The 62,502-nt window shown below is 40.2% G+C and overlaps 3 protein-coding genes and 1 long non-coding RNA gene across 6 annotated transcripts; 3 read left to right on the forward strand and 1 right to left on the reverse strand.

Moving 5' to 3' along the window:
* Nucleotides 1–1,185: 1,185 nt before the first annotated feature.
* Nucleotides 1,186–21,420, forward strand: LOC109628640 (protocadherin alpha-C2-like). Of its 2 annotated transcripts, none has more exons than XM_020085852.2 (4): nucleotides 1,186–3,952; nucleotides 6,161–6,219; nucleotides 10,636–10,721; nucleotides 17,519–21,420. In XM_020085852.2, the coding sequence occupies exons 1-4, from the start codon at nucleotides 1,412–1,414 to the stop codon at nucleotides 17,824–17,826; spliced, it is 2,994 nt and encodes a 997-aa protein (XP_019941411.1). In that variant the 5' UTR covers nucleotides 1,186–1,411; the 3' UTR covers nucleotides 17,827–21,420. The 2 variants fall into 2 exon arrangements, with proteins under 2 accessions (XP_019941411.1, XP_019941412.1); XM_020085853.2 differs by lacking the exon at nucleotides 17,519–21,420 and adding an exon at nucleotides 10,991–11,143.
* A 4,765-nt stretch (nucleotides 21,421–26,185) lies between these two features.
* LOC109628642 (uncharacterized) lies at nucleotides 26,186–48,467 on the reverse strand. Its single transcript, XR_011238624.1, has 3 exons — nucleotides 48,061–48,467; nucleotides 47,825–47,930; nucleotides 26,186–26,813 (listed from the first exon to the last, which is right to left on the reverse strand). It is a non-coding gene; the product is annotated as an uncharacterized lncRNA (long non-coding RNA).
* On the forward strand, nucleotides 26,836–35,923 carry LOC109645104 (uncharacterized). Its single transcript, XM_069510183.1, has 4 exons — nucleotides 26,836–27,297; nucleotides 28,472–31,729; nucleotides 32,710–32,784; nucleotides 35,126–35,923. The coding sequence occupies exons 2-4, from the start codon at nucleotides 28,542–28,544 to the stop codon at nucleotides 35,343–35,345; spliced, it is 3,483 nt and encodes a 1,160-aa protein (XP_069366284.1). The 5' UTR covers nucleotides 26,836–27,297; nucleotides 28,472–28,541; the 3' UTR covers nucleotides 35,346–35,923.
* Nucleotides 48,468–48,813: 346 nt separating the features above from the next.
* On the forward strand, nucleotides 48,814–55,396 carry hrh2b (histamine receptor H2b). Of its 2 annotated transcripts, none has more exons than XM_020085615.2 (3): nucleotides 48,814–48,958; nucleotides 53,761–54,565; nucleotides 54,742–55,396. In XM_020085615.2, the coding sequence occupies exons 2-3, from the start codon at nucleotides 53,945–53,947 to the stop codon at nucleotides 55,219–55,221; spliced, it is 1,101 nt and encodes a 366-aa protein (XP_019941174.2). In that variant the 5' UTR covers nucleotides 48,814–48,958; nucleotides 53,761–53,944; the 3' UTR covers nucleotides 55,222–55,396. The 2 variants fall into 2 exon arrangements, with proteins under 2 accessions (XP_019941174.2, XP_069366335.1); XM_069510234.1 differs by lacking the exon at nucleotides 48,814–48,958 and adding an exon at nucleotides 50,696–50,845.
* Nucleotides 55,397–62,502: the final 7,106 nt, after the last annotated feature.

Consider the following 62,502-nt stretch of genomic DNA (forward strand, 5'->3'; position numbering starts at 1 on the left):
TATAGGGTCCACCACAGGCATCTTAAATACGATTATGTGACCTGACAGTCTGAGGTCTATCACTGACAGTGATCCATGTGGAGGGAAGGTTGTGATTGTCAGTGCGAGGCTTTCTCTCCGCTGCGCCTGAGCCAAGCGCTCAACATGCGGTGCGGGGCTGCGCCGCAGAATCGCTACCGGCAAATTAAGCCTCCTTACGACTCCAGCGTCCAGGCCTGTACAGACAAAGGAAGACACACATATGCGAGCCACAGAACATGTGTCCATGTTTGCGACCACGTTTTTTCCCGTATGTTTTTTTTTTTTTCATTTTGTTGGAGGTAATGCTGACTATTCTGCACAATATAGCCCTGACCTCGCCTTTATGCGCAACAGTAAGAATTACGCACGATGAGCCAAATCCATTTCAACAAGTCCACAATGAATGTTCCAGCCATGTGCTGCACAGCAGTAGTGATTTTTTACAAACTCAATGACTGGTGTTGCTGGATGCATTAAATATTGATGCAGCCGTTCTGTGTGGTCGCCTCTCCTTTATTCTGGGGGTGCATTTAATGTGTAGGTTGCTCATTATCTCCCAGACCATACACCGACGTCGCAATGGAGGGATAAGAGGAGGAGAAAGATGGGTGGGGAGGGAGGAGGGCAGCTGCGCCACGGCGGAGAGGAGAGAGCTAAAGTCTGGGTGCGCGCTAGGGTGGGATACTGTCCCTCCAAGGTCAAGTCAGCTACATTGAATTTTGATGATTCCGGTTAGTCTTCTTCAAAATAAATCCCGGATAAATATTCACGCTTTTAATACTTAAATAGACAGTCTGTACGCAGAGCTGCTATGTTACATACAGTATGGTGACTTAAATACAATAAAATATAACATTTATACAGCCAAAGTAATTGTTTATTTAATTCAAATACACTAACACACTTGGAGAACCCCTATGAGTTTAGAATCAACTAACCCAAACAAACAAATATCAACCAATTACGCACGGCTCTTTAAGTACATTTAACAGAAGGAGCTCTAAAGTGTGAGCTCTCTAAACGTGTACTACTGCTCTGTGAAGGAGACAAATGACACTTCCATCGCTTTATTTTGAAAGGTATGCCTCTCTTTTCCGGTTTAAAGGGGCACCATTTGTCAGTCTTGACGGATTTCACAGCTCCAGCGGCAGGGAAACACACCCGTCAGCAGCGCGCACTGGAGACAAAAAAAGCGCATCGCGGACAAAGGAAATATGGGTGCGCTGGAGAGGATTCACCTCAGCCCGGTACCACGATGGATGAGCCGCTTCTGTTTCATTTACCGGGAGACCAATTAGCCCACCTTAATGAGGTGCTGGGATGCGAGGTACTGCAAGCTAAAAAGGCGGAAGGCTGCGTTTAATCCGTCTGCGGATCCTATGAGCTTGCAATGGCTGTGGCGGGGATATGCAACCGGATAGGGAATAATGTGCCTTTTTATTTTGTGATATTTTCCTTATTTTGTGGCCTTTCGTGCGGACAATTGCGTTATTCTATTACGGAAGAACTGGAAAATGGGGCACTGGTCGGTGATCTGGCGCATGACTTGGGGCTGGATATTCGAAAGCTCGCCACCCGAAAAATTAAGGTAACCTCTAACAGCGGCAAACGCTATGTGATTGTCAACTCCAAAAATGGGAAATTGCTCGTCAATGAGAGGATCGACAGGGAGGCACTGTGTGATCTGTCCAGCACCTGCCTGATTAATCTGGAGGTGCTGGTCGAGAACCCCACCGAGGTGCACCATGTCGAGGTGGAGATTGTGGACGCCAATGATAACGCGCCGCAGTTCCCCAGAGACGAGTACCAACTGGAGATCACAGAATCTGCTTTACCGGGGTCTAGGTACCCAATTGAAAACGCTCAGGATCCAGACATTGGATCCAATTCAGTTCGTATGTATCAGCTCAGCACAAATGACCATTTCGCGCTGGTATCCAACAAACCCTCCCTAAATACTAAGCACATCGAGCTTGTGCTCAAAAAGCCCCTTGATCGTGAACAGACGCCTTACCACCAACTCATTCTAAGTGCTGTGGATGGTGGGACCCCAGAGAAAACAGGCACTGCTAAAATCAATGTCCGGGTCCTCGACTCAAATGACAATGTCCCCCTCTTTGACAGCTCGGTGTACAAGGTGAAGCTGTTGGAAAATTCACCCAAAAACACCTTGGTAATTAAACTGAATGCAACGGATCTGGATGAGGGCACAAATGGAGAGGTGTATTACTCCTTCAGCAGCTACACTCCAGAGAGAGTGAGGCAGATGTTCAGCATGGACACTAATACTGGAGAAATAAGGGTGAGGAGCAATGTTGACTATGAAGAGACCAACTCCTATGAGATGTACATCCAGGCGATGGACAAGGGACCTGGGGCAGTGGCAGCACACTGTAAGGTCGTGGTTGAAGTGGTGGATGTGAATGACAATGTCCCTCAGATAGTGCTGTCATCCCTGTCCAGCCCTGTGAGAGAAGACGCCCGTGCAGACACAGTCGTGGCCCTCATTAGCGTTACCGATCGGGACTCTGGCGCGAACAAGCAGGTGAGCCTAGAGATCCCAGCAGGCCTTCCTTTCAAGATCAAGTCATTCAGAAATTACTACACTCTGGTTACCTCAGCCTTCCTGGACCGTGAGACCACCGATGCCTACAATGTCACTCTGAGTGCCACAGATGGAGGAAACCCTCCCCTCTCCTCCCAGAAGACCATACAGGTGGATGTGGCAGATGTTAATGACAATCCACCTCGATTTGAGCAGACTTCATACACAGTCTATGTGGCTGAGAACAATGGCCCCGGGGCCTCTTTGTGCACTGTGAAAGCTCAAGATGCAGACATCAAGGAGAACGCACGCATCACCTACACAGTGCTCAATGACAACAACCATGGCATCCCTGTCACCTCGTATGTGTCTGTGAAGGCCGATACAGGGGAGGCTTATGCCCTGCGAGCCTTCGATTATGAGTCACTGAGAGAGTTTCACTTCCAGGTCAAAGCCCAAGATGGGGGCATTCCTCCGCTCAGCCGTGTCGCCACTGTCTACATCTACATAATGGATCAGAATGACCATGCACCACTGATAGTCAACCCTCCTGGCAATGGCACGCGCTCCTTGGAGACCGTGCAAAAGAACGCAGAGCCCGGTGCCTTGGTGACCAAAGTGGTAGCATATGATGCAGACGCTGGTCCAAATGCCTGGTTGGTGTATGTGCTGGAGACAGCCACGGACCTGGACTTGTTCAAGGTCCATGAACACACCGGTGAGATCAGAACCACTCGGAGGATCCTGGAGGACAACTCCACCTCCTTTGCTCTGACTGTCTTAGTGAAGGACCATGGGCAGCCTGCTCTCTCCTCCACAGCCACCATCAACGTGGCTGTCATGGAGGTGCCACCCAAAGTGGTTCCTGACCCTAAGAGGATCATCCGACCTCACAGCACCCTTCTCTTCTCCAACGTGACCCTCTACTTGATTGTGGCTTTGAGCGCCACCACTTTTGTGTTCCTGGTCACCGTGGTGGTGCTGGCCATTGTCCGCTGTCATGCCTACTGCACCCAGCCTGGGTCCTGCTCCCCTTGCTGCGTGTCACAGAAGCCCCCTCCAGACGGTGGGAGCAGCAGCGTAAGTGCTGGAGCGGTAGGCGGCGCTGGACCCGGGGCACAGCCCAATAACAATGTAATGCTTCGCAGAGACCTTAAAGTGGAGCCTCACTACATCGAAGTGCGGGGGAATGGCTCCCTGACAAAGACTTACTGCTACAAGACCTGCCTGACAGCCACCTCTGGCAGTGACACTTTCATGTTCTACAACACAGGACGTCCCATCAGTGGCACCTGGGGCAGCGGTGCCGACCGTTTCTTCACCAGCGGAAGTGGATTTGTACGCAGACTGAGTATGCCTGATGCCTCACTGCAACTCTGCCCAGAGGTGCGTCATTAATTCTTTATGTTTATCGTTGTCTGCATACCTTTTTATTAAATGTTATTTAGTTGCAAACAACTATTTGAAGCAGATAGTAAAGCACCAATGTTTCTGCTTGTCAGATTTTTTAGTCAGATTCTTTGTTGCTGCAGGATGATGATATTCCTGCACGTCCCCATTCTCTTTGTGCAGCTCCCACTTGTACTGTGCAGTCACTCAGCCCAGTTGAGCTCAGCACTCACACTGCATCAGTGTCAGCCCTGATGCTTTTCAAGGCTCCTGTGTTATTTCTGATGATTCAGAGATTCGAGTTTCAGTTTGAGGTTGTCATCACATCAACACGAGAACAGGTCACGCCCTCTTCACTACTCGCTCGTTCCCTGTGCATGTGGGCTTGACTTCTGTGCGTGGGTGTGAGAGAGCAAGTGAGTGAGTTAAACTGAACAGTTAGAATGAAGCAGTCGGGGGTTAAATGACTCAAAACCAAGGCAAGACTCGTTGACTAGTTGTTGTGTAGAAGTTTGTCTAAATGTTGTCTTCTCCTGCTCTGAAAGGTTGTGTGACACTTTAGTGACAAAAAAGAATTAATATTGAGGCAACAATGAAAAAAATACTGCTGTTAGGTGTTGAGTTGGCATGAACTCAGCCCAAATAAGTCTGGCACCTGCCAAAAATGATCCAAATTTGCAGTTCCTAAATACTGAAATCTTGTTGTCTGTTAATCTTGCATTCAAGCACTCTGTCTTTGACTCTAACTTATATTTTGTGAAAGATGAATTCGGATTTTGTGCATTAACATTATTTATGTGCTATGTCGTTGAAGCGAAGGCTCCTGAAGTTAGTTGTTTACCTCTGAATGCATCATCTTAATCATGATGTACCAGTCTTTGGTACATTAGTACCACACTGAGAAAATCTCTCACAGAGACAAGTGTAGCAGTGTAAATGGAATTAACCTCCAGCCTGTGTTCCTTAGCCCCGCAAATTAGATTTACACACAGAGGCTGGGGCGGCCAGCTGAAAACACTCCCCTCTGAACTGAGCTGAGGAACAACATGTGCCATCTTTATCTGGGACAGTTGCTCGAGCAGGTTTTGTGTCTGAGACCCCGTGGGTTTCCTTTTCAGTGTCCTTGAGATCTGAGGCTGCGACCCACATGGTGCTGACAGATTCTTGCGTTAGCTGCAATACCAATGTTCACAGTCAGTTCACACAGTGCATATGCACGGTGCCAGCTCATGAGGAAAATCATTATGAAAGGGTCAGGCACAATTAATGCTAATGAAAGATTAGCTCATTAAAAATAGGACTTTTCCCCCCTTGAGGTTTCTATGGGTCTTTGAACTTAAAGGCATTATTCTGAGGCTAGCATGATAACACATAGGGCAGTCTGATAGGGCAGTCCCAAAAATGTCAATCAACACTATCTAAATAAATATAGTGTTGTTTAGAATGCTCTTCAATAATTGCCCCCAACTAATCTCTGTCATATTGTGAAAAATATCTATATTACCTGCAGGCATATTCCTCCACAAAGAAAATTAATTTATTAATAGCAAATTTTTTGGAGAGACAGTAAACAGAATCTGTACAAAGTAGAAAGAAGATAGAAAAATATTATTATATTGAATTATTTCAAATATATTTGTGAGTGATTGATCTTCCCACTGATCTAAGATAAACCACAGGATGTGGTTGCCCTAGCAACGATGGCTCATCCTTATTTTCAGGGGCAATAATTTACCAGAGGGCTGATCAGAGTTTCAAACACCTCAGCGTGGGTTCATCAGGAGCAAATAGATTTACTCCAGGAGTTGTACACAAACACACACACAGACGTCTGTACAAACATGTCTGCGCTCAGGGAAAGGGCATGAATCTCCCAGTGCTCACATTTACAGAGCCACAGATTGAGAGTCTGTCCAAAAACTCATCAATATGGCTTTCACTCACTGCCCTTTCAAAGTCCTCAGTGTGGACGTCAACATGTACGCATGCGTGGGGATTCTGTGCTTGGAACAGGGGGGAGACACGACTGCAGTGCTCCCATCACGTACAGAGCTGGGATATGCATGATGATTAATTGATGAGACCATGGCCCAGCCTGGCTCTGCACTGTAAGAGAGCAAACTAAACTCACACTCTTCCCTCTCTCTTTCTGTCTTTCCATCCCCCCACCCTCTCTCTCTCTCTGTCTCTCTCTTGCTCGCTCAGCCGAAAGCCCCGAATGCTGACTGGCGATATTCTGCATCTTTGAGGGCAGGGATGCAGAGGTAAGCACTTTCCATCTTTAACTCTTTTGCAACTTGTGATCATCATGAAATAAGTTATTAATTCCTGTACTGTCTACGCCCAGTCTGTACCACCACCACAGTGACCCTGTATGTTGCTCTTCACCACAGATGATGCATTAGTCTTCATGCAAATAGCGATTCCTAAAAATTCAGAATGGCTATTAAAACCAAAAAAGGCATCTATCATCACCAGTAATGACTGCTAGTGACCCCTCAGCATCTGTTTTAACCTCCTCAGTGGAAGCACTGCATTCTGCCTCTGCAGTGAAACACTATATAGGCCATCTACATTCTGAACGCCGCTTCCCCCGGTTACAGTCTTTAAGCAGGAAGCATGAAGGACAAATGAGCCGACTATGACCTTTCTCAGATTATCAGATGCACACACGCTTCAGAGTCTGCATGTACAAGCGCCCTGTGTGCACGCACACAACACATGTTAGTGCAGGTTTCTGCAGCACGTATTAGTACATGTCTGTCTGGAGATGAGGGGAAAAGTCGTGAAATTGGACAGCAGAGGACATTTTAGACACCACACTCATACTTGTTAATTCACTGGGCATATTTGCAGGCACACTCTTTCATCTATAACTCCATAGAGCCCCATCACTTGACTCAATAATACAAATAGCAACTATAGATAGGTCTGAAAACAGACAGATGCACTCTATGTTCCAAATATTACACTGGAGTAGGGCTAAATAAAGCTTTTAGAACCACAGTAGATTGTACTTTCCCAACAATAATAAGTCTGGTTCTTAAGTTAAGGTTACAAACTTATATTGTGTCTTTTCAAATTGTGTGTTGTCATTGTGCTCGATCTTAAAAGAATATAACAAATATGAAGAGTTAATTAATTCTGAATAAGTAAAGCGCCACACAGCTTTCTCGTTAATTACCTTTTCACAAATCATGGAACACATAAATGAAAAAGATGCAACAATTTGAATAAAGTCTGTAATGAAGTGTTTTGCTAATTTGCAACGAAGACAGCTGGAACGTCAGGGCCTAATGACTTTTCCCTCCACATGTCTATCGCTTGTACCGAATTTTCATAATTTCATGCTAACAATGCTCACCGCTCACATGTGCAGTCTTCTGGTCCGTCTAAGTTTGATTTAATTGGATATTAGTGTTAATTTCTATGGTGCTCAGGGTATCATAATGTGCATCGTGTCATCAAGTCACTGTAACACGACATGGTTTAACATAAATCATCACCGCAATTTGCCGCTGTCATCTCGAAAACGGCAGTGCCTGTAACGCACGCAGACAGAGAGACGGCTCACATTAACACTTAACCCTAACGTGTGCGCGCGTCTGTGCTGTAATCTCTCACACTACACTGCAGCTTGTAGCATCAACAGTACTGACCCACATTCCTGGTGTAGTCGGTTACTGTAGGAAACACCAGTCCTCTCTCTCTGTGTCATATTCCCGCACATTAAAACTGGCCCTGTGCTTGTGTAAATGCTCGAAACTCACACTGCTCAGGACATAGCCATTTTATATTCAAGGAAAATCCCCAATTATCATAGCCAGTGTGCTGCAGTTTGAGACAGATTCTGGATGTGCTGCATTGAGAGGCCCAGGGGGATCGCAGCCTTGGTTTGAAATGTGTTCACTTGTGTAGCACCTAAATAAACCCACAACATTTAATAATTGCATATTTTTTAAAGACACAATCATACAGGGAGAGCTTTAGAAGTGCTGGAAGGTAGATTTTCTTGTTATTATTTGGAAGGAACCAGACTTATCCAGCATAAAAGCTAAGCTTAGCTAATCAGCTGTGGCTGTAGCTTCACATCTCATCTATCTCTTAAAAGTGAATACAAATATTTTCTAAAATCTAAAATTACAAATGATTCCCCCTTTTCAACACAGAAAATATCTACATGCAAACCTTGACACCTTTTTGTACAACCACACAAAAAAGTGTGCAAGTTGTGGTTTTGAGTGGAGGTCATGTTGCTCGGCAGCATCACGGGATGATAGGCAGCAGAAAGTTTCAACAGCCGTTTCTCCTATTTTAAGTCTTAATCCTAAAATACTCCCATCTACCCATACTACCATCTGCTCACTGTGGATTTTATTTAACAGAAACAGACAGACTACAAATAATAAAATTGTGTGTTAACATTCAAATATTGAACGAAATCACATTATTAAAACAATTATTTAGATACTATCAAGTACATTGTGGCAGAGACATAAATGAACATAATTTTTTATGGTTGGTTTAAAGTGAAAATAAAGGTCAACAAGCGTCCAACATCAGATCTTGTAATGGTTTTCTAATTGATTTTCATGAGTCATCACATAGTGAAAGTGAATCTCGTCAGTGAAAAGAACAGGAAGATGAACTGTGTCTGTTTTCACTTTGCCATCTCTCTGAGTGCTGTCTGCCTACCAGCTATGTTGAATGAAAAAGTAGACCTTCTGTGTTTCCACATTACCAGAACAAAAAAATAACTGAAACTAAAAGATTTGTGTTGAGATTGCAGGGTGGATTTTTGTGTCCTGCTTTTTATACAAATAAAAACAAGGCAATTAAATAAAAATGGCAGGCGGTTAATGAAATCAATCATGTTATGGATTCCAATTTGTAAGTCTTATGTATGTTGAGAGAAAAACAAAAAGAAAAACAGTAACACATACACATTTTATATACAGTATGTTGCTTGCCAGATGCTTGTTAGATTAATCAAAAACCTGAAGGATCATAAGAGGTGCAGCGGTTTATAGTCTTCATAAAAACAGCCCAGGGTTTTGTGTAGCACTAATGTGGATTTCCATTGGGAAGGAAATGTGTTCTGCACCATGCTGTGAGAAACCACAATCAATTCCATATCCCTTAGCTGCATTTTCTATTTCCCTCTCTTCACATCTACTTTAAACCAGGCCAGCTACAAAAGACAAATGTCTAAATGTAGATATTAGCACAGTTCAAGAGGGTTTGCACATAGAAAGCTTTCACTGCTGAAAAGGCAAGAGTGTAACACACAGGGGTTTATATAATAATAGAAACAAAACTAATAATAGAAATAATATCTTTATTTATATTATCTATATTTATATAGCACTTTTAAAACATAGCTAAGTAAAGGCAAGTTTAGAGATCATGTATTCTTTATTTAAAAAGGGAAAATGTGTATCGTGTTTAGTCTCAAAATTCAAAAAAGCTCAAAGTCACCACTCCCCATATAGTTGCAACTGCTCAACACTGCCCATCTCCTCTAGTCAAGTGAAAGTTTTATTTTCGTATTGTTAAATTGTATTGTTGAGTAAACTACTCTAGGCGAGAATGCCTATCTGCTGATACTATTCTTTGAGCTGGTAGAGTAGAAACGCTCCCTTACCAATATAGTTTGGTCTTGCGACAGTGACTTTTGAAACGTGATAAATGTACATTTATTTACATTCATGCAAATGTTAATGCACCCAGGTTAGCTAAAAGGCTAATTTTCATTAGAGGCCCTTTCAATAGTTAAAAAGCATACACCAGTATGAGTAGACAATGTTGATAAAGGTACATTTGAGCATTTTTGAATGCTACCCTTCAAAGATAGAATATGATAAGGACTCTCTAATAAACTGTGCTGCTGAATTCCATCAGTGCGATGCCTTAAAGGGAAAACGTCCTGGCTGAATTTAGTTTTCCTCAGTGGGATTGTGCAGGGCCCCCCGGCTGCACCTCCAGTTGTTCTATTTGAGGAACATCTGCTTTTATTACTCACATGTACTGGTTTGGTGTTTACGGCATCAGCTATGTAATTCATTAGATGACTGAAATCAACTACATCAGGTTTCAAGAAGCAAAATCTGAGAGCTGCGTGACCCTGAGTCTTACATGCATATTTTCTGTTTGTTGACCCATCAGTGACTCTATCATTGTCGCTAGATTGTACGTTTGTCGTTATTTCACAAACAGGGCTTGACAGATACAGTAGGTGTTAGAAATAGCTGCCAGGAAACCAGACGCAGCTTTCCACTTCCAGAGTACAAAATACTTTCTACCGATTATTCTTCCACAGGGATAGGCACATTTTCAACATTTGTACGTTAGACATTTTGACAAGTGACAGCAGGGAGGTGGTGTAAATAAAATCAATGATGGAAAAAGTTTATTTAGCTGCTGGTCGGCCATGGCTACTGGGCTGTCGAGGCCTGAAACTGTGACTAATGCTGCTTGAAATCTTGGACCTGTAAGCAAGTTTTGTTATGCTAGATTACCATGTCAGTAGAGGTATTGAAAATATTGTGGCTATGAAGGAAAGCAACATTTCTGTCTTTTTCTTTCATAAGAAAAAAAAAAATTATCTACAGGTCAGGTCTGTGAATAATTCGTTTTGCATGGATGTGTCGCCTGACTTCTGAATGTGTCCTGCGTTTCAGCTCGGTCCACATGGAGGAGTCCTCTGTGATGCAGGGAGCCCAGGGGATGCTCGTCCAGAACTGGCCCACTGTCTCCAGCGCTGCAGGTGAGTGGTTGTTTACCAGTCAGGATGTGTTAGTTTCACGGTTGGTGACAAAAAATATGCAAGTAATATTTTGCCTGTTTTATCTGCAAATATAATACGTAAAAAATGTAAAAAAGATGTTTACTGTAAGTCAGATGGACTGACATTTCTTTCTGTAATATACAAGCTATTAGTTGAAACAGATTCAGGGAAAAGATTTTGGGGACAGGAGCCTTCTGGTGTCCACTTCTAGTTTGACCAATCATGTTTGACTAGGCTGTAATCCGCAGGTAAACAGTCCGTGTGAAGAGCAAAAGAGGTGGAACGCGCAGACAGAAATTCATCGGCTATCAGCCTTTTAAATTGCAGAAAGTTGTAAATATAGATAAGCACAAATGTCGTCTGGACCTGCAACACCTACAAAAAGTTTCACTCTTTGTGTTTTGTGTGAGGAAACGTTTCGACTCACTAACCAGAAGGTCAGTGGGTTGATTTCCGGCTCCTTCAGTCTGCATTCCGAAGGATCCTTGACTCTGAAAGCTGTGCTGACAGTATTTGAATAATATGACAGAAAAACTGCTGTGTATTTAAGTGTTGTATGAACCCCTGTGTAAATGTAATAATGTGACTTGTCCTGTAAAGTGCTGCGAGTGGTCGATAGGACTGATAAAGTGCTGTATAAATACAGTCCAATGCTGTACATTCTTGTGTATGATGCATTTCAGAAATGACAAAAAAAGAAAACAAGATTAAATACATTACGAGACAATCAGTGTAAATGCAGTGATTTGCAGTAGAATGTATTCATTCAACTACAGTACTGAATAATGTCCTAAGTACTAAATGGTTAGTAAACTGAACTTGGCTTGGCTTTGTCCAAAAATAAAAGAAAGACAGCCTATTAACAGCTTTTTATCTTTGCTTTGGTGCATCACATTAGATTCCATTTAACAAACTGAATCCAGATAATGGTTCAGATAATAGTGTAAAACTGGGGATTTGACAGAAATGGACATCAACACTGTTTTGATTAATAGTGTGATGCTCACAGAGCTTAGCAGAGCTTGAAGTCGTCTTGCAGAGTCACAGACAAACAACTGTAACGTCCAATAAAAGCAGCTCGCAGCATGGAGAGACGTGGACAAACGCAACTGGTTTAATTAATGAGAGGCGAGTTGTCCAGAGTAGGTAACAGTGAGAATGTGCAGTGGCAAAATGGCTCGAGTATCATCATTCACAGAAACACTGGCACAAAGCTAATGACTATGAAATATCTGTTGCTCTACTGTAGGAGACGCTGAGTGGATCTTTTGCGTTGGTTGACTGGAAGACTTTGTTACTAGGGAACATTGTGTTTCCCCCCCTTCTTTGGCCCGGCATTGATTTCCTGTCCAGCTGCAGGAATTAGAACATAGGTACAGACTTGAGGGTGAAGTTTAACATCACAGTCAATCACTCAGTGAGTCAGTGACAGACCGTATCACTGTCTTCAGCAAACACACTGAAGCATGTGAAGGCTTTTCTCGAAATTATTCGAAATACATTCTGCTGCACCAGTTTCCTGTTTCTGTGCCAGTTTGCTGCAGAGAAATGTGAGAAACCTGCGTGTCTGGTTACGTAAAAGCTCAAATATTGTCTTAAAGAAGAAAATCACACTGCAGCTCGAGCAGCGGCACATTGTTGCATCAGGAATTAATTTCTCAGGAGTGGCTCAGCGCTAATGTATAGAAATCTACCGGATTGCAGGTTGATCCTCTTGCAGGTTGTCACCATAATGATGCGATCTAATGTGCTGTGATGCATCCAAATGCAGCACCCTCAAAACTGTGTTTATGTAAGTGACCTGTGGTGCAGATGAGACGTTTGTCTGATGCCGGAGGGGGAGAGAAGCTATTATCAGTCATGAGAGAAAGTCATGTGGAGAAAAAAAAAGGAGAGATCCGGTCAAATTAAAAGCAATTTTGGAGAGAGGGATCAGAGGAGATGTACGGGGGGGGTGGAGGAAAAAAAAAAAAAGAAAGGTGTGGGGGGATGGAGGAAGAAAGGTTAAGAGGATTGGCAGGTTCCTGCAGTAGTGTTGTTGCTAGGGAACGCCATGTGACCTGTTGCCTGGCAACACTGTCTAACGGAGAGATTGCTGCAGCAGCCGCACCCTCCATCAGCAGGGAGTGGGCGAAGGCAGTTTCCAAGGCAACCGGTCATATCTCTGAATGGGAGATTTAGAGACGGGGGTGGGGGGGGGGTGAAGGAGCGTGGAGCAGAGCAAGGGACGGGGACTCTGCAAGGGCAGGTATTAAGAAGAAAAAGAGGGCACGCTGTAATTTAGAGGAAACACTGGTTTGGGTCGATGTGTCTCATGCAGAATAGATGTGATGTGCCGCATATATTTACACGAGCACCACTGTCAGATTTGTGCGAGTGCTACAAACCACCAGAGGGACTGTTTTAGATGGGAGCGTATCTCGTAACTAGACAGGAAATAACACAGCCTATTTTAAATGTAGGACACCAGGTTACACGGAATGAGGCCTCAAACACCCACATATCTACACCAGGTGTCATGGCAACCTCCTTCCAAGGAGTTTTACTGTCCTGCTTACCAGCAGTTACACCATAATCCATTTCAGACACGCATCCGCTGTGAAATGTTGGCTAATGTGAAGCAACCGCAGAGTTACAAATAATCCTCCAGGTCAGAGAAACTGTAGCACAGAGGAGGCTGAGCTCCTCATGAATGTGTCAACTCTTGACATGAACCGCTCCTTATGAATGAATTTGTCTCGTGCACACACACATACACAGGCCTCAAATTAATACATGGACCAGGTTTCTAATTAACAACATCAGGGTTTTGAATTTGTCACAGACAGAAAAACCCTCGGGTGTCCCAAGACGAGGAGACAATATTCACTCATTAAACGCTACACAGCCACACAACATTTTAGCTCAGATGGTCATGCATAGGCATGTGAACTGCTGCAGCCACATCAGGTGCGCATTAGCCAAAAAGATGTACTGCCGTGATAGAGGATGGTTTTCTTCACAGCACTAACACTGTGCAGTCTGCAGCATAACTGCCTCTCCAGTAATCATTCACACATTGCTCTCTGAAGCTGTTATTAGACATGAACTCTAGGTCAGGACATTTTCATTCTGAGTTTGCCTTTCACATATAAAGAATTCATGCTCACAACAAGATGAACACTTCCAGAATATTCAGGCGAGGGGAATAGACCATGCAGGGTACAGGACATGATGTATAAATTCTGCTGCATTTTTGTTTTTCACAACTCATTGGCACCTTTGTTGGCACCAAAAGCTCTTGAATCTCGTTGTCTTTCCAAGTTGACATCTTTGTCTGCTTATTCTCTGTGTACGACACATCTTCTTCACCCTGATATATTTGCATTCATCCAGTTTTTAATCTGTGGCATGTTAGCAATGTCATGAACATGCCCACTTGCTCGCTGTGAGTGTTACTGCTCTATTCTCACACAGGCTCGTTCGGCTATTTTTCAGACGTTTAACTGGGGGATGACAGGAAAGGTTCCGTAAAATGTGACTCAGACTATTTGCCTTCTGACATGCAGGAAAATTCCTGAAAAATGTTTGGACTTTAGTGCATGTCTGAAAGCAGCGTTAGAAAGCTGTGGACGAAGAACTTACTGTCCCTTAACGAAAAATTTAAAAGAGAAAAGTTGCAGTATATCTTATCGCAGACTTGACTTGTTGTAGAGATCCATATTGTTCTATGAATCTTTCCCTCTGGCGCAGTTTCGAAATCGTGCCCTCGTTGACCTTTCATAGCTGACACTGCACGGCCGATATCATAATCTATAATCTAACAGGCAGAGTGACGGAGCATCAAATCGCCATTAAACAGCAGCATCAGGTCACAGGAAATGATATGAGAGTTATATAAAATGGATGTGGATTCTTGACAGCACTGCATCACCGGCTCAATAAGCTCATCCGCAGTCTGCCTCAAACATCTCTTTTAAACTCACCGACTCTCTGTTCAGTTTATTTCAAGCAATCTTCCTCGACCCACTATTAATAGCGATTGACTGGGACTCATGTCAAACACTGGAACCTCTCTCTGGGATTTAATACCCAGATTAAATACAGACAGACCATACCATCAAATGTCATAATCCTCAGAAACAGACGAGTATTAGAGTATTAGAGTATTAGAGCACTGACTTGACTAATGGTATCATGGTAATCATGGTAACATCTGACACGGACTAATCATTAAACAAGCTAAATTACGCAAGTCAATTATCTGCATCTTTTTTTTTTTTTTTTTTTACAGACTGAACAAGCTGTACATTTAGTGAAAATACATAAAAACTAGAAATAAGATGTATCTCATTATACATTTAACAAACAGTTATACTCTAGTAAGACATAACAAGTCGTACTTTATATCAAATTACACAAAATAAGGAATAAAACACTTAAATTCTGCTCTCTTTAGAAATCACATTACCTAAGATATAATATTCTTTGACACTATTATACCAAATTATACTCTAATTGGAAACCTCATAGGAGATCAAAATACACTTTTAGACACCAATGACCAACTAATGCGATAATTACTCATATTTATAACAGTTAGACAAATCACTGAGAACAGAGACAATACATGTTTTGGTTTAAAAACTTTCCTACAGGGTTTTTTTTTTGCTCATGAGAAGTCATTGGTCCACATTTGGCTGCTTCTTCACATGTCCCCTCGTAGCCTAGATGTTCTCCAGAGAACCACTGAGTTAGTGGTACAGCTTCTACATGGCTTTATAGTACATGCGTCCTCAAAGCTCCACTCCTGCACCAGTTGGGACTGTTATCAGACCAAGTCCCTCTCCAACTCCAGCAGAGCGTATTTCTAGTTTTGTGTTATTTCTTAAAAAGTGCAGCTTGTTAAATCTCATTTGGGTAAAACTCTGTTTAAAGAAGATATTTTTTCTAGTAATATCTAATTTGATAGGAAGTTGTTATGTCTTCAGAACATACTAAAATAATTATTATTTAAAAAAAACTATAAAATGCAAGGCCATGTATATCTTGATTTTCATTAAGACAACTGGGATTAAATATTTTATTTTATTTTAATGTAGGTTAACATCAGTCCTTATGGCACCATATCTGCCCGAGTTAATACAGCGCACAATCAATTTGCCGTGAGTCATGGCTCAATAATAAAACAACAGCAACCTATTAAATGTGTCCAGTCAATACACTGTAGAGCTGCAGTCCTGCAGAGCCACTGTATCTGTTGACAAGAGCAGCGGTGTCCATTGCAGCAACTCTTCTTAGAAATCATCCTCAAACATAATGAGACTCATTCTCAGACGGTCAGTGTGCATATGGAGACTGTGCATTTGCAGAATACTGTATACTTCCCTATGGGACAGTGGTTGAAACCATTTCAACACTCCCGCAATGTCATAAATAGCCGATAATGGAAAAAAAAAAAATCAAACAGAATCTTTTTGCATGGTTCTGTGTTTGATCTAAATAAAATCCAGACGGAAAGTAGGTCAGCGCAGCGGGAACTGGTGTGGGCCTGAGAGCACCATGTCTTCAAAACCCACCCACCCCCATCTTTCTTAGTATCTCTCACCCCGTCAGTCTCTCTCTTCCTCCCTCCCTTTCTATTCTTCTCTCTTCATCTCATGAAAAATCCTCTTTTAACATTTTCACCTTAATAGCCGTCTTACTTCCACTTTACATAATCATTTTTCTATATATAGATCTTATCCTGTGATGATATTTTTTTATATTTCAGATTATTTTTGTTCGACACAATTGCATTGTGGGTTCCTTTCTCAGTCACATTCGTACTTGAACACTATTGAATCCCATTCTCTGGCCTCAGATGAGGTTGTAGGATTATGTTGTAACCAAACATCCAAAGATACAAATATGAGTTTAGCATTCCTGTGTTTGTAAAGGTTAGTACCCTCCAGTGTTCCCTCCTGTGGTCTTGGCTGAACTGAAAATATCTGCTCCCTGTGGCTATCGCTCCACTGTCAGGCTATCTCTCTGCTGGCTGTTGCTTGAGTTTGATCATTCTTCACATGCATGTGTCAGATTCAGGAACATCTCAAGTAAGAAACAATGCATGACAAGTAGAGCAGTTATTGTAACATAGATCACAGTGCCGAAGCTGCTAAGAGGATGGGGTTGGAGGGGGAAAAAAAGTTTTTCCAGTTAACCGTGATTTTCATTTGAATCTTTGGATTTGGACCTTTTCCATCCATGTTTGAAATGATGACGCCTTTGTTTTATGTGCTAGTCTTGCTCAACAGTTTTGCACGCACAGGCATAGACAAAAACAGATGTGTAATGTTTCAGTCCTATTGTACTTGCCAAGAAAATAAACCCTTGATTGCACAGACTGGATTCTGGATTGTGAATGAAAATCATTCATGAGGCCTGAAGTTTAATGCAAAGCAGGTCTAGCAGGACTATCTTGTGTAATACCTAGTAAAACAGGAAATTGCTTGTTTTTATGCTTTGACTTGAACAGGTCAAAGAAAACCAGATACGTATGAATTTCAACTGCTTCGTGTCCTCATGAGTTGAAACCTCTGTTACAAAGTATATGCAGGTTAGAGGTAGACGTTAGTGAGTGTTGGTATGTTTTTTGACGTCAGCGAGGCTAGCCAATTTTATCCAAAGCAACTTCTAATTAGGGCATTCAACATCTATGAGGGGCCATTCAGAGTTCAGCCCATACCAAGGATACTTCACTTGTATGTATATTTAACATATTGTCTTCGTAATTCTTTTCTGTCATACCTCTGTAGATGGTGATGGTGGAGAGCTTTCACCCCCAGTGGGAGCTGGAGTCAACAGCAACAGCTGGCACTTCAGATACGGCGCCGGGCAGAGCTACGGTCCCCCTCAGCCCATGAAGCCCGGAGAGATTCCCCCCGAAGCCTTCATCATACCCGGATCCCCCGCCATCATTTCCATCCGCCATGACGCGGGCCCTGTGGATGACAAGGGTGACTTCATAAGCTTCGGCAAGAAGGAGGATGCCAAGAAGAAGAAGAAGAAGAAGAAGGACAAGAAGGACAAGAAGGATAAAGGAAAGGATGACGGTGACGAATAGAGGAGAAGGGGTGATTTGAAAACAGAGCTACCAACAAACTATCATCCCAATTTCAGAGCCAGAAAAAATAAATCGAAATGCATATTGTAGAACCGAGGGAGCCTCTTTGCACCATATTTGCATTGACACTGTACAGTGGCCAAACGCTCATTAGATCAGGCCTGGCTCCCCCGCACCATGCAAACCTGCGAACCAAATGTTCGTCTCCCTTCTTGGCTCATTTGGCCCACAACTTCGGCAAAGGTTTATGGTAAAAAAACGTTCTTAGTAGCTAGATTTCATCTAAAGGCTGGACCAAATTAAAACAGAAAGCAATTTATCAGATTAGAATAGCCCTGCTGTGATTCCCACTTTGTATAATGAAACACAAAGACACCTGAGAAGGTGTACGATTTGTATCTGACTATTGTCAGCTGAGGTTGCCCGCGTTGGCGTCTCTGTCTATATGCAGCCCCCTTACTTTTTGACTGACCTAGTTGGAGGTGACGTTAAAGCTAAACTAAAAGAAATGAAACAGAGGCTTTGTCTTTAGTATTATGGAGGCCTTGTGGTCTTTTGTAAAAAAAAGAAAAACGAAAAAGTAACAACAATACAGTATATGTACCATGAGATTAGCACCTTTTTAAGAGAACGAGGTGGCTGAGATGAACAGGACCACTCTCGGACAAAGAGCTCTGTTCAGTGTAACATAGCACATTGCAGAGGCTGAGGACCTGGACTGGGTTGCACCAACTATGCGCAAGTTTGTTCCCAGGTTAAGGTAACAAAAAAAACACTAGTGGCTTCATAACTGCTGGTTCATTTGCAGTTAGCCAGTTACTGAATTAGACCGTACTAATGGATATTACTCTACAGCTGTAGCTATAGTTAGAACATTAAGATTGGAGAGTAGCTGATCAGTAAGAGCACTACCATGCTGGTGGAAACAAACCGCTTTGATTTATAGTAGATTGGCAGAAAAATTATGATTAATAAATAGAACCCAAATTTGACACTTGAAGGACAATACTAGGATTTCTATGTTTTAGTCCATTGTCTACAAATCATTTTAAAACCAACATAACTGCTTGCAAGTATCTAAAGCACAACAAAGGGAATTTTGGGAATTCCAATGTGTTTTTTTTCCAAACTTCCAGGCAGCAAAAGTTATATTTTCATCACACAGTGATGAAGCGAGAGTGCAGCTTAATGTAATAAATTCCCTGCACCATCACAATAAGGTCACTTTGGCAGAACAACACAAAAAACATGCTGGATTACATACAGTATGACCAGAACGCGTACATTTTTTACCGCAGATTATTCCTGAAAAGGGAAAGACACATAAAATAAAGTCAGTAATGTGTAATTTGTAGAAAATGGACATTAAACGGTCAAAATCACTGATATCGTCCTTTAGGTTGCAAAGTGGTATGGGATTAGTCAAGAAAAAAAATAAAGTGTGTGCAGGAAATACACCTGCTTTACTGTTAGTGAGTGCAATTGTGTGACTTTGTATCATTTGCACCTGCTTTATTGCTTGCTTAACTACTTAGTTGTTACTTGAGGTTATGTTGTAAGAGATTTTTGTGGTGCTACCGCTTATATTTTAGCAGTGCGTGAATCGGGATCAGTGGCTACTTCGGACATAACTAGGGAACCTATACGTGCAGCTGATGCAACCGGCCCCTGACCTTGACTCCTCTCTTGGAATATGGCACAGGTCATCGGGGGTCTCAATCCCGCTGTGTATCAGCACGCCCAGTCTGACACACGCTGACAACACAAACATCACACTGACTTTCTCTGCCTCTTACACACACACACACACACACACACACACACACACACACAGACACAAGCAAACACACACGTATTCCAGACATACAGACATATACGACTAAATTATCCTAAAAGAAAACGCATTCCTCTCTGGAAACTCCAAAATCCAAGACTAAAGGCCAGTGCCACCCTGAATATGGGAGTGTATTATATGGCTGGGAGACAGGAAGGTTGCTTGTCGCTTCATTTCTGTTCAAGCCTGATCCCCTCTACTTCTGTCTCTGAATGTTAAATAGTCGTTCTTCAAGCCCTGCACCACTGCCTCAACTGCTTCAGTGCTTGTAGGATTCGCTTTGCCCGCTGCCCGATTTCCTCCCCTCTACTCCCGCTTCCTCAGATCAACATGTTCGGACGCCATCTTTCAAGTCGCCCTCCCTCGATGAACTGTGCAGCATTTGTGCATTCGCATATTCACAAACATAGACACACACCACACACATCTTTTGTTCAAGTTCAAGTGAGCTTAGGTGCTTCAGCCCGAGTGTCTCTCCTGATCGCCGCTCGCTGACAGCTATGTCATCTTTCGCATTGGTCCTCGTGTGTCGCGTTGTAAGGACCTCTGACGGGTTCTCTAAAACTGTGCCGGATATAATGAGACAAGATGAAGAGGGCGGAAAAAGAGACGGGAAGAGAAAGAAAGAAAAACAGTCGTAGTGTAGTGTGCTGCTCCAACGCTGACGATCTAGCAAATCATGCCTCTTTTGCACACACAGTGGTACTCCAGTCATTCCTGTGTCAGCCATTAGTGACAATTGAGCAACTTGGGTCAAATAAACCACGCTCAATGGGAAGTGCAGCTCGGCGGCACTGTGAACGGTGGTCGACTTGGGAAGGGAAAGAATCATATGAGTTAATGGAGGAGAAACATGGTGCTCCATTGAGAGGCATTAACATTTAAAAGACAACAGGAAGCAAGCAAACATTTATAATATCTTAAATGATACATTATTTTTGCTTGACTGCTGCACATGAACATTAGAAAAGAGGCTGCAGATGGACTTTATATGACCCTGACGTTGTGAGATCAGTCACTGGAAAGAAGAAAGTGTATTGGTGGGTAATGGAACAGCATCAACATGATGGAAAGTGTCATGAAATCTCACCTCAGTGTTCCTTTTTATAAAAACCCAGCATATTACCAGTCACAGTAGGAGTGTATAGGTGCTGTTATCAGGCTCAATCCCCCCCATGCACACGTTCCCTCCCCGCTCCCCTGCCCCGTCCTCCAGGTGTACTTCTGTGCTGTCAGATCACCAAGTGGCTGTTTGCATGTTATAAGCAAAAGGAAACAGATACTATATAGATAATATATATATACATAGATATGTTTTTCCACTGGGAAATGCGTATTGGAATACATATACCTCTGATACACATTCTCAAAGGCGACACACACACGTTGAAAGACCCACAATCAACCATACACACATGAATAAACACATACATCCATGTACTCTACTGCGAACAGTGATTTGTGGAAAAACCTGAAAGAATCACTTTTTTTTATCCTGCTGAAAATGAATTTAATCTTCTAGATATACATAATGCTATTGTGTTATGCTATGAAATGCCTTTGTTTTTACCCCTTTTTTTTTTCATTGTAAGAAAAACTTGTGTTAAGCTATGGAACGATGATCAAACAAACACTGTTGTGAAATAAAATCATTTACTCACCCTCCATATCTATTGTTTGCCCAGTAGAGAAATTAAAAAAAATGAAAAAAGACTATAAAAAAACATCAAAATATATAAAACGATATTAAAAAAAATAAAGTTGATGTATTCTCTGCTTGTGTATAGTGAATGTTCTTCAGTCGCTGGATGTGACACATACCAGTCGACTGTGACAGTGCAGATCTGTTCATAACTTTTTGTACACCTGCTTCTCATTGTAAAGGTGATAATAGTGATTCTTATGATTTCATCAATCTGGTGATGTGTTTTGTTTATAAGTCACAAATAAAGTTTTTCTTAAATATCTTAAGCTGTGTGGGGAGTGGCTTTCATTAAGAGTTAAGGTGACAGACTTCTGGGGCAATATTTAGTGAGTTAGGTGGAATCGAGAATGAAGAAGAACACTTGTTGTACTCCAATTGCACAACCATCAAGAAACACCTGGCCCGTGCTTCAGGAAGGGAACTTTTTTAAAGCTGATTTCTTTTGTCATGCTTGAGAGAAAAGGCAGAATATTTTTAAAGGCTGATTCATAAATTCAACAGTATTTTGGCCACTTGAAGGAGATTTTGAGAATACAGTCATTATATACTGGGGAGGCAGTTGCTCAGTCCATAGAGACTTTGCTTGGGAACCAGAGGGTGGCTGGTTCAAGTCCAGCATAGACAGAAGTTGGAGAGGTGCCCTTGAGAAAGGCACCGAACCCCCCAATTGCTCCCCGTGGCTGCCCACTGTTCCATGTGCTCACTGTGTGGATTATGTGCTGTGTTCACACAGATTCAATTTGACTTTTCTTATTTCCACCACTAAAATTACAACTTTATTCTTGTAAAATTACAATTTTTCCTTTAGTTAAAATAAGATTTTATTCTTATAATATTATGACTTAGAACAGGTTATTCTTTAATATGTATAAGATATAAATTACAATATGTATCTAAAAAATGTGCACATGTATACATTTATATTTACAAACTTGACCACATAAGAGAATGTAAGAAGTTAATATCTAGTGTCAGCACAACTGTTGCCATAGTATGTTTTATTGAAATATTTTAGACAGTGTATGTAAAAGGTAAAATGCAAAACAGTGGATTGAAGGAGGTGGATCTTAAGCCATGTTACTGACCTCATGACTCAGGGTGTTGGAACTTAATCGTTTCCTCCGTTGGAACATAAAGTTCTAGATTTTTAATGCGTCTAAGAAGCAGGGATCTGTTGATGTCTGCAACAAGGGCTCCATCTGTCTGTGGCCTGGAGATCATCATTCATTCACACCTCCCTTACTCCTCCCGAGGTCAGTAATCTCTCCAGTGATAACGCCACCTACTGCTGAAGAATAAAACTGGCAGCTGACCCACATTATCACAGACAGGACAATTAGTATTCACTTATTGTACAAACATTTGAAGGAGTAGTTTCTCATACTTATACATAAGACGTATGAAAAAAACTTTTTTTTATTTTCCTTAACCATCAATTCTGATATGTTCCAAAGATAATGGGACCGTGTGTAACAAGAAACAGATGATAAGGTATTATTACACACTCTACACATCACTTATATCAGGAAGAAATGATCAAAACTGCAGTTGTGTTACATTTCTTCCTTCCTCTCACTTCTTTCTTTAACATCCGGGGGGTTAATAGTGAAAACTGAACAAACAGTTTATTCTCTTTATGTTTCTGACATGAGGATGATGCAATCCACTATTTGTTATTCCCAAAATATTCTCATATGTCAAACTCCAAACTGGAATCACATCCAAAAAGCTTTGTCTGATCTGCGGTGATGTCCATCTGCCCCCAAGTGGTCATGTTTATAAATGTAGCTTTAAACACATAAGACTTCCTTTTCCTTTATTCACCTTTTACATTCAATATTTTTAATTGTACTAAATGTTTTAAACCCGCATTAGCACCACGGCAAAGGTTAACTTATTATAAACTTACTATATTAAATAAACTGAAATATGAATGTGTTTTCCAAGCAAATGTCAACTGTTATTTACGGTGAATTCCAAACTCTCTACTTACAGTCAACCTCTCTGATCTGAGATGATGAAATATAACTATAATTTGTGAACTAAATGTTATTAGTTTTTCAGCCGCATCAACGCGGAGCACAATCTTAAAATGTTGATAATCTACTGTTCCTGCAGCGTCACATAGTATTTAAATGTTTGCTTAACCTTGTTCTGCTTTGTTGTCCTTGTTTTTTTGTTTTTCTATTTCTGTATATTGAGAGCAATGGAAAAACTGAAGTCAAATTCTTTGTGTATACGCATACATGGCCTGATGGTGGTCCCTCTTATTAGCCTTTAATGAACCGTTAATCTTTTGTTTTCAGTTTCACACGAGCTGAAGTCGTGACTCATTTTAAGTCTCTTTTCACTCCTGTAACCAATATGCAAAACATTATCTCCAAATACGTAAGGAACAAAAGCTTGTGTGTGTGAGTCAGTGGAAACCTCTTTGATGTCAGAAATAATAAGTGGTGGAGGAGTGAATCCCCTTCAGTAGACTGATGGGAAATTGTTGCTTATATGTATTATTCATTTACATGAATTAAGAAAAATCGAGTTTATTATGAATTCCTTAAGAACTAAAATTGATAAATAATTGTATGTTTGATTTAATGAGCATTAAAGGATCACATTTTGTTTCTCTCAAAGTAAAAAATAAATGAAAGAAACTGATTTCTAATATTTATACACTTTTATACTAACTATTAAAATGAATAAATGGAAATCACACAAAGATTTATTTTTCTTTACAGACAGTAAAACGGTTGTACCAAGTTATTAAAGCATAGCACATTTTCTCTGATACAATATTGTGTAATCTCCTTGAGGCTATGGAAGAATTTTTAAACTCACAAAGTCAGCGTTGTGTTCCCCAGAGCTGCAGTGATGGAATATCAGTGCAATCTCCTGAACACAGCATGAACGTGTTTCAATGCAGGAACATAGCGTTTGATTAATTACTGATAACTTCATTTCAAATGCCACCTGCACTTTAAAAAAGATCTCCCCTATAATAATTGGGGGTGGAAATGCTGTGAACATCTATTCCTGTTGTCATTTACTGACAGTAACTGATTTAAATAATGTCGCAGAGTTTTCCCCCAGGCCCCTTTTCGAAAAATGACATGCCCAAAATGAATAGTGCATATATCTGCAAATACAGGGTCTATATGAATAATCTTGATATCTATATAAAGGTAATGATTGTGAGATTTCTGCAGAGGTGTAAGCATGAGAATAAATGTTAGTGGGTCAGATTAAATGAAGATGTAACACAACATAAATAAAAGATTTCATGTCCACCTGAAAAATAAAATAAAATTGTAGTGTCAATACCCTATAGTGCAGTTGTAGCCCAAACATTTTTTGCAATCCATAGCACAGCATCTGAACATTGGCTGTGCCAAATTTGATTCTAATAAAGTGAAGCAGAGCAGAGTTAGAGAGGTTTTAGTAGAGAGATGTACATAATCTCCAAATGGCCATTCTGGCACAAACGGTGCCATTTGAGACTTCTCACCATAAAACTCATTTATTTTCACTCATATGTCACTTTTAATATGTTTTTCATCAAAATACAAAACAGCAAAAAAATTGCACAATGGCAGCTGAGCTCTCACGCAACAATTATAGGCAGAGGACATTATCTTGGCAATCGATCGGGGAACTTAAAAAACTGACCCCTCTAAAGAACCATCAGAGCCAATAGGATTGAGGGACAGCCTCTGAATCCACGTCAGCAACACCATTCGTCAACTTCAAGGAGTCGAAGACCACATGTGCAGATGTTCTATATCAGGCAATTTGTATTTGATGGAGTTACTGCGTGAAGATCATTTTTAGTGGCTATGCATACTTTGGTTTGGGGGTGAAATGTTAAAGGTATCTGGATTATACAACAGGTGAATCCCACGACATTTGTTTTATTTAAATTCCCTTTCATCAATTGCATGTGTGTATTTATTTGTCTATTCATTTTAATCCAGCATATCTATATTTTCTATTATTTCCAATGTGTTTCTTTAACCAGTGATGGATGAAGTACTCAGATCTTATTTATTGAAGTGAAAATAGCAACAATTATTTACAAAATGTACTAAATGAACTTAAGTAGAACCAATACTGCAAGTATGAGTTTTACAGAGTAGTCTATTTCAGAATAATTGTGTTATAGGGGCATAATAACAGTGATGCATTCATGTTTAGATTGAATGCTGCTAATTTGAATGACTTCATATTCTGCTGGGTAACTCATTAATTTCCCCTGGAATCAGCTTATCTCAAATTGTTAAAATAACAAAACAAATTCTTTGATTATATTTATGAATATTCAACATAACTGACTCAAATAAATGGGACAGTGCAATATATGACTGAGTATAGGTATAAATCGGATGGGATACGCAAGTAAAATACAAACAGCGCAAAATTGTGCAGCACTTGAGTCAATATATTTGGTTCCATTCAACCACTGTTGTTTTCTTTAGTCAGTGTGAATTTAACAAACTATGTCTGTGAGTCTTGTCAGAGACAGTTGTGTGCCTTACAGTCTGATAATATTTCACACAAAACAAATCAACCTCAAACCATAAACCCAAAGGCAAGACAGCAGTCACAATGTAGAAATACACTGATGGTAACAGTGAATTAATAATAAATGAATGTTTATTATTCTACAGTCCAACATCAGAATGTGAAACCACATTTAAATTCACTAGATCCTGATTTTTATTTGGATCTGCACCAAAACAGTCATAAATATCTTGATTTTGTCCATCAAGATCTATGAATTATTCTCTTTGAAATTAACAAAAACTTTGAAAAATATCATATCTCGCAATGTTAAAGTAACTCCTTGATCCCCCCCCCTCATCTTGATGCGCTTCAAATTTTAATGGGTTCTTCCCTGACCACATCTTTCCACCAGGTTTCATGTTAATCCGTCCGGTAGTTTTTGTGTAATCCTCTGACTAACAAACAGACGAACCATCTTGGTACTGGAACAAAACAAATGTAAGTGTTTCGTTTGACAACTGATCAAATTAAGTCAATTTTAACCTCAACAACTTAACCACAAGCAGTAAAGAATAACCAGATTATAACAGAATGTTTTCTAATATCAGTGAGAGTCTTGAGATACTTGAATTAATCAGGTTTTAAAATACGGCATTAAAAAATGGGGTTTTCCTGAGGAAATATAGTTTTGGTAAAATTATTTTCTCTTTATTTCCTGAAATTATTCTATCGTCCCATCAGACTACTGTGGTGTTGCTTTCATTCACATACATTTTTTACTACACCTGTCAATCCATTTTCCTGCTTTTTAACGTGCATGATAATTTACACACAGTCCCTACCCCACTGATGCAAGTCACTTCCTCTCTCTCTCTCTCTCTCTCTCTCTCTCTCTTTCTCTCTCTCCCTTGCTCTCTTTCTCCACCCAACTGCCATCAGGATGCATGAATTCTGGGTAGGAGGATAGTGGCAGAAATAAGAGAGAGGGAGGGAGAAAGGGAGAGAGGAGGTAAAAAGGCAGGACATAGTAGGACAGAGTGTGTTGGAGGGCAGCACACTGTAGCTCACTGCTGGGTTGTGGTTATGCAGAGAGCATGGGAGCAGCCGGACCAAAACAAAAGAAGAGAGGGGGGATACAGTGAGGACACAGCTTTGGTTTTAAATGCCTGATCAATACAAGGCAGATTAGTTCAGAATCTGAGCATTAGAAAAAGGAGGGCTCATTTAGCAGCACTGCTTTGCAGGACGAGCTGCCTGCAGACTCCTCTGAGTTTGGACTGAATACCAACAAGGGATTTTTTACAGTATGAAGACAAAGTCACTCCAAACCTCGAGGACCAGGGGGGGACACGAAAACAGAAAGCGATAAACTAGCTTCTGACATTTGGACTCGCGTAAACAAGCCAGCTTGCAGCAGGATGCCATAAACACTCAGGTAGGTCTACTGAAAAGAAACAATAACACACACACACAAAAGACAATAATTCTGCTGACGACCAAAAAATGCTCCTTTTGAATTTGATATAGTCCTGATCATTCCTGTGTGGCGTTGCAGGAACGTGTTTATTTTTGAGGAGCGGGATCTAATGGTGAATTAACACAGCAGGACAGTTGTCACTTAGCGTTAGACAGTGACACCAGACATAGGTCACTTGACCGAGCTCATAATAATATAGATGGTACATCAAACTAGAAAAAAAATTGTCCCTAGATGACTAAATGTGAATTTTTTTGCAAGTTTGACATCCCTGTATGAAGGCTGTTGGGGTGGGGGATGAGGAGAGGGACGCCTTGTCAGAATGTGTTTGCTTTGCTGGACATTTTTGTCATAAATCAAAGTACGCACACACACCCACACACTCACTCACTTTCACACTGGATATTTTGCTGGACAGTAATGAAATGCCAGACATGCGCACATTATCGCACTGATGTCAACTGCTGAGATGCTGTCACTTAAATCATTAAAATGACCTCCTGCACGCGCACACACATGCACACACGCACACACGCACACGCACACACACAAAACTGACACCCTCTGTGTTCCAGTTAAATGCCCACAAAGCCAAATGAACTCTCTACTGTAGCATCAGTGTATACATTATGGCTTCCTTCCAAGGCGAGCTGAATGTGGAGGACAGCTGAGTGGAGGCTGCTGGCTACAGTATGACAGACATCACAATGAGAGAGGAGAGAGAGAGTTCACCACAGAGTTCACCACAGGAACCATGTGTTGAATTTTACTCCACAAATAAATTATTCTGTGTGCTGTCAGACATCGAGACGAGATCTGCGAAGTTTGTTTGAAATGCTAATAACACATCTAACTTGTTCTCACAGCCACAGCCTCCTCTTATCATCAGCACCTACATATTGCCAGTCTCATTTCTTACCCCGTCACATTAGAAGTTTGAAAGAGCGTAATACTCTCGAAATTCAGCAAACAATTTTTAACAACTCTAGTTATCTTTTAATGCTGTATTATTGAAGCAGAGCAATTGTAGGCCTGTGCATTGTTTCAATTTGTCCTGCTTACTCATGCATTTCTTCCACAGCAGCGTCTCAAAATGCCTCTCACTGTAAACTTGTTCCTCTCTTACTTCTAGAGGGATGTAATGGTGTGGAAACTCTGTCGCTCTCTCAAATTATCCCACTTTTGAGTCAGTCCGACAAGGGATGGGGAGGCGAGCAGCAGACCTGACGACCCCGGTTCCAGTTTTAGGTGTCCCCGCTCTGGTTGGAGTGCGTGGTTTGAAGACAACAGGAGGAGACAGAACTGGAGGGGCCCTGCTGCAAGCATGGGGATTTCATTCCAGCATTGGTGTTCAGACGTCCCCAGGGAAAAGCAGACCACCTACCCAGCACAGTGTACTGCTAACCGATACGCTCTCCATGCCATCAAATAGAATTACTCAAACATCCAACAACTGTATTACCAGGGAAACGGAGTACAAGGAGATATTACTGCTAAAGAGTTACAAGGAGAAAAGGGCTATTTTAAAACAGAAATGTGGGGAATCCAAGACAAAAAAAGAAGTGACTTTCAAAGCACTTGGAGGTGAGGCCTCTAAGGATGTGGCCTGCAGTCACAGGAACAGTAGTGGGACTTATTGCTATGCCAGGGCAATCAAGACGAACCCGCACTTTGCAGGGAATGCAACCAATGTCAGGCCTAAAATCAAATCAGCCACCCGCTACACCAATGGCAGCGTGGTAGATTCAGAGGCAATCGGTGGAATCAGCGTTGATAATGATGACGCAGATCCAGTAAACAGTGCAACCTCTCGTGGAAGGGACCAAAACAGAGTGCAAAGTCATAATGCAGAGCAGTCTGGAAGGACGGCACTGTTTTCTGCTGCCCAACATTTTGGTATGCCACCCAAAATATGCATCCTTTGTGGAGGGAGACAATCCGTAACCACAGGGGCTGCCACTTTGGAGGAGAAAAGCCCTGCTGCTGAAGATTGCCCATTAAAGTCAGCCCTTACCATGCTTTCAACTACTGAGGGAGACAAAGACCTCAGGGCAACCCTGCATCAAACCCCCGACAACAGTACAGACAGAGTCAATCCGCAAATATTACCTCTTAACGAAGAACTTCGGTATCGAAAAACACCATATCTGGCATGTCCAGTGCACTCTAGAGGCAATCTGGTCCCTTTGTCATGTACATATGCAGCGGCTGATACAAAATCTATCCAACCTACAACCAGTTTACAAGCTAAAACCATCACAAAAGCAACTGTAGAAATGAAAAAAGATGACGCGAGTTTGAAATCCTTTGCAAAACCTTCACAGGACGGTAAGATCCCCCGACCGACGAGTCTCATGCTGACTCCACAGATGGCCACGGCTACCAAACCAAACGACCCGCATTCACACACTTATCCTAAGCTCATCAAGATGCCGCAACACAACTCTATACAACGGAATGTGCCACAAAATGTTTGTGTATCTGTACATGCTACACCTAAAAAGACTCTGTTGCCCCCTTCTCACTTGTACACTACAGCGGCTGGATCTGGAAACACATCCAACACTCACACGACAAGCATGACCTTTAATACTGCACTGATGTCCTCAAAAGTCACACCTACTAAAGTTGCTAATGCTGATGATGAAATTAAACTGCTGCAATCAACACACAGGACACGAGTAAATGCAGCAACAAATACAACTGATAGCCGGCAAATGTCTCCAAAATGTCCAACCCTATCTAAAGCAAGCAAGGCATCAGACAATATTCACAAAGGAGACACAACTGTACAACATAGAGCTGCAAGTCCGACATCTACTCCACACAATGCAGCTCAGAAACCACAAGAAAATCCATCGTCAAAGGTTAACGTTAGCCCACCTGCACGTCCCCATTTTGCTCATACGCCTCAGAGCACTTTGTATCATAACGCTGCTTCACACCAAACTAGGCATACAACCACTAAGCGTGACGCTAAATCTGAGGCGAGACAAATTCACCCAGTTCATCATATGTCCTCAAATTCTGAGCCTACAATTCATGAACATACAGCATCAGTTAACACTACAGCAAGTGCAACTGGACCCCTACATTCAAGACCTCATTTGCCTTCAGGTCCTGGTTTACCATCTACACATCACAACACTGTATTTAAAAGTTTTCCCCTCAAGAACTCCTCGGTCAGTCTGAAAAGTGCTCCTTCTACAGCCAGCTCCTCGTCACTGACATTGACAAAAAGCCAAAGTAACGTCTGCGTATCAAGCACAACTATGCTTCAATCAACAGACACAAAACAAGAAGGACTATGTCGTAACGAAGCATCAGGCAAAAATAAACCCGGTCATGCAACTCCAGCCAATGAAAACTCTGCTGTCTGTGGCGTTTCCAATCAGGAACACAAGTCCAAAACAACCCCGGTCTTATTATCTCGGCCGCTGAATGTGTCAAAGAAACATAACAGAGGCAGTGATGTGAGCGCCCACAATTCTGTATCAATAATGAATCCCAATACTGAATCACATACTGATGAATTCGGTGGTAATCTAAGCCACGAATTTGTCTCGCATGAGTCAAAACGCCATGAAAATTCAAATCTATCACAGGTCACTAAGCTTCAGAATCACATTTCCTTAATTAAGCCAAGCAGCATTTGTCTGCAGGGCTGCATAAACACAGAACAGCAAAGGGTTGCGCAATATCAAGGATACACAAAAACAGAACACGAGGGACGCTGTGCTCCTGTCCCACCAGTAAAAACAGCCCAAGAGACAGATTCAAACGCAGAACACTTTGCCTTGGGTGTATCAGCCGGGCATGCAAATATAAAGCTAAAATCCCATGCAGATAAACAGACACATTCTAATTCTGTCACAGCACAAACTAACTTCAATAACTCATCAACGGCAAACACTAAAGGACATGAAGACCCCAACCCCTCATCTCATGTCCACCGAAACTCTAATCTCAACACATCCTTACTTCTGCAAGCTCATGCAGGTCTTCCTGTCACTGCAGCAGCCCCATTGAAAAGTGAGAAAGAGCTTTGTGCACAGACAGGCCCTGAATGTAATTCCATATTGCATTCATCAAAAATGCACTTGGTATCCCATCCCCGCCCCCAGTCTTGCGAGGCGGAGGCAAATGCCGGAGCGGATTCGAACTTGAGCCCTGCTCCCCCTCGGCCTTGCCCGGTGGACTCCAGCCTGGCTCACTCCCACCCGGCCGATGCAGCCATGTTGCTGCCTCCGTCCTCACAGTGCTGCAAATCAGCAGCCCTACAGCAGAAGCTTGAGACGGTGGAGGCCAGCCTGGCAGCCAACAAGGACAGGATCACTACTCTGCTTAACATTATCCATGACCTGGAAACATGCCACACTCCCACCAGTGGGTAAGAGCAGGCGTTGTGTGTCTTTGTGTGTGTCTGTGTGTGCGCGCAGGTTATGCTGTACATTGTGAGGACCAGTTTGACATTTAGACCTTAGCGAGGATATTTTTTCCCCCATATTAACACCTACATTAACTTGAAGTGACAAATCACGGGAGCAAATGCTTCCAGGTATTTGATCATCCTATCTGGTACACTGAAGATAAATATATGCAATCTGTGCACCACAACTGTGCTGCATCTGGTGGCTGTAAAATGGTTGAAAATGAACAAAACTAAATTTGCAGGAGATGTAGTTGATGGTTTATGTTTCATTCATTTAGATGCAGCAAACTGTCTGTGATTTTGTTGACTTTATAAAGATACTAAACTACCATTAACACTGGTTCAACCAATGTGGAGAAACTTCACAAGACAAAGTCTGTTCATTACATAAACTATGACATAAGACAAAACAGATACTATAGAAAGGCCAAGACACTGTGGAGACATTATAAAGCTGGTTCTGTGGTCCATAATTATGCTTTAAGTCAGGGTTCGTGGCGTGACGATGTGAACCTGTAACATTGCATGTTTGCAAACAGGTTTGTGGACGTGCACCTCAGTGTGACAGAAACCTACTTGGGCCTTTCAGCAGGGCACGTCTCAGACAGATTTATTTAGCTGTGCAACTCTTCTGGGACAAATAACAGGAATTAAAAAGGCCTTCTGGCAATGGGCCTCCATCAGTCATTCTCATTCAGCGTAATGCGCTAATAAGTTGTGACTGCCTCTGCGGCCATGTTTCAGAATAACCAACTCCTGATAAGCGACCGGTGTCTGACATAATGCTTGTTATATAGCTCATCACTGCCATCAGCGACAGTCTGATGAGCAGACAGAGTGGATGAGCGGAGAGAGAATATCAAACAGCGGATCTGGAGCAATGAGTGTTTTGGATGTTAATTACATTACGCACATCAATTTACTTTTGTTTATTTCAGTCGGCGATGCTTCAAAACTGGAAAGGACCTGAAGAACTTCTCGACCTGCCAGAAGACTGCTTGTATAATCTACAGGTGAGATAACAGTGATGTTTAGGGGGTCTTGTCTTTATGCACAGCATTGAACTGTAAGTGATCAGAGGAGCTCCAGAATTCAACTCCTGCCCAAAAACAAAACTTTGGTTCCAGAATGTAAATTATATGAATATATCATATGTTATAACCTTGAGCTATTATATGGTGTTGATTATGGGGAGGCTTCGTTTGATAAAGTTGAAAATTAGTTTGGGTTGAAAACGTTCCCATGAGAGCTATTTTCTGAGAGGATATTAATAAAATATTAGAATGAAATTAATTTTTCAGCCTGAAACTTGATAGACATTTTATAATTGGTACTGGGTGGTTCTTCCCTTCACTCGGACAAAAAGAAATGTACCGTAAAATCAATTTGAATACAGTCAGAAAATCTGTTAAGACTTCACTGTTTCTTCTGACTTGTTTCTACATTGCTTGTCCTATTAAACATTGTGACATGCGCAGCTGCAGGATCACGATCAGTGTACTCAAGGACAAATCCAACATTTGATTTACAGTTTCAGGAAAACACAACAAGGTTAGGCTAACTTGCCATTTCAGTTGGCAGGCAGCTTCTCACCGGCCTGCTCAGTTCACTTCACAGAAAATGAATGACTTACCGTTTGGGCAACTCACCAAATGAAAAGCTGTGCGCTGCTCATTTGTTTCTTGCTCAGAATACATAGGGAGATTACATTTTGCTCTCTGAGCAAACCATAAATCTTTTGGAACAGCTGTCAAATTGAAGCACTTAACTGCATGTGACTCAATCCATTCACACGGCAGATTTATGGAGATTATGGAGGACTTTTCTAAAATTCAGGCAAGCAAAAAGGAATAGGTTCTGCCTACGCACCCTGTATCATGGATTCAGCGTATGTTTGCAGACAAGGTGGTTAGATTTCATGTAAAATATTTAAGCAGATGGAGTGAGCTGAAAGAGCTCAGGAGTATCTTCAAATGAAAGATTTTGCATTTTCATATTTTCACTTCCTGAAGCAATTTAAGGGAAGATATCACTTAAAATCCACCTTTTAAGAACAAAAAAGGAAAGAAAAATGACATTTTCATTTAATTAAATGACGATAGACACATTTTCCAATGGTGGTCAGAGAAAAAAAAAATGTTTTTCAAGTTAGTTAAAGAAGTAGTGTATTGAAGCTTAGCATGCTGCCTTTGGTCTAGGTTTGCACCCATTAGATGAAATGTTGCATCAGTTGGAGGCAACAGAAAAATAAAAATCTCAACAATAGTGTACGTAGAAAGGAGGCTAAAAGAGGCCAGGAAATCTAAAAGTCTTCTCATCATCTTTTGGGAGGGGAAAAAAGCCTCATGCTCCACAAAGGAAAACCTAAAATCGTGTTTATCTTGAAATATTCAGAACATTCCCCCTTGATCCACTTATTTTCAAAACCGCTTTTGCATGACAAAAAGATGTTGCGTAAGTTGATTTGCTGACTGGTGAGTGTGTGTGTGTGTGTGTGTGTTGGCATCTGATCCTTAAAGGCCAAATGGATGAATAAAAGACGTTTACCTTCAGAGAAAAAGGATACCCTGCTGGGGGAATGTCTTTCTGCCCAAACCAATCAACCACTTGGAAATCTGACAAGCACAGAGCTTCCCACAGTTTGAGTGGTACCACACAAAGCAAAGGGAAGTGTAGCGACACAGTTTACAGTGATGTGTGGGATTTATCAAAAAAGCCCTTTGCTGTTAAGAAAAATGAACTGGTAAAATGCAGACCTCACACAATGAAAAATTGATTTGCATTCTTTGGCAAGAGCTAAATTTAGTTGTTTTTGAGACATGAACTCCGCGGAATGTTTGCACAGTGGGGTCTGACCTAACTCCGGAATTCGCCTTTCACGTATCAAGAAGAAAATTCTCCGGTTCACAACAACACAGATATCTCTGGAGCCTTCAGATGAGGGGTTGCGCAGCACATAGGAGGCAGTACTTAACGTACCTTAATGTTGATTACAGCATATTGACATCAGCGTCGGTGCATATCACCATAAACCCTTGAACCTCAGTTTTGTGCCCTGGTGTGTTAGAAATGTCATCAACGCCCTCCCTCAGAGTGAATCCTCCAGATAATCATCTGCTGTGTTCTCACATGGGCTCGGACATAATCCAGAGGTTTTTCCTCTGGGTTGGCAGGAGAACCTCCAGAAAATGTCCACAGGAACTGATTTGGACATTTGTGTTCTCACCTATCGCCCCTTTGGATTTCAGGAGACTCAGTGCATGTCTGAAAGCAGCTTTTGATCACTTCTTATGTTATTTCTGATGCTATTCGGGTGGTTTTAGTCATTTTGAGTTGCATGTCTTTTGTGTCCAGTGTGGAGTACGACTTCAGGCAGCAGGAGAGACGCTTCATGGAGGTTCTGAATCGTTCTGCGGGTGGAAATAATGCCTTCTCCATGCATCTGTCCCCGCATCTGAACTTCAGCCTGCTCAGAAAACTCATCATTAAGAACTTAACAAAGTCAAGAGTGAAAAGCAAAAAGCTGTGCAAGACTCTCTTCAAATGGCTGCCCAGGAAAATCCAGCAGGTGTAGATCTCTTCACAACAGCCTGGTGCTGTTTGACAGCCATTAGCCTGTGTCCCAAGTGACCAGCAGAAGCCTCTGCAGAGAAGTTTTGTGATTCGCTTCCTCCTCACAGAATGGGATTACTCTGAATTAGGTTCTTGCCCGGTGGAGTTCCACTCTCCTGCACACTGTCAATGCTCTTAAGCAGGATTTTGTACTCAAACTTCTCCCTGCTCTTTGTGACCTTCACCATCACCCCAAAGGATTTCTATACATCACTTTTGAAATTTAAGGTTCATTTGTTCTCAACTTGCCTGCTTGAAAATTAATGACAGACAACGGCCTCAGATTTCATTTAAATTTCCGAAAGAGAATCTGTTCTCTCAAGACTGTTATGATTGATGCACTACGAGTTTCCCCAAGAGGACATTTTTCTCCTTCAACTGTCCCCTTACCTGCTTCTCCTTAGTAAATGTGCAAGATAAATCAAGTTTTTGAAATGATTTTAAAATGCATTTACTGACAGTTGATTTGTCTGTAAATCTGTTTGCCTATCCAGAACTTTGTTTAAACTGTGACAGAGCTTCATCCATTTATGAATGAAATAAACATAATTTTCAGCAAAGGAAAATAGCTTTTTTTTTTTGCATCTTTCATGGCTGCAAGCTGGTCATCAGGGTGCAGGATGTAGAGAAACGCTCATTAGGCTTTGGCCAATTGTGTCAATGGTCTCCAAATCCCCGAACAATATCAACTTCACAAAGGGTTTCTAAGTAAAACAATGATGTGACGAATGGCTGCAATGAAGCATGAGTCGCAATCACAGCGTTTATGTGAACCTGGACACACACACACACACACACACAACCACACGGACATACAAAGCAAACCGCAGCATCCACAAACCTTAAGCTCTTATAAATAATCAATGTTAAGGGAGATGCAGAAAACTTAGGATAAAAGCTCCAGTTTGAGTAACGAATGTATGAACAGTCAAGCGTAAGTAACAGTAAGTCAAGCACAGACTGTGACATTACCCTTTGAGCAGACTCTAACTCAGAAAAGCTTTAATTAAAAACACCTCTAAGAAGAAATAATACAGAGTGAAAATGAAATTCTTTCAACAATGGCACTAGAGGGAAATAACTTTAACAGCCTTCTAGCCTCATGGGGGGAACACAGCTCTGCCACTAAGATGCATTTAACAACTGTAGACTGGAAATTATAATGCATGCAGAGCTGCAATGTTTAGTTAATGACCAAAACTCACATGATTTCCGCTGCTCAACTACAACCTGATTTGTCACAAATACAAAGGTATAGGATGGTTAAATATTAATTTCTGATTGTCCAAACACTAAAACCAGAGGAATATGCTAGTGTTACAAATGTTTTTATATTGTCTTTAAATTTATAGTGATCACAAAATAAGTTTATGTCATTAAAGAGAGAACTCAACAAAATAGACAAAAAAAAAGTGTTTGTGGTCCTTTCAGGACTGTTACAAAGATGACCAATAATTCATTCGGACCAAGTGATAGTCAGAAGTTAGCGAGTAACAGAAATGTTGCCTTCTAGCAGTTGTCAGGAAGACTTAGACGAGGGCTGATGGGAGAGAGTCGGATGTACTGGTTGCATTTTAGCCTGCTGTAACCAACTGGTATATAATAATGCATTATGGATAATATAGGCACTAGATACTGAAAGTGGACAATGAATTAAAAATTATGAGACTATTGCTCTGATTATTTTTTTATTTTCTTTTACTGTCAAAATGTCAAACAATGTTGGAATATGAGATGACAATTCTAAATCAGTGCAGGACTTTTTCAACATTATTGGAGACTTGTATGTATACGTGTGTCTTACAGTTGTTCTCATGGGCCTTTAAGCAGTGTCAGTCAAACAAGAACCATTTTCCCTTACTGAAGATGAAGTGACACGTCAAATGTGGGTCAAAACAGCATTTTTGTGGAATTTCCTCCTGTCACAGAATTAACTTAATTAAAAGAGACACTTCCATGATACAAACAGGGAAAAGTTCAAACTCAAAAATGGGATTAACAAACAAGTGGTGCTAGTTTATGCAGAGGACTCTAAACTCTCTACTTGAAGGTTCTGTTAAGATTCTTTGGTTCTCTCATACTAGACCTTCTGCTCAACACTGTATTGACTTAACAGCAAAAGACAAGTAGGTCCATAAAAAGGAAAAAAAAATCAGACCAGACCACATATTGCATTTATATGATCTGAGAATGTCACAGCGACTGAAACTACTTGTCCTTTATGTGATGTTTAAAGTGTCAAATTGCTGAATGGTTAAAGAAGAAGTCGTACAGTATCACATCTGAACGTCTCTGTAGCTGTAAATGTTTTAGTGGAATTCACGTTAAGGCAGAGAAGAACAATTTACTGTCTTTCAGTTATGTAATCGCACAAACAACACCAGTGTATTACTACTTTGAAGTGTGGAAACTGGATATAGAGCTGCAGACAGATACTGAGGGAAAATTACCTAATCAATACCAACATGTCTGTTATGCCTCAGGAGATAATTCCGCACCAGTCAGGCATTGAGCTGCTGTGCTGGTGCTCTTCAGACGTCACACTTCACACTCCTCTAAATAACCGCACAGAGGAACCTGTTAAGTGGTTCAGTAAGCAGCAATATTCCCTTTAAGTCATTCTTTATTTATCGATATATGTTCCCTATTTAGAAAGACATTTTATTACATGTATTTCTCACAAAGTCGACCAGATTTGGTCGTGAACATTACAGTATTTAGGTATTAAATGTTGCACAGCCATTTGGACCAGTTTTGGTTTTAATGTTGTATATTTTCTATAAAGGTTTTTATGAAACTGAAAAGTAATTGGAAGAATCCTGCTGCTTCAATCATTCAAGTTTCCTGTCCTGGTATTTTCCTCTGATAGTCACAAAGGTGTGTACAAAGTCAAAGTAGTGATGTTCTTTCTTAAAGGTTCTGCGTTAAAGATTTAGTGATATCTAGTGGTGAAGTTGCATTTTGCAGCTGAGTACCCCTCACCCCTCCCAAACATGAAAGAAAACCTGCGTTAGCCTTCAGCTGTCGTAACAATTTTGTAACAAAAGTGTTTAGTTTGTCGAGTCTTGGCTACTGTAAAAAACATGGCGGCCTCCGTAGAGAGGACCAGATCCTGATGTAAATATAAAGTATTTAAATATAAAGGGCCCATTCTAGGGTAAAGAAAACAACAATTTGTACAATTTAGATGAAACATACTAGTGAAAACATCACTAGGATTATTTTATATTTATTTATTTCTGCCAATAGATCCCTTTCAGCTAAATCTTGCACGCTGGATCAGTCTTCTCATGACTTTTCCTCACACATGCAAATTATAAAGAGGGCATTTAGCTCCATTATTATGTAACCAGTATAACAAAATTCAGAAGTGTAAGGCAGCTGTAAATCTGCATGTGTGAATACTTCATATATCAACAACACACATACCATTCTTCTATGAAGGCAGTTCAATTTGCTGCTGTTAGTGAAAAGCAATGCACATGAACTCAGCACACAAAAAACAAGCTCTGTCAGGCCCATTATCAGGGAACAAACAAAGCCTGTGAAAAACTTCAATCTCCATCGAGTGACATTGCTAATATGAACTCTGATCCAAGTGACTCCCTGTAAGGTGAAAGAATTACTTTGGTTGCCAACACCACTGCAAGTAACGACACAGTCTGCAGCTCTCTGCAGCCTTCAGCCACTTTCAGCTCATTATTTTGGTTCACTGGTCCGTCTGGTTGAGGTCCAACAACTTTCACCAGCCCCTGCAATATGAAAACTGGGGGCAGCTGCCAGCTCACAAGCTCAAACATGTTGTGTCCTACCTGTGCAATGAAAAGTGCCAGAGCGCTGCAGCAGGGCTTTTTTCTGGTTTTCAAAACAGGACTGAAGGGTGAGATGAAAAGTGACAGGGGACCTTGTCATGGACACCACGAGCAAAGGTGAGGGTCATGAGACAATGGCAGCCAAGCTATCACCAATCTATGAGCCCAGTTCTCTAAAGACGAATTAGCCTCGGGGGGCTCGATTCCTTTTATGACACAAGTCAAACATCTGTCCACACAAAATACAGGTGTTGGGGTCTTGCTTCAGCAGAAATATAAACTCTTTGCTATACGGATGACTTTCTGTTCTATTTTCTTGTTCATACCAATTATAACAGCCTTTTTCTGGCACCTTGGGCATGTAAGTTGTAAACCTGCTTCAGTGCCTTACTCTTCTGTGTAGTTTAATACCAAAACAATAGCTTTTTTCTGGCTCTATGGTCTGCATTATTCATCTGCCAGTTGATTTTGCCAGTTATTTCAGTAACTACTGGACAGACTGCTATTAAAATATGTGAATGCACATTATGGGGCTCCCAGAGGATGAAAGCTGTCCACTTTGGTGATCCCAAATAAATGCTGTTATCATGGAAAACTGATTATGCTAATATTACTTAGTGCCAACTGAAATGTGCCACAAACACACAAACTATCCCGGAGGGTCCACTGGTGCTGATTTGCATTTTTTTGCATTTCTGAACCACCGTAAGCTGTATGTAGCGCCAATGATTCATGCATGCTTTTAATCCAGTAAAACATATGCTAATCATTTGAAAATGCAACACAGCGTTAAATGTTACGATAGTAGTAAGGGTAATAAATGGCTATTTATCCAAAATGCCCTTTATGAGAAAGCGATCCTGTATTTGAAACTTAGGCAGCAGAGAGATATTATTTCTGAAATTCGTCAAGCGGCATGATTGGACAAAAGTGGAGACTCTGAGCTAAAGGTAAAAATATTTGTTTTAATAAATAATGCATGCATTTAAGTTCTGTCCAACCCATGTAGGCAGTTTCAAAGAGATTCATTTCTGCTGCAGTACTTTTCTCCCCGGGCAGCCCGCTGTGCACTGACAGTCATTTTCTTTAGACTGAATTTCTGTGCAAATTGGCCTGTTAGTTTTTTTTCCAGCACAGTGAACAGTGAATGGCTACAACTACAGTAGATGTATAATAAATGCACCGTTCACAAGGCTGACAATAAAAATGACTATATACCACAAACTGGACCGACTTTATTTTCTCTTGCCGACATTATCCAGTTTCTAATCCGTTTTAATGTCTGTTAACAATAAGTGTGAGAATGAGTGTCGCTTTTTTTTCTTTAAATTAGCTCCATCAGTGTCATTGTACTATTTCACACAATGAGATGCATTATCAGCTTCAACCTTGCAGTGACACCGAGAGTGTTTATTGTTTAATCCCACCTCTCCCTGTGGAGAAAAAAAAACTCAAGGATTTTAACAGAATGGCACAGAATTCTCTTTTGTTCTGTAAAAAAAAAGAAAAGAAATGTCCTGTGAATACCAATGGGGTGCTTTTATGCAAATTGTGATCTCTGTCGTGTGCTCAGTGTGAGTGACCACAGCTGGGAAAAGAGCTGCCTTTTTGTAAGCCAAATATGCTTATCGCCTAATATATCCTCATATTCACGACTCTACATTCATCTTCTGTTGTAGAAAATGATATCAAATGTCTGAGAACACTAAATATATCCTGCTCTCAAACTTGAACCTGTGCTAGACTTAAGTTTATAGTTAAAATACATCATTTTAAATACATTTTAAATGGCAACAATAACAACAACTCACACTTACAGATGCTGAACAATGTCGACAATAATAATAATAATGATGTCATTTGATTGTGACAAAGATTTATGTAAAAAACACCTTCAACAAATTAGTGTCTGAGACTCTGTGGACAACAAACCACAGTGCTGGTTGGTCAGACTAGCAGGATGCACTGTGGGAATCTGTTGCATCTTCACCTTCACCTTCTAAACAGCAGGTTACGAACAAAACTCATATTGAGACTCTCAGGATGCCAAGTCTGGAGCTGCTGAAACTATGTGGACTGCATCCGCAATGGATTGTGACTGTCAACTTGACTAAAGCTCAACATGTAGTTATATACTTGTATTTATATGTATGTTTGTATATAATGTTAAAATTTTAATAGCAGACATTTGGCATTATTTTTTTTTGTAAATATATCAACTTATTTCTGATTATTTTAATTTCATGATTAACTTATTTTATGTATCTGTATTTTACAGGCAGCTATTATTAATTGACTCATATGTGTTTAAGATATTCAATATTGTCAAATTTGCTTTCATTGTAAATTTTTCAACTTATTTCTGATTTTCTTAATTTACGGTGAATGTATTTATCTGCATTTATCCCCATCGATTATTATTACATTTATTAACTTATATAGAGACAAAGAGGGTTGTTTGTTTGATACGCTGATGGGTGTTAAAAAATTATAAATGGTTTCATAAATGACTGTATTTATGTAGCAACTGGTGTATATATGTATACTGTGAAGAAAAATGTATGCTTCCATAATTAAGTAGCAACTTAATGAAAAGGTTAATTAAAGCAAATAATCAGAAATAGCTTGACAATAATAATAATAATACAAATAATATTTCTCAATGCAACATTACTTAGTGCTTCGCAAAAAAAGTAAAGTGACACCAAGTAAATCATTAAAACACAGTCATAAAAAAATAAAGATACTAAATGTTATTACAATAAGAAAAAGCAGAATTAGGTTAAATCTGTGCGTGCTGTACATTTTAAGCTTTGATTTAAAGGATACTGACTCAGCCTGCTGTATTTTTATTATGGTGTCAAAACACCAACACTTCAAAAAGTACATAGTTCTCTAGGCTGTGGATTTAAATAGACACATGTTGAGTGATCGGATGTGACAGAGTTAATTTGTGTTGGTGTTAAACATAGTTTAAGCTTCAATATAGTAATGAGATTAATTATTTGGTTCCAGTACAGTTTAGATGTAGAGTTTTATGTCTCCCTGTATAGTGGACATATGAAATTAGGTCAAATATTTGACTAATCTTGAATTTTTATTGCATATGACTAAAGAGTAGTAGTCTGTAATTTGTCTTTTCAGGATGGTTAATATCCAACTAAACTATAGACAATATCAGGAGGCTGTTGGGGAGACCTGAGACTGAAGTATCATTTTCAAAACCAACAAAAAACATGCTTACATTAGGAACTGTGACCTCATTGGACAAACTGCTACTGTTGTGTGAATGTGGCCAAACATTCAGCAGCTTCTTACGCCAATGATTTTAGTTCCCATGTCAGGATCTGTTTTTCTGTTTACTTCCATTTTTGATTCATATTCCTTTTTCTGCCGTTCCATCCACCAAATATAAACAATCCTCTCCTTAAAGCTTTGCTGCTGGTTTTGATTCACAGACAGAGACTAATGAGTCACTTTGACGTGAGCGCTCGCTGGCAGTGTTCCTTTGGGGACGCAGAGGGGTGGAGGAGGGCAGAATGGGGTCTGCGCTCACTCCTCCTCTCAGGGTCGAGCGTCCTCCGGGGAGGGGGGCTATAGAGGAGCAGTAATGCGTTGAGATGGGAGAGATTGGCTTCCCCTGGGATTTAGATGGAATATGACAGAGCACGGTGGAAGAGGAAGGCGAGAGCGCTGACTGCATTTCCACACAAGGGAGCAGGGGATTGCCTCTGGCTTTCATATGGCCTTGACGTGGGGTAATTTGACTTAATAATCCTGCGTAAAACACACAGCAACTTCCACTCCTACGTCTATTCTGGTCCCCGACTTCACTCCGTCATGTTCAACACGGTTTGGGACTATTTTGATAAGAATGACGAAGCATTGATTTCGCACCTCCACTGGACAGGAGATAACCTTGTTCTCCTTAAGAGACAAACAATGTTAGGATCATGCAACTTCCTGGAAACTTTGAATAATGTGAAGAAAACCATCCCATATCTGGTCATCAGTTCCTTTACTGCCCCAAGGTGGGCAATTCATTTGGCAGACAAGGATCTTGACAGGCAGTGGCACCACACACATACTGTTCAAATACACAGAAGGCAAGCTAATGGTGTACAATGTACTTCAACAATGTGAAAATATGAAATTTAACACCATTAAAGAAATAAACTGTGCAGATTATTGATGTGTGGATTGAATTTACCGCATGCTCCCACTCCATCGTGATTTCAACCCTATTTTCCCCGGATCTTAAAGGTACAATGCAAACATTTAATGAAAACAAGACTAAACCTACAGCAAATGCATTATTTCATCAAAGTAGTTGTTATTTTAAAGTTTTTTTTATTTATTCTTCTGTTCGGTGGCCTGTTGGTGTGCCTCTTGGCCAGATCAGCTTTTTGGTCTAGACTAAAATATTTCTATTCTTTTCTATTGGTCAGGGATGAAACAGTTACAGGTAAAATTCACAACAGTTAGTTATACCATGTCAATCTTTAATTACTGTGACTTCGTCGAAAAGACATAAAGTTTCCAAACACAAGCGCAGCAAGCAACGTTTGATTTGTTGTGTTTAGTAAAAATGTGCTGGAAGGACTACTGACTGACTGATACCTCTCCAGCCATGACTAACAACTGCTTTACACTGTTGCCAAATTGTGTGACTCTCAGACATTTAGGGTCGATCACTACACTTCACATAACAAATTGTCAACCTTTCTCCTTCGCTTGTTCTCCACGTGGAGAAAAACTTTCCATAAAACGTATTAAACGTTCACACTGAGCTGAAATGAAACAAGCAGCATTCAGCATCATCATAATATTCTGTTATTACTTATAAATGATCAGATATTATACCAACACCATTTGGAAAAAACACTAAGCAAAACTCTGCACATTTGATTTAAGGTTGTGTTCATTTAAACTTGCATAAAAGGTTTTCTTTATAAAACTAAAAAATCTTAATGAACTAAAGCCTTTCTTACTTTTGATGTCTCGCAATTTCAACACTACATATGTCCTGTACATATGCAGAATTGACAATAAAGCAAACATTGAAATTTGAATTTTACATGTTGTTTTTGTATCTAAATTAAAAATCTTGCCTCAATTAGAACAGAAATTTATGCTTATAACCAGAAAAAGAATTACCAGCAAATGATAACTCAACCACTTAATTAGAAACTTCATGTGAAAATGTCCGTTTGAAGTTATAGACATTAAAATATTTTTCATTCGCTACAGTCGGTTTTATAAATTTGGATCTAGACAACAGCTTTGATGACAGGAGACAGGGCGGGTTTGGAGGTGCAGAAACACAAAGCAGGTCAGATCAGCAGCCTTGAAAACAGCGAGGAACAGCTTGTTAGTCAGAAACATCACTTGAGGCTCACTCACATCTTGTTAGTGCGCCCGTGTGAAGGAGGATGATTGGCAGACGACGCAGCTGGAAGTTCGTTTTAATTCCTGTTATTGGCCGAGAGGAGTCATATTCCTACGGCCTGAATAATCCAACACAGCTTGGTCTCTGACATGCACAGATGAACACGTTTTTCACCAGCAGTGGTGTACAAACAAATGTGGCATTACAACGACAAGAGAGCAACGACACGGCACCGTCCTTGTGAAGGTTAACTGAGTTAACTGTAGACTGTAAAGCAGGAGCCCTGGGTGGGTTCATATTGCCACATATTTTCAAATATGGTCGTATATATAGATGTAACACTATAGCACTACTACAAACCAAATTCGTTTGAAGTTTTTTTTATTTGATTTTACTTGTACTGGGAAGTACAGAAGTGAGGATTCTCTCAGCTATAATGCCATCCACAGTTTTTATTTTTCAATTAACAGGAAAAAATCCTTAACCACAGCTCAGTGTCTTCTCACTTTCCACATAATCCCAGACTGACTCCGAACTGAATATATCTGCTGTATGTTTTGGGCTCATTATTATGCTGCAAAATTGATAAGGGACTGATCACGTACCTCCCTGATTGTTTTACACAATGGATAATAACCTAAACATCTACTAGACATGTTGCCAAGATGGTAAATTCTGTATTTGTAAAGTAACAAGTACAATATTTTCCTGAGGAATCTAGTGGAATGAAAGGGATGTTCTCAATATCAGCACAAATGATTAACGCATTAATCCATGAGACAAAATACAGAAAACTTACTCTGCAAATTTATCAAAACAAATTACAAATTTATAGATTTAAACTCCTAAAATGCGTATAGTTTAAGATATAAATGTCTGTAAACTGAATATCTCAAACATAGTGAAGTTAATGACACCTACAATACGGCTTTAAAGTACAGTTTCTGTATATTTCAGTTACTGTATAAAAAAATACTTAATAACATTTCATAAGCAACTAGATTCTTGTCTTAACTTCTAGTTCAATGAATGGGACCAAACTGCAGTATCCATTTATTTCCAGCAGATGGAAGAAAAGAGTTGTTTTGATTTATTACAGTGTCACATTCAACAGTTTCCTCTGTGGAAACCATTGTTAACTTTATCATGCTGAATAATATAAATTTTCTATTACCAAGACAAACACCCACATATGTGTATTGGAACAATCCAATATGATATTTTGTTTCATTTTCAATATTTGTGTGGGTTCTTCTAGCTGTGATGTTTCTCTTTGTCTTTTTTAATCATTGATTGAAATAAAAATATTTTCCTCATTACTGCAGAAGGTTTGTTTATGTAGCGTAACAGCAAATAGTCTCCCTCCAACGTCATACTATTAATGCCCATGTTGCTCCCCACAGAAGTCATTTGTCTCTGTTACCCTCGCTGACCTGGTCAGTTTTATGGGGCATATAGCACGATGCTATTTCTAGATGAACAAATATTCTTAACAGGCCCAGTGATTTTCTGGCCTTTTCCTCCTCCACAAACACACTGCTTTATGGCTCCCTGTTGGATTGAGGATATTAACATTCCGATCAACATCCACACTGATCTTCCTGTTTGACATATTTTTATAACTCATTCATTTAAAACAAGGTTGTTGTTTTTTTAAAAGAGGTTTAGTTTATGAAAGATATAATAAAAGTATGTGGCTATTGTGCATGCGACTTCAGAGCCAGATGCCCATCACTGAACTGCCTGAGGAGACTTTTGAAGGATGATGACTTCCCCCACAAGATTCCAAACATTAGAGCGGCTGAGTGACACAACCTCCGAGTTAATCCTGTTATTGTTTAATCTCTTTAGCCTGCATGATGAAAACTTCATTTAATAGTTAACTCGTCCTCATTCAAGGAGAGCGAGGTGTGTTTAGCTGCATTTTGGAAAGAGGCTTTTTGCTGCAATGGCTGAGGCCACATCGACACAAGGTAAAACCTTGACCGAATTGATGATCTATAAATCCTCACAATAGTTGAGATATTAAAGAAATATTTCACACATTTTAGGGAAGGTACTGTGGGTAATACACGCTGATGTGGTTTAGAAAGTTCCCTTTGTCTCCATTGTATGGGAAATGAAGAGTTTCAGAGGCAAGTACCTGAAAGTGTGAATTAAAAAAACATAAACTGTCGACATGGCTGTAGACATGATGTAGACAACATCAAAAAGATGATTCTGTTGTCCTATACTGCACTGCAGGCTGATGTTTAAGTTGTGATACCCGAAATGATCTGGTCGAAGTAAATCATGTGCAATGTGAAGGGAAATGCGGGACAGTTTTCTTAAGATCCATCCATCCACTATCTACACCAGGGGGAGCTGGAGCCAATCCCAGCTGACATTGGGGTGAGGGGGGGGGTGTTCACTGAGACAGGTGATCCGCATATTACAGGTCCAACATACAGAGACTAACAACCATTCACACTCTCATTCATACCCAGTCAATTTAGAGTCTCCAATTAACCCCAGTGGCAGATAACTCATGCAGACACAGGGAGAACATGCAAAACCAAAACAGAAGGACCGCTGCCAAGTTGGGATTCCAACAAACTTTAGAGCGACAGTGCTAACCACCAAACCCCCCGCACCACCCTTGCTGAGGAGAAACAGGCTGAAATGCCAAACAGAGCAGGCTACTAATGATACAGCTAACTAACTGAGGACCAACAGGCTGGGGTGACACATCTGATATTATGAAGATCAACAACCTAAGATGAGTAAATTTGGCAAATCCAACCCGAGAATCAGCTTCACCAGTGCCTCACGAACCCCTGGAGGGTTAGGAGACACCAAGGAATGATTTCCAGATATTGAATAACATGTTTAAAAACACAAGATAACATATTATGGTCACTATTGCCACAAGACACTAAATAATAGCTGCAATTGCAAAAAGTCTCTCTAAAGCCTTCTGATTTTCCTTGTGCCCACATGACACCTGGGGTTATTCCTACTATATCAGTTGCAGCAGGTCAAGTTACAGCACCACAGGAAAAACTTCCTGTAGATTGGATTTCAGCAAACTAGCTTAAATCAATATTCTTTGTACAACCTGCTGGGGTCTGGGGATAGAAAGTTTGGCAATCTGTGGCTTACACCAACCATGTACTCACTGTACCTCAAATACAAGAGGCTACGAAAACAACAGTGACAATGCTCATGCATGTTATAGATGAATAAATGCACCACACTCACCTCTCCACAGCGATGGCTGGAGCAAGGCATTCGATGTCAGATGGTAGTGATGATGGTGATGCTCCTGGCAGATGGTTTTCCAGGTTTGGGTCAAGTTAACAAGTCTCTGCAAGAGAAGCAAACTTTAGAGTGTCCTCAGTTTGGAAAAATCCTCAGGATGTAAATACAGTTCAGAGAACTCCAGTAGGATTTTGAACCTACTGTGGCTATTTGTTGCTTGGCGGCTCAGTGATTACCTGTTGTAGTTGTCAGGCACATCAAGTGATTCCAGGTGAGCAAGATGGCTCCTACGCAAATTCTGCTGCTAAATGTGGCTCCAGTTTCTTAGCTTTTAGCTCACTCACAAAAACCTGCCTGTGTAACCTTGTTTCTGAAAACTGCTTGTTGGACACAAACTCTCCTGAAGAGCTTTGACTTTAAACAAGACCAGTTCTCCTTGTTACTTGTTGTACAGCTGATAGAGAGGAAACTTAGCAAACAGGCTATCACCAGAGGAGCTGCTTTTACTTCCTTATTCAGAGTCATGTGTTCAATCATCCAGGTGTTGTCAGTGCCACCTAGTGGTATAATATATACCATGCATGCACCAATCTACACCAAATATCTCGACTGTTCTGTCTATTTGTGGCTTGTTGTCTACATATTCCATATATTTAGTACGAGTGAAAAAAAATGTCCTGACTTTGGTGTGTTCATGTGCTGTAAACAAAACGTGTTGTAGTCACAACATCGGACAAAAGTGCAACATTTGAAAAGAGCTATTTGTTAACTTTCCCTTTTTTTCTGACTTGAGACCGCGTTCAAATTAATTTATTCAGGCGGAAACACATTTTTTGGATTATTTCCTAGACCACACATCACACAAATATTAAACAATGCTGTTATGAGTATTGTTTTAATTGTGAATACTCTTAGGCCATAGCTTCCCAGCTTGTACACTAGAGGGAGTGATACGTGTGTATGTCTACATATGTCTATGAGAGGAGGGAGGAGAGGAGGAGAGAAAGAAAGAGCGTGAGAAAGACAGAAGTAAGTTCAGACACACATTGGGAGGCTCTGAGGAAACACAGGAAGATATCAGTGATGTGGGAATAATGTCAGGACCTGATGCACATTCAACACAAACCATGTGAGGTGAGTTCACGTCCTTGTTTTTAATGTGGAGAATTAAGCCGGCATAACTACATTTCAAAAGTCCCAGTCATTGAGATGAAGCTTCATGCAAGAGCTGATGTTCATTGTAGAAATGCATGTGTGTGTTCGTTACTGGGAGATTCATCCCCGTGTTGTTTTCTTTGGGTGCACATTTACAAAATGTGAGCAGGTATGTAGGTGGATGGGTTAGTCTGGACTGTGCACCACTATACTGTATACCCTTATTTTGCATCTCTGAAAGTTATTTGGACACTAATATAGTTTTGGGTTTGAGAGAAGTTGTAGTTTTGTTTTCATTGTTGTGTATATTTGTATCTTATCATAAGTTTTAACCCAAAGGGAGGGTGCCAGGTTTTAATGTTGGACGTGGAGTTTATCTTGATGTTAGGGTTTTCTTGTTTTTGTCTCATTAAGCAAATCTTCATTTTATTTATCTTTATTTATATGTAAATAAAAATAATATTATAATTTTGTGTATTACCAAACTCAGTTCAGATAAAGGCCTCACCTTTATTCTTAGTGTGTGTGGTTTAGTACGAGCACAAGGCAAAGATACAAGTGCACTGTAAACCAATCATGTAACTGCCCACAGAGGATTTACCATATGCTGCTCTGAGCAGTTTCACTTTTCATGTTAAATAATTTATCTGCATTGCTTGGCCACCTCCTTCTGTCCTCCTGGGCCGGATGTATTGCAACAGTGTTATCTCATACTGTTGACTCATCCAACTCACAGGCTAAACTTAATTTGCTGCTCAATGCTTGGGGATATATTTGTTTGCTATTGCCAAGAGCTCAACAGGAACATGTCTTAGAATTAGATTAAATATGTAGATGCACTTCTCATATATACAATTAAGACACCCATCTATGTTCGCACCCAGAGACTGTCTACCATCTGTTCTGGTCTTGTGAAGATACTCAAGTCTGTGGCAATGCATCTGTTGTTGTTTTTTAGACTATATTAATGATGCTTTATACTTAAATATATATATATATATAATTTTATGTCTCTGGAAAACAAACATTGAATTAATTATACAATGATCTCAGGTTCTCATCATGGTGCTGTAGTGTTATGTTTCATCGTCTGTTACCACACAACAGCAACAGTGCAAAACGAAAGTGCAGAGGATCATTTGCTTTTATTCTATTAGAGCTTCATATTATAAATTGTCTCTTGCTCTTTATGGCCTGTGTGTGAAGCCTGTGAGCAGCAGGATGACTGGGGACATGGCTCCATCTTAACTCTGAATAAAATCGCCATGGAAATGAGAAGTGTTTAGCCCTGAGGGGGAATCTATTGACATCTTTAAAAAGATCGAAACCTTGAAAATCTCGCCCTGGATTGTCGGGTAGAGCTGCCTGTTATCTATTAAGACATTATACACAGCCACTGAATCAATATACACATTTATTATCATTACTTAATTAATTAATGCCTTTTTGCATTGTAGCCATAGTTCATGATGTTCAACATGCAACTCGGTCAGTCACTAATAAGAAAAGCAGGAATGTTGGAATGTTGGAATACTTCTTAAACTATTAAGTGTGTAGAAATACAAAATACTGCAGAAAGTGGAGAAACATAATTAGAGCGACTGTTTAGATTAACAAGGAAATGGATTAGATTAACCCGGTAAATCTGTTTTGAAGTGCACTTGCTGTGGTTGTCATAACAAATATAAAGTTGTTTTTTCTTTTTACGCATACTTCAACCAACCTCTAATTTTAGAAATGGTTATTTCAACAAGTCCACTCTTTTAGATGTAACTCTACCTAGGTCTATTTTTATGCTGGATTGAGGCACCATGGAGCGGCCTGGTGGTACAGGGGGTAGTAGCTGTGTCATCCCACAGCAAGAAGGTTTGTGTCAAAATCAAATTTCGGCCCTCGCTGCAGTCGGAAAGTCAAATCTCTTTTCCTGGAACCTGATTGAGTTAGGAAAGGAGAAGCACAGTGTGAAGAACTCACACTCTGTGTGTTTACTTATAGCAGGAGAAGGTGCAGTGACAGAACTGTGCTGCAGGCCAACAATTTAAAACCTAATGAGGTGTACTAATGAAAGATGTTTTCAGTTCATACAAAGGGAACCTTTAACCATCAGTTACTCAGAGGAAGGAACAACAACATTATTTTATCTAGAATAAAAACAAAACAAACTGAAAGATATAATATCATGAGGAATATACATGAAGGAAACCTTGGAGTGGAGAACATTCTATGTATGTGCATTCGACAATCAGGGGATTCAAATAATTTATATTTGTATTTAGTTCTAATGATGATATTTTGAACTATAAATTCAATATGCTTCTTGTTCACTGTGACTCCTGACTGGACCGATCAAGATGTTTGTCTGGTAGTTATCAGGATTACGCAAAAACTACTGGACAGATTATGGAAAAACATGGTGGATGGAAAGGTCAGGGAAAAACCCATTACAGGAGGCAGATCCATAGATAGGGCATTTTTAATATTTTCCTGGATTAAGTAAACGTTAGGGCCTTGGTGAAAAGATCCACTTGAAGGCCATTCTAGTTTGTCTCTGTATGTTGGCCCTGCAACACACGTCACGCCAACATTTACACTATAATAATATATTGTTGTATACAGAGGATTAATAAAAGATGAAATGGGTAAATCTGTTGAGGTGATTATCTCACCCTCTTAAATAAAATATTGTCTATGTATAGTTATAAAAGTCATGGCTGCTTTAATGAAAGAATTTACTATATGGCCTTCTTGTTATAAAGAAGCAGATAGCAAATTAATAACAAAACAAATCAAACACACAGTACAGTTTGTATTATCCATCAAACAGTCTTACTGATGCTCAATAATGATCACAAAAATCAATTTTGCTTGTTTATTGAAATAAGGCATTCAATAGTTTAGCCTAATTTAAATTTGTTCAATTTAATTTTAAAAAATTTAGGAGGGATGATGGCTAAATCTTGCAGCTGATGCAGAAGCAACATGTAAGACATAGAATGACATCAGTGAATTATTTAGTGCAAACCGAGAACTTGATTATTATTTAATTTGCATTTATCAATATCCTGGGTGCAAGTAAGGTCAGCTGGGGCTTAGAAAGAGCATCTCACACAAAAAATCTGGTTATTTATATTGTTTTTTTATATAATTGCTTCTACATTTAAGATTAGCTCTGAGTGACATCTGATGACTCAAATCCATCATGATCTTTGAAACAATTCTTGTAACAATAGAAAAGTGGCCAAATGACATGTCGGGGTTGAATGCATGGGAAAATTTTTCTGGTTTTAGATTCATGGGTTTTCTTAAAGAGCTCAGTTTTGTTTACTTTACTCCTTTTACGGAACGTTTTATGTGTGTTTTTAAGATCTTGTCATATAATGGCCTGAAAGTCATGCACACTATAGTGCAGCCATGCTTTAAGAGGTTGATTTCTCAGTGTAGTCATTTATTTTGTCTTGCAGGGACCATTCTCCTCCAACCTATGTCTAAAAGTACATACTTTATCTCTCTCTGTGTTGTAGACCATCCTGGTCGAGTGTCACAGATAGGTGGACCTCTACACAACTTACTGCCAAAGTCCTTCAGGGGAATAATTTAATGTATAACCTGTAGTTTTTAAACTTTCAGAAAAAAACCCTGAAGTATGGAATATAAATGAACTGTGCCTCATGAAAAACAAGAATAACCTGCTGTTCCATGAGAGAAGTCAGGGAATGTCAATGAATCTGGTCCAGGGTTTCACTGAACATCAGGTGTGTTTTCACCCCTGTCCATGTGTTGGTTGGTTGGTTGGTCAGCAGGATCAAACAAAAACTACACATCAGGTTTCTACAAACCTTGGTGGAAATATGACACATTTGCAAAGAAAGATGGACAAAGGGTTGGAGCTAGGATTTTCTTTTACTTTCTTCACACATTGCGAGGTAGGGCGTTTTTCTTTGTTTCTTTTCTTTTTCTTTTAAAAAATCTCATTCTTTTTTCATCGGCTACACAGTCTTAAATAGGCCAAGAAACCTGTAACTACAACCAATGTGCTGAGATAATGTGGAATCAACAGTTTATCTCAATAGTTTTAGAACTATGCCCAAAATGTTAAAGGGACTGTTGTGCCTAATTGGAGAAGGTATGCACTCTACTGAATACCATTCTATTTTCAACATGTAAACTGATTAGATGGTTTGTACTACATGGTAATGAGCTGCAAGAATGCCGCTGTTGTTTTGTTTAACTGGGCGGATGTATTGAAACTTAATGGCATTTAGATGAGGTATGTCAGTATGTACATAAGAGGGTGAAAGGTGATGTGTACTGTGTGAATGCTGACGTGATTATTAACTCTGTTAGCACTCTCAAGTAGTACTATTATTGTATTCTCCACTTCTACATATTGAATTGTGTTTTCATAGTTTCTGCTTGTGTACAGTGACTATGACCGTACATGTGCATCAGCAGCTCATCTCAGCCATTGTAGGCTATTGTTTACTGTAAACTATTTCTGTTAGCTATTTATTCTTTCACATTCTTTTTTTAATGCAATATTAGTCATTTGTGCACATTTTATTACAGACCAGGTTCCAATTATTAGATTTAATGAAAGGCCGTGGCAAACAGGAAAGTCTCTAACATTGATTTATGAGAACTAAGAGTTTCAGCATACCTGCAGTTCACTGGGATTTGTGAAAGAGCTATAAGAATAATTGATTGATTGAATGATAAAATGTTGTATGATTGGTAAAGTGTGAAATGTTCAGATGATGATAGTTCTTCTCCTTCTTCACCAGGGACGTTATTTGCTTCAGAGGCAACAGAAAGAGATGAGAAAGTGCTTTCAACTCAGTGATCTACTTCTAAAAAGTTTGGAGATAGGTGGATGAAGCAGTTTTTACGTTTTTTTTACTGGGATTCAAACAGTAGCACTGTTTCTGTGGCCTGGTGCCTGAGGAGGAGCAGAAGGAGGAAGGCACCATGATCTCCACAGCCCTCCGTTGGCTTGTCCTTGTGTCGTTCATCATTCTGACCATCAGTGGGAACGTGCTGGTGTGTTTGGCTGTCGGGCTCAGCCGCAGACTGTGGTGCATCGCCAACTGCTTCATTTTGTCGCTGGCGGTGACAGATCTCCTGCTGGGCCTGCTGGTGCTGCCCCTGACTGCGACCGTGGAGCTGCGTGGTGGGAAGTGGCCCCTCGGGGGAGTCCTGTGTAACATCTATCTCTCTCTGGACGTCATGCTGTGTACCTCCTCCATCCTGACCCTGATGGCGATCAGCGTGGACCGATACCTGGCCATTTCAGCTCCACTCAGCTACTCTCGGAGGGTCACACCTCGACGGGTGACGCTGGCCCTCATCGCAATCTGGGCGTTGTCACTGGCCGTGTCCTTTGTGCCCATCCACCTGGGCTGGAACACGGTGGACTACAGAGTGCAGCACTTGGACTGGGGCTTGGGGGATGAGGACAAAGACGAACGCTACTGCCAGTTTGAATGGAATAACAACTATGTTGTTATCTATGCCTTTGGCTCATTTTACCTGCCTCTGCTGCTTATGAGTGGAATGTATCTTTGCATATTCAGAGTGACACGAGAACAGGTCAGTGTTTATGATCATTCTGTACAACATGCTGAGGGGGGATGTGAGAGATCATAGCTAATTAATAAATACATAAGTAATGCAGCAGTGATTACATATTAGTGATTCATAAAAGTGTGAAAACATTAAAATATGATTCACATATTTCAAAACATTTTCTCCATCAATCCCTCCAGGTGCGGCGTATCCGTGCTGCCACGCCATCATATCCACGCGGAGCGTCGACCGCAGCCATAGCCCACGAGCACAAAGCCACAGTGACCCTGGCAGCAGTACTGGGGGCCTTCATCATATGCTGGTTCCCTTACTTCACTTTCTTAACCTGCATGGGCATAAAGGAAAAGACAAACCCTCCTAACACGGTTCACTCTGTGATCCTGTGGCTGGGCTACTTTAATTCTGCCCTGAACCCCATCCTGTACCCAGCCTTCAACAGGGATTTCCGCAGGGCCTACGGAGACCTGCTTCGCTGCAGGGGACAGTCTCGCAGAAAACTACCATTCACCCGCTTGTTCGTGCATAAAAGCCTGACCTTTACTAACGGACAGAAGTCGCGGCAGCAGTCAGGGAAACATACGGACAAAGTTATGAAAGAAAATGAGGGGAAGAGCCTCACGCTTCATGAGAGAAACGGTATACCTGATGAGCCATGGTGAAATGCTGGACTGTAGACCTGCAGGAACTGTAAATACAGAGTCACTACTACTCACAGTACTAGATTAGCTAAGCATTTTAGGTGTTTAGTGTATAGTGCCAAGGATGATACAGTTCATGTAAAACCCATGAGTGGTTTTGTGTATAAGCAGAATAAAAGCTTGTGCGTAAATAATAGGTGGCCATTATTTTCTTGATGAGTGTTCCAGTAAAGAAAAGTCACAGTTCTGAAGTATCTGTTTATTATAATGTGGAAAAAGCAAAGTGTAGACAGAGCACAGCAGAGTGGCATGAATAGATGACTCAGTACATTTCCCAGCAAACTGCACAGAGGTTAAAATGTTGCAAAGTGTTTATTTTGCTTTGCTCCCAGTGATGCCAGTGAAAGTGAATAAGTGTCTAGCAGGTTTGACTTCCTGGATGTGTCGACACATTTACTACAACTAGACAGAACATTCAATTTTTCAAAATAAAGGTGTGTTGTTATTATTCATGCCTGCAAGAGGACTCTTGAAATTGCTCAAACTGTGGCTGTACGTCTCTTGTATATGGTAAAGTGTTGGTAAAAAATATACTCAAAAAATGTTGAGTGCATTGATAATAGTTGAAGTTGGTTAAATAACTATATTTATTGAATTGATTTGGGATGAACTGATAACACCACCCCATAGAAGAGATGATGCTACTGAGATTATTATTCACTAGTAAAAGATTTTGTAATTTTGTTCTAAATCACATTCAATACCGACACATCATAAAATATGCTGGAATCCATCAGAGGAGCCTCTGTTTGAGGTTTTATTTACATGCACTACGTCTGACTTTGTGCAGAAATGGAAAACCAAAGTAAAAGAGATGGGAAGTGTACATGCTGCTGCAACTGCTGGAGAGTGGGAAACATCCCATCACTGTTGGTAAAGTGACTTTCCTGAGTCTCCATCGGTCATGTGACAAGACTACAGGAAATCTCTGAGCCAGAGAGTAAGTGCAGCACATGATTAACCACAACAGACTGTCTCTGTGCTGAGCTGGACCTACACTGGCTCATGGCTCCAATAACAAGAAATCAGAGATATGAGAGTGGTTTTAACGTCCATGTAAAACAAATAAAAGATTAACTTAAGCAGCCACACTGTGAATGTGCCTTATATATCACAAAGCAATGTGAGATATTATGAGTCCTAATTCTAACAGAATACACACAATATTCAATATTCTTAATTTCACAACTTGATGTGTGCATTTTACGAGGAATTATAGTGTTCCCTTTCAAAAACAATGTCTTCAAAATGGTTGTCACAAAATTAAAAAAAAGCTTTGAATATATTTATAAATTATAAGATACTGTAAATAAAGTTAAACAAAATTTTTAAATGTAATGCATGGAAAGGCTATCTTATTTAAACCTTATCAAACTGGCTAATGTGCTCATGTTAATGTTTGATAATGAATAGAGCACTGCAGCTGAACCTGAAAAATAAAGAACAAAACAAAAACACAATATATAAAGGGGATTTCCACTAACACAAGATAATCAAGCTATTACTGTACTTGACATTCTCATACTGTATAAATAATAAAATAATGAATGCAAATCAGTTGACGGACGTGCACATCCACAGCGGGGTCATGGAGCGTGCGTCATCACAATGTTTTATAAGTGTGTTGATTTAATATCGTGCTTTTTCCATTATGTAAAAGAACCATGCCGCTGGTCTGTGAGGCTGAGTCATTTTCATTCTGGTTATCTCAGTTTACGTTCACATTATCATTTCCTATGTCACAATTCCGCACAATAATAAACAAAGTCCCACCTGCTGTACAAAGAGCAGAATGTTTTTATCTCAGTGTCTCTGTAATTAAGTTACTATTGTTTGGGTGAGAGTGTGTGTGATCAGTTATTTAAGCCTGAGCGCAGAGCCAGATGTACAGTGTTTACAGTGTAAGCAGGGCAGATAGGCTGAGCGTTGATACTGTAATCAGTGTGATTACAGTATGAGGCATTGTTCACCTTGCGGCCGGCTGTGGTTTGATCACTGGCTCCTCCATTCCGAATGCCGACGTGTCCTTAGGCAAGACACTGAACCCCAAACTGCCCCTGATGTCTGTGTGAGGGATATTTGAAAGAGCAAGTGTTGCACCTAGATGCACTGTATCAATGTGTATGAATGGGTGAATGGCAAAACTTTGAAGCACTTTGAGTGGTGGTGGAGAATAGAAAGCTCTATGTATCAATATATATATACAGACTTTTTACCTTAAACTTTACAGCCTCACATTACCACCACATTTTGTACACTACGTTCCATTTACATAAGAATTTAATCAGTAAGCATTATGTAATAGAATAAAAAAAGATGCAAGCAGTTGTAACTCTGTTTATACTTCATCTACACAGTTAGATAAATTCAATAAACAGATGTATTTATTAATGGAATACATAATATGTATTGCTAACCCTTTGACCAGCCTTGTTTATTTAGGATGTACCCTATGCATTATACTGTTCTTTAGCTGCAGGATACTATCATATACTATGGATTTGAATATGATATATGGTTTTAACAGCACCCTGATATTAGACTATATATAGTAGTAGTAGCCATTGTGTATTTCCTTGTATGGGAATGCAAAAAAAATAAACCATTCAAAATGAATCTGTCTGAATTCATTTATTTAACTACTTTGTGGACATGTTGCAATGACATCAGTAGACTGAGTTTTGGCTTTGGTGCCAGTCAGCCATGAATGAACAATGCCTTTCTAACAACTAAGGATTTTGGGAACCAAGACGGGCAAGAATTCAAATATTTAATCATGAAATGGGGAAGACAGGCAGCCTGATGAGCCTGGTTTCCTTAGAGGAATGAAAAGGTGCACTGATTTGTTTCATACTCTGAACACAGAAGCAAATCACTGACAAAAAGCTCACTGCTGCCAACAAGTTCTGTAACAGTGGTTATAGACTACTACTGCTGGGCCAGAAGCACGTCGGGGAGACTCCTCGGCAACCAACTGAAGAAGCCTCAAATGGAAAAGAGGAGAAACGAGATAGAAAGGATTATTTCTCCAGGGGCCACAGACCCCACACAACTCCAGAGCTTTTGGTTGAGGTAGTTTCATTGTGACAGTCCTGTCTTGATAAGGACGGCCAATGAGAGGGTTCATCTGGCCAAGGTGGGGGGTCAATTTTCATAGATTTGAAGTAGTTCAACTGAACTGACTGGACATTTTTTAGTGAGTGTGTTCACAAAGATGTGCAGCCCAGTCTTAGGTGTCCCTGTGGGGTCGTACTACAGGTTCCATCAATAGAACAGGCAGGTGTTTGACAGTATATGTCCACCAGATGGCAGTATAAAACAGTAGACTGGATGCACAGATATGTTTTTTCCTAAATCCACTTATGCATGGCCTCAAGGCAAAAAAGATCTTGTTGACAGTGGTGGATTTTTCTGATTATTCAGATTATAATACATGATAAAAGGAAACAGAGAGTACAGGAGACAATATCCAGAGACATTATGTCTCGGTAATGACAACGATAAAGTCATTGTTGGAACATGACATCAAATGTTTGGACTTGGATTCATTATGATTCTTTAGAAACTAGTCAAGTCAAAAAGAAATGGATGAATAAATGAAGTAAGCTTTGACATTTTGGAGATTTTAAAACTCTCAATTATGGAAAAGGTGCATACGATCTTATTCTTATTAAAGCCACTGTTCCACACATCAAAAGTTAAGCCAAAGTGTCTTTTTTTTTTCACCCTCTTTTGGCTGGCTGCTGCATAGATTGTAAACCCTGCTTCCTCCATGTGAGTGGAATGGACATGGACCAAACTAAAAAGGCAAAGAACATGTTAAATACATTATACTCAATGATGGTAAACTAATTGTTGATATAGCTGATGTATATATACATAGATATACATAGATATATTGATTGATGCTTTGGAAACAAGCGGAAATTTCATGATTACCCGAACGTATCGACAGGACCTAAACACTGCAGCTCCATCATCTCAATGCTTCTGGGCAAGATGTTCCGTGCAAAATGGCAGCGTTCATTTAAGATCCAGCCAATTCCTTCGATGTGGACCTTTAAGATGTGGGGATGTTTAAGTAGAGCAGAAGACTTTGGAGAAACTTGATGATAAAAGAACATATGAAGAATCATAAGAATAGGATTTCATTACTTGAGGAAGTCACTTCAATAATTCAGATTTTGGGAGGATGTATATGTGACAAATTTGTTTTCACAAAATTGATCAGACATTACTTTTTCGGTCATTTGTCAGTGTCAACAGAACAACTTTGGATCCACTGAGTTTGTGTAGCTAGACATTTATAAAAGTATATATACTTCTTATCATAGGAATGTGATAAAAGTTTTCAAATCAGCAGCTGAGTAGGAGGTGAGGTGGGCAGTGAGATGAGAAGCTTTAAAAAAATATTCTCTCTTCTGGTTTTCTCTTTGCGCCTGCATTGAAGGTCTGTGAATATATTGCCTTTGTATGTAATTGAGTGCTGGCTGGTGTCTGTGAAGTCACACGTCCTAATTGTACCCAGTGGACCTGAACAGGGGCAGCAGCTGCTATGGATAATTAAACAAATTTCTTCTGCAGACTGCACAGGGAACAAGTTTTGTGGAGCTTTGCCAGTTGGTCGGAATTAACAGGAGTGTGGTTACATCCAGTTTATAATTTTATTACAGTAGCAGGTGCATTTTAAGTGTCAGGTATCAGATTTGTTGTCTTTTAGCTCAAAGGGCTGTGGTGTATATCTTTGCCTTTAACTCTGCTGCCACAAAGACATGCATAAGTCAGTTTTGCAAGTTGCAACAGATACTTTACAAAACTTTTCAGTTTGAGATCACAGCTCATTGGTTTTACTTTTTTGTAATGCTTGTCTCAAAACCCTACGCTTGCACTCAAATAACTTTTGCTTGTGCTTACATTTGCTGTCTATTGCAGCGCTGGCACTCAGATTTGCTGCGCTCCTGCTATAGCTCTTGTCCTCGTGCTCATGCCACCTCTGTGTGGGCGTAAAATGTTTGCTCTCAGATTTCTCCTCTGCTCTTGTATTTTTTCGACAAGTGTCAAATTCCCCAACCAATAGAATGCCAGGTGTAGTGTTGATGAATGAAGTTGCCCTGCCCTTGTTGTGGGTGCATTAGCTTTACTAGAAGGTGTTGTCTTTTTTCCCTCAAGCACCCCAATGGGAAGCCTGGTTTGGTGCTTCCTTAATGTTTCATCTAACATCATAATCCTATTCATGTGTTGATAAACAGAGAAGTATTATATGTGTTTTTTAAACTTGGTGAAAGGGTGAGGTAGGGGCCAAGGTGTGCGCTTTGAAGAAGTGTCCTTCTATGGTTTCAATGTGTAATAGTCAACAAGAAAAACAATCTGTAGCCATGTTACCTGAGTATTAGAGATAAACTGATTAAATTAGAAGATTCTAACAAATACCTCCCACTAACATTATGTTTGCGCTCCTATGTTGATATAATTTGTATTATTGTGTACTGACTGAAATCTAACATGTGGGCGTTCCTCTTCCTACATTAAACTTAATCTTCTCTTTTGAAAAAAATATATTTCGTGTTTTCAGCATGGACATATCCCTGTGTGTGGGTTGAGGAATACTGTCATACAAAAGCAGCTGTTGGCACGGCGGCCTCACTGTGGCAGATATCTCAGCTCCGCTGCCTCCCACTGTACCTGTCACCTCTCATCATTGCATGTGCAGATGACTTTTCTAAAAAAGAAGATGCAGGAGCAGGTTTGTGTGAGCGTGCTTGATGCGGAGGCTCGGGAGGCTCGATGTCTGAATGTGGGAGGCAACTCACGTGATGTGTGCTGAGTGTGTATGGGGGGGGGGGGTTATCTTTGTGGCTGCCTGTTTTCATTCTTACAGCACTGAGCAGTCGACCCTGGAGAAATCTCAGGCTTTTCTCACCAGGATTATGCAAATGAGTGAATGAACTGTGGGTATGACTCCCAAAGCAAAGCCGGATAGTATGATTAAAGACATGTAGCCTTTTCTTGATGAACTCTTAAATAACTCCTTCTTCTTTCTTCTACTCAGCTTCACTATGGCAACAACAATTTCTGCAAGCAAGTGCCAAAGAATTTTTCTATTTGCACTTTTTCATGTAGGCTTTCTGAGCTTTATGTTTTTCTTTCTACTCACCTTGTTTGGCTTTTCCATTAATATAACGACAAATGTGGCAGGGTACTGCTGCCAACATGATCATCACAAGTTATATAGCTATAAAGGTACCTCCCTCTGTAATTCTATAAAAAAAATATTGGATATTGGAGACACAGACAAATCCTCATAAGTGGTTTGACGATGATCAGTACTGATTATTTGTCTTTCGTACTTTCTTCTTTTATTTTCTCTGTCCAATCTCTCTAACTGTTGTGTCTATGTATGGTTTTCATTTTCTCATGTTAATGCCTGTCTTTGTATTGTTTTTAGTGGTCATTTGTGTTTTGTGCTTTCCATATGTGCCTTTGTCTTTGCATCTGCTTCTGTTTTTATACATATGTCTATTGGTTATTTGATTATATGATTTTTACCATCACCTGCTGGGACTTCAGATGAAAACTAGCATGTATGGATAAATGTGGCACATTTATATGGATGCATGTTCATTAATGTGCATTGTCCTTTTAAAAAATAAACATATATATTTATATATATTCATATTGGGACACATGTAATAATGAATGTATATTATGTTTGTGGGAGGCAGAATAGCTCAGGATCAATATGTTTAATCTGTTTAATGATATAATGTCATGTATGCTTTGGGTGAAGCTTGTGACTGTGCATGAGTGTTGACATGTAACATGCCTGCTAATAGTTTTTATAGCGGGTGGATATGGTTACATAGAGTAAGTGGATGAATAAACAAATAGGAATGTCTGCCATTACAGTCTACTGCACAAAGTGTGAACCATGCGTTTTATTCAAGGACAATTTTAATGAACATGGACTTTACTTTAACATTTCTCTTTAATGCAGCCAAATAGTTGAACTTTATTACATCTGCATTGTGTTATATCACAGTTTCGATGTCCATGACCAAAATATTCTAATATTTCAACATGTAGAACAACTTTGGTTTTTCTCCTTTTTTCTCACAATAATCCTCAAACCTCAGTTTTATCTAGTGACCCTTTTTGAGGAGGCCCGACTCCATAGTAAGGTTTTGAATTCAGTATTATCCTTTCTAAGGTTGTTCTGTTAGTACTTGAATTTTATTTTAAAAC

Source organism: Paralichthys olivaceus, chromosome 15 (genome assembly GCF_024713975.1).
Source record: "Paralichthys olivaceus isolate ysfri-2021 chromosome 15, ASM2471397v2, whole genome shotgun sequence".
In the NCBI taxonomy this organism is placed as follows: domain Eukaryota; kingdom Metazoa; phylum Chordata; class Actinopteri; order Pleuronectiformes; family Paralichthyidae; genus Paralichthys; species Paralichthys olivaceus.

What these genes read in the sequence shown, in the direction of transcription:
- hrh2b (XM_020085615.2), top strand. Translation starts at nt 53,945, where the DNA reads ATGATCTCCACAGCCCTCCGTTGGCTTGTCCTTGTGTCGTTCATCATT. An exon ending in TCAGAGTGACACGAGAACAG is followed by an intron (nt 54,566 to 54,741) that starts GTCAGTGTTTAT and finishes CAATCCCTCCAG; the next exon opens with GTGCGGCGTATCCGTGCTGC.
- LOC109645104 (XM_069510183.1), top strand. Translation starts at nt 28,542, where the DNA reads ATGGGGAGGCGAGCAGCAGACCTGACGACCCCGGTTCCAGTTTTAGGT. An exon ending in TGCCACACTCCCACCAGTGG is followed by an intron (nt 31,730 to 32,709) that starts GTAAGAGCAGGC and finishes TGTTTATTTCAG; the next exon opens with TCGGCGATGCTTCAAAACTG. An exon ending in ACTGCTTGTATAATCTACAG is followed by an intron (nt 32,785 to 35,125) that starts GTGAGATAACAG and finishes TTTTGTGTCCAG; the next exon opens with TGTGGAGTACGACTTCAGGC.
- LOC109628640 (XM_020085852.2), top strand. Translation starts at nt 1,412, where the DNA reads ATGGCTGTGGCGGGGATATGCAACCGGATAGGGAATAATGTGCCTTTT. An exon ending in TTGAGGGCAGGGATGCAGAG is followed by an intron (nt 6,220 to 10,635) that starts GTAAGCACTTTC and finishes CCTGCGTTTCAG; the next exon opens with CTCGGTCCACATGGAGGAGT. An exon ending in CACTGTCTCCAGCGCTGCAG is followed by an intron (nt 10,722 to 17,518) that starts GTGAGTGGTTGT and finishes ATACCTCTGTAG; the next exon opens with ATGGTGATGGTGGAGAGCTT.